Source organism: Nicotiana tabacum, chromosome 3 (genome assembly GCF_000715075.1).
Source record: "Nicotiana tabacum cultivar K326 chromosome 3, ASM71507v2, whole genome shotgun sequence".
NCBI lineage: Eukaryota > Viridiplantae > Streptophyta > Magnoliopsida > Solanales > Solanaceae > Nicotiana > Nicotiana tabacum.
This window is the reverse complement of record NC_134082.1, coordinates 151,905,095-151,977,183: the sequence shown is the minus strand read 5'-3', so window position 1 is coordinate 151,977,183 and position 72,089 is coordinate 151,905,095. Positions and strand designations below refer to the sequence as shown.

The 72,089-nt window shown below is 41.0% G+C and overlaps 2 protein-coding genes and 1 long non-coding RNA gene across 5 annotated transcripts; 1 reads left to right on the top strand and 2 right to left on the bottom strand.

The window, feature by feature from the left end:
• Positions 1–33,848: 33,848 nt before the first annotated feature.
• On the top strand, positions 33,849–38,098 carry LOC142179525 (uncharacterized). 2 transcript variants are annotated; one of them, XR_012707953.1, is made up of 3 exons: positions 33,849–34,605; positions 35,843–36,011; positions 38,063–38,098. It is a non-coding gene; the product is annotated as an uncharacterized LOC142179525 (long non-coding RNA). The 2 variants fall into 2 exon arrangements; XR_012707954.1 differs by lacking the exon at positions 38,063–38,098 and adding an exon at positions 36,470–36,607.
• On the bottom strand, positions 34,920–38,640 carry LOC107785029 (uncharacterized). Of its 2 annotated transcripts, XM_016606248.2 has the most exons (7): positions 38,133–38,640; positions 36,876–37,352; positions 36,549–36,698; positions 36,355–36,426; positions 36,214–36,261; positions 35,686–36,122; positions 34,920–35,595 (listed from the first exon to the last, which is right to left on the bottom strand). In XM_016606248.2, the coding sequence occupies exons 1-7, from the start codon at positions 38,419–38,421 to the stop codon at positions 34,981–34,983; spliced, it is 2,088 nt and encodes a 695-aa protein (XP_016461734.2). In that variant the 5' UTR covers positions 38,422–38,640; the 3' UTR covers positions 34,920–34,980. The 2 variants fall into 2 exon arrangements, with proteins under 2 accessions (XP_016461734.2, XP_016461733.2); XM_016606247.2 differs by having other exon boundaries at positions 34,920–36,122.
• Positions 38,641–38,791: 151 nt separating this feature from the next.
• LOC107785028 (akuammiline synthase 2-like) lies at positions 38,792–42,080 on the bottom strand. The gene has a single exon (XM_016606246.2). The coding sequence runs from the start codon at positions 40,804–40,806 to the stop codon at positions 39,493–39,495; it is 1,314 nt and encodes a 437-aa protein (XP_016461732.2). The 5' UTR covers positions 40,807–42,080; the 3' UTR covers positions 38,792–39,492.
• Positions 42,081–72,089: the final 30,009 nt, after the last annotated feature.

Here is a 72,089-nt window from a genome sequence, read left to right as displayed (position 1 = left end):
CAATCGAGCAAATGCATAATAGAAATGATTAACTGTATAAGTGCATTCATGCCAACGTGCGGTTGTTAAATCTGTTAAAACTTAATCGCTAACAAAGTGGTTGTCTAAATGTGTGAGTTCAGGCAGGTGGTTAGTTGATTGGCAATTCTGGCAACTCACCCGTACAACACCCGGTCGAAAGATCAAGTAAAAATGACAGGGAAGGATTCGGAAATCAGCATCGTAGACCCTTCAAATGAAGTTGAGGTAACAGATGTGGGTGCTATGAAAGAAGAGATGAGGATTAAAAGCACAAATGGCTGGAATGCATCGGGCATGGTCTCAGGGACATCCGACACCACTATATCCCGCTAATCCATCTTACATCCCACCCCTGGCTCAAGCTCAGGAGCCCACCACTCCCTACGCATCTTCAGCCTTCCCCTATCATGCCCAGGGTTATGGTACCACTTCATACGCTCCCCCAGCTCCACCCCCCAAACAGAGCCCTCCCCCACCCATGGTTCCAGTCTTTGTGGCACCTCCCCCAACCTCATTACATAGATCGTCCAGTGAGCCGCTGCTCCAAGCTCACGACACCCAATATTACCCTCCCGAACCCACTTTCAAAGCGCCTGAGCCACATATCTATTCTCCCCATTTTGATATCCCGAGAGAGGCTGAGAAACCGGTTAAGAATACAGAACAGGAGGAAGTGATCCGTAAAGTCAAAAGCCTGGAGCAATCCTTCAGGAACATGCATGGTTTATGTAACCAAGTCAGCGTTGCATACAAGGATTTGTGCCCTTTTCCTGATGTTCAGTTGCTCGCGGGGTTTAAAATGCCGAAGTTTGACTTGTATGAGGGGCACGGTGACCCAGTAGCCCATCTGCGTGGCTTTTGTAGCAAAATGAGAGGTGCTGGGGGGAAGGATGAATTATTGATAGCATATTTCGGTCAAAGCCTGAGCGGATCCGCACTAGAATGGTACACGAGATAGGACCCCGGCCGATGGTATACATGGGATGATTTAGCACAGGCATTCATTGGCCATTTTCAATATAACCTTGAGATAGTCCCCGATCGTCTATCATTGTTGAAACTAAAAGAAACCTGGGGAAAGTTTTAGAGAGTTTGGTTTCCGCTGGAGGGAACAAGCAGCAAGGGTTGTTCCTCCAATGAGGGAGAGTGAGATGGTAGATTACTTCTTGCAAACATTGTAGCCTACCTATTTTGGTCATCTGGTGACATCTGTCGGAAAGTCGTTTAATGAAGTGGTAAAGATGGGAGCCATGATTGAAGAGGGATTGAAATCTAACAAGATCTTGAGCTACTCGGCATTGAAAGCAACCACCCAGGCCATCCAAAGCGGTACTAGTGGTGTGCTTGGAAAGAAGAAGAAGGAACAAGTTGCTACGGTTGAAGCTAGTGCTTGGTCCAGGCCCAATAACCCTCCATTCTACTACAACCGACCCAGACCCCACCACCCAAACTACCAATATACCCCATATGGCCCACCGCAACACTACTATCCACCACCAGAACCACACTTTTCTATCCACCATGCCCAGACCTACACTCAGCCTCCGGTGCACTCACAATGGCGTGCACCGAATCCCCAAAACACACGTCCACCCCCACAAAACACCTATCCACCTCCCAAGGCAAACAGATTGGGAACCAGTTTCCGCCCAAACCAAGCTTTTAGAAGTGAGAAGGCCCCAAATAGAAAAACATTTACTCCGCTGGGAGAATATTACACTGCTCTCTTCCATAGATTGAAACAGTTGGGAATGTTGACCCCAATTGAGTCCAAAACACCAAACCCCCTTCCCAGAAACCTGGACCATTCTGTTAGCTGCGAGTATTGCTCAGGGATGCCGGGGCATAATACTAAAAAATGTTGGAAGTTGAAAAGCGCGATACAAGAGCTCATTGATAATCGCCGTATTGAAGTACAGGGTCCAGAGGCCCCAAACATCAATCAAAATCCGTTACCAGCGCATTATGAAGCCAATATGATCGAACTGATACCTAAGGGGGCAGAGCCTAAAAAACCCTCACATGTGGTTATGGTGATCCGTTCTACGGAAGCCAAGGTCAAAGAAAAGATAGTGAGCGCAAGGCCAGTGGTTCAATTAAAAGCAATAAAAGATAAGCCAGTGTTGGTAATGGGAAAAGGACCATTTGTTGCTGCAAAAAAGCCAAAGCCAGTCAAGTTAGTGGTACCAGGGTCATCATCTACATCCGTGGTTGTTGTGAAAGGGGCCTACGTAGAACCAGTTATCATAAAACCAGTAGTCCAGTTACCCGTGGTTGATAGCAAAACCGTACCATGGAAATATGACAAGGTAGTGGTAACATACAAAGGAAAGGAAATTGAGGAAGAGAGTTGTGAAGCACAAGGACTAACTCGGTCGGGACGTTGTTTTGCTCCCGAAGAGTTGAGAAAGGCTAAGGGCGCTAAATACAGTCCAGTGCTAGTCAAAAAAGCTGTGACGGAAGAAGAGGTAGAAGAGTTTCTGAAAAAGATGAAAGTGCAAGATTATTCCATCGTTGAACAATTGAGAAAAACACCGGCTCAAATCTCGTTGTTGTCGTTATTGATTCATTCTGACGAGCATTGCCGAGCTTTGATGAAGATATTGAATGAGGCTCATGTGCCCGACAAAATTTCAGTGAACCATCTGGAGACAATTGCCAACAAGATCTTCGAGGTAAACAGGGTAGCATTTTCTGATGATGAATTGCCTGTGGAAGGCACAGAACACAATAAAGCTCTCTATTTGACGGTCAAGTGTGAAGGCTCAATGGTTACTCGGGCACTGATCGATAACGGGTCGAGTGCTAATATTTGCACGTTGTCCACATTGAACAAGTTGAAGATTGATGATGATAGAATCCGCAAAAATAGCATTTGTGTTCGAGGGTTCGACGGAGGGGGAACAAACACAGTAGGGGATATCGTACTCGAAGTGACTATTGGCCCGGTCGAATTCACTATGGAATTTCAGGTGTTGGATGCTGTTGTATCCTACAATCTTTTGTTGGGTCGACCATGGATCCACGCGGCCAAAGCCGTGCCTTCCACGCTGCACCAAATGGTCAAGTTTGAGTAGGACAGACAAGAAATTGTTTTATATGGGGAAGATCCCGCATGCGCCATAAATGATGTCATTGTGCCCTTTATAGAAACGGAAGACGATAAGGGACCATGGGTTTATCAGGTCTTCGACACGGTCCCGATGAGCAGAGTACCCGAGGGTAAAAGCATTCCATGTCCCAGGATGGCAGCTACGACAATCATGGTAGTATCAGAAATGCTGAGTAACGGGTTCGTGCCGGGGAAAGGTCTGGGGTTGAACTTCAGGGCATTATTCAACCTGTTTCTCTGCCCAAAAATCTGGACACCTTCGGATTGGGGTTATGAGTTTGTTGGGAAGATTGAACTATATCAGCAGGTTCATTGCTCAGCTCACGACAACTTGTGAGCCGATTTTCAAATTGTTGAAGAAAGACGCTGCGATTAAATGGACTGATGAATGTCAGGAGGCTTTTGATAAGATAAAGGGGTATTTGTCGAATCCACCCACGTTGGTCCCTCCAGAACCAGGGAGGCCTTTGATTCTATATCTGACAGTTTTGGATAATTCATTCGGTAGTGTACTAGGGCAGCACGATGTTACGGGCAGAAAGGAGCAGGCTATCTACTATCTCAGCAAGAAGTTCACATCTTACGAGGTTAAGTATACTCATCTGGAAAGGACATGTTGCGCCTTAATTTGGGTGGCACAGAAGTTGAAACATTATTTGTCATCTTACACTACTTACCTTATATCTCACTTGGACCCGTTGAAGTATATTTTTCAGAAACTCATGCCCACAGGGAGGCTTGCAAAGTGGCAGATCCTTCTTACAGAGTTCGACATTATCTATGTGACACGGACTGCAATGAAAGCACAGGCACTAGCCGATCATTTGGCTGAGAACCCCGTCGATGAAGATTATGAACCTTTGAAAACTTATTTCCCTGATGAAGAGGTGATGCACATTGATGAATTGGAACAAGCTGAGAAGTCGGGATGGAAACTTTTCTTTGATGGGGCTGCAAATATGAAAGGCGTGGGAATAGGAGCGGTACTTATTTCTGAAATAGGTCAGCATTACCCTGTTACAGCTCGGCTTCGTTTCTACTGTACGAACAACATAGCAGAATATGAGGCGTGTATATTGGGATTGAGATTAGCTGTGGATATGGGTGTTCGGGAAGTCTTGGTCATGGGTGACTCGGACCTACTGGTATACCAGATTCAAGGAGAATGAGAAACACGGGATTTGAAGCTTATACCGTATCGGCAGTGTCTGCATGAGCTTTGTCAACGGTTTCAGGCCATATAATTCAGGCACATTCCAAGGATTCATAATGAGGTTGCCGACGCTTTGGCTACTTTGGCGTCGATGTTGCACCATCAAGATAAGGCTTATGTTGATCCATTGCAGATTCAGGTTCATGATCAGCATGCTTACTGTAATATGATAGAAGAGGAAATTGACGGCGAGCCATGGTTCCATGATATCAAAGAGTACATTGGTGCTAGCTGTTCCGGTCAGATAAGTTTCTTTTCTTTACTTCGTTTTTAGTAGTCATCCGGTTTTGGATTCTTCTTATCCTTAACCCGTAAAACCATTGCATTTCATTCTCTTTTGGGGGTTTTGTTTGTCTAAATGTTCTAATGTCAGTTATGTTCAAAAGCAAGTGAGAAAGGATTTCCAGGCTCACCACCAGCTTCCGGAATTGTAAAGCACAACGTGGTCAGAGCATGTTAAAAATAACATGATGTAAAATGGAATAGGGGAAGTCGCCGGAGGTTGCATCGGCAGAATATTTGGGAAATGTTATGGGAAATGTGAAGGTTCAGGCAAAAAAGGGCCGGGAAGATGAGACAACAGTATGGGTACAAAAGCATTCAGGTGGTCAGAAATTGGGGAATGTGGAAGTTGGTTGGAAAATCAGGTAGTTCAGAGGATGTCAGGCAATACAAAGCAAGGCAATGGAAGGACGATGCAACAAGAGTGCCATCAACTAACCACCATTTTTTTTAAACTAACGAAATTTTCGGTGATTAAAACAGGGGCAGAAAAATTATTTGTCAGGAGGAATTCGCCGTGAGGGAAGAGCGGGTATTAATCAAGTTTAATCGCAAGTGTGGCATGGTTAAAATACAAGATAATCATGAATAGCATAGGGGAATATAGTTTGGTTGCAAAGTTCGCATGTTTAGGATAAATGCGAGTTATCAGGAGTCCGCCTGGAGATCAGAGACATACTTTTCAAGTTTGAAGTCAGGAGTCCGCCTGGAGAACAGAGACATACTTTTCAAGTTTGAAGTCAGGAGTCCGCCTGGAGAATAGAGACATACTTTTCAAGTTTGAAGTCAGGAGTCCGCTTGAAGAACAGAGACATACAGGTTACATTTTAAAAGTCAGGAGTCCGCCTGGAGAACAGAGACATACTTTTCAAGTTTGAAGTCAGGAGTCCGCCTGGAGAATAGAGACATTCAATTTCAAATTCAGAAATCAGGAGTCCGCCTGGAGAATAGAGACATACCATTCAAATTTTATACAATCAGGAGCCCGCCTGAAGAACAGAGGTGATACAATTCGAATTTTTGTTTTTCGATCAAATCTCTTTGTCTAATTTGAAAGCAGGAGTCCGCCTGGAGAATAGAGACATACAGTTCAAGTTTCGGAAGTCAGGAGTCCGCCTGAAGAACGGAGACATACAGGTTACATTTTAAAAGTCAGGAGTCCGCCTAGAGAACAGAGACACGTATTTTGAAATTTAGCAGTCAGGAGCCCGCCTGGAAAATGGAGGTGTTAAATATTTTAAGAAGTCGAAGTCAGGAGCCCGCCTGGATAATAGAGGAGTAGTTTCAATTTTAAGTTCGGCAGTCAGGAGCCTGCCTGGATAAAAGAGGAATACACTCGAGTTCGAGTTTATTTAAGTGCAGTAGTTTGGAGAAAGGGAATAACATCTCAATTCACCAGGGGAATAGCAACAGGGAATTTTGTCAAGAAAGCACAAGACAATGAGGCAACAAGGAAACATAAGACAGCAAGGCAGCAAGGAAGTACAAGAGCAAGTTTGAAGAATTTAGATAGGATTTTTGTAATTCATAGAGCATAGTTAGTTTAGCTTCTTTTATCTTTGACGTGGTGTAATAAGGGAGGTCAGCAAGCAGTAACAGTAGCAAGCGCAGTGAAATCACAGTTCCTGGTAGTCCCAGCTACCAGACATTCCCGAACTACACTGACCTGATTCTTATTTAGCCTAGGATATGTAGGCAACCTTTGAAGCAGGATGCGGTCAAACTTTTCAAAATGCTTCACAACGGAATATTTGAACGGGCAAAAATCGCTCGTATTTGCTCACTTATCTTTGCCCGAAAACCTTCCGTATTTCCGAGCAAAGAGGGGTAGCTGTGAGCACGTGATTTTTGCCATATATGATTATTCCCAAAATCCCAAACAAAATAATTTTTCTTTATTTTCACAATTTTTGTGCATTTCGGTGTCATTTTCTGATAATTGTTGCATTTTTATTTGCGCATGTTAATTTTTTATAATCCCCTGCTTGTTGTGATTTGACCAGCATATCAACTATATACACCTCCATGGTTTTTCCTAGATGTTCTTGAAACATTTTGGTCACTAGCCTTTGGTACGTGGCCCCAGCATTCTTTAGGCCGAACGGTATAAGTTTGTAATAGTAAGTCCCCCTGTCTGTGATAAAGGAAGTTTTTTCTTCATCTAGAGGATATATTTTAATCTGATTGTATCCTGAATAGGCATTTAAAAAAATTAATAATTCATGTCCTGCATTAGCATCAATTAGTTGATCTATGTGCGGTAATAAAAAAGAATCTTTAGGGCAAGCTATATTTAGATCAGTATAATCTACACAAACTCACCACTCACCATTCTTTTTTGGCACTACTATAGTATTTGCCAACCAATCTGGATACTTTACTGTGAGCACGTGATTTTTGCCCTATATATGATTATTCCCAAAATCCCAAACAAAATATTTTTTCTTTATTTTTACAATTTTTGTGCATTTCGGTGTCATTTTCTGATAATTGTTACATTTTTATTTGCGCATGTTAATTTTTTATAAAATACAAAAATATGCATTTTCGCATTTAGGTTTTAGTTTTATATTTTAGTATCAATTAAGGGTTAATTTGTTTAGAACAAAACATGAAAAATCACAAAATTAGTTCACTTTTGCATTCTAATAATTTTTATTGTGAATTTGTCATGAAATAGTTTTTAAAATGATTTTAGGAATTAATTAGTCTTTATATTGAAATAATTAGGATTTCATGTTGGTGTTACATCTTTATAAAAATTAGAAAAAATTATAAAAATTTAAAAATGAGAAAAAGGAAATAAAAGAGAAAAGAAAATAAGAGTAGGAAAGTGGTCTTAATAAAGACCCAAATTTGGGCCAATTCATTGATAATTTTCAGGCCCAAACGCCCTTAGACCATTCCAACCGGATCCAGGCCCAATGCTTCAATACCCGGTCTACCCAACAAAGTCCAAACGACGTCGTTTCCTCAGCCTTTAATCACGACCGTTGGATCTCATCAATCCAACGGTCTGGATCTAACTAGGATGTTTGGTATATAAGTGTCCGAACTTCCCCCCCTCACCCCCATTCGTACCGTATCCTTCTTCCTCATGAACCCTAATCTGCGCCGCCCCTAAATCCCTCGCCGGCGGTGAACGTCACTTACACCGTTCAAACCCAAATTAACACCATAGATCCCCCATGAATCCCTCTTGCCATTCCCGTTATTGGTTTCCCTCGAATGTTGCCGGAGCTCATCGAATCTCCGGTTGAAGTCTCCGGTCAGATCGCAGGTTTATCCAAACCAGCCCAAAATCACACCACACAATCCCCGGACTTCCCTCAACCCAAATCCATGATTATTTTCCTTCAAATCTCTTTGAAGCGGCTAGAATTTTAGATCTAAGAATTTCTGGCCAAAACCCTAAACTAAAATCTTTATGATTTCGAACCGTAATATCCTTAACCATGTGTTCTCTTGTAAGAACGCGTGGTTAGGGATGTTGCATGTCAAAAATCTGAAAGGATTCGGACGTCAGTGACTGGCCAGAGTTTCTCGTGCTTCAGTGAGTTTTCCTTTTTCTTTTTACTTGCATGGTTGAAGTTTTAGTTACAATCTTGATTTCATTAAGTGTTCTGTTAATTTTACGATTTATTTTTGTGTATTAGTATAGTTCTGTCAATTTCTTTTAGTTCTGAATTTGATGTTTGAATGGTCGATTGTGAGCTTATTGGTTAAGAGTTAGTGTAATTTCATTTAATGTTGATCAGTAGCTTATGCTTTGCTTTGATTGATCCTGGTCTCTGGTTTTCCTAGTTTGATTGAGTTGGTGTGATTGAACAATTGGGATTGGTTAGTTCGATTAGTTAATTTCTGAGTTCTAATTAATCAGTCCTAGTTAGTTTTGGATTAATTTAGGGGATTGGTTATAGCTGTTGAGAATGTGGGTAGAATCAGTAACTTTGAGAAGCTTTCAGGGGTAGTTTGGGCATGGAAAAGGGTAATTCTGATAGGAATAGTAATTTCAAAGTAATGAAAGGGCAATATAGGTATTGCATGGGTAGAAGAATACCCTAGGGCCTTCTAGAATAGGATTTTAGTGCACATTTCAGCACAATAGAGGTGCTTACTTGAGTAACAAGTTAGAAATAAGAAGACTAAACTGAAAATAGGGTAGGGACTAAAAAGAAAACCCAAAATCTGATTAACCCTCTTGTATCTCCTATAAAAGGACATCAAGTGCCTTGAGGAAGGGGATTTGAATTTTCAGCCCAAAAATCCCCACCAAAAGCTTTCCTCCTTGCTTTCAATTTCAGCTAGCACTTCAATTCCAATACTTAAGAAGAAACATCAAAAGATGGAAAAATCAAAAACAGTTTTACTAGTTCATCACTAGTGTCAGTGATTCTCAGTCTTTCTTTGGGCATTCTTCATTCCAACTCGAGGTTCTATTCCTAAAAGGTGTTTGGGAGTGACTAACGACTGATTCAAGTGAGTTTGGGGCCTATTAGTTTGGACTTCAGTGGAGATTTGGGTCCAACAGGATTTGAGAGCATCTAGGCTCAGCTGTGAGGGCTAGGAGTGCATTCCAAGTGTGTGTTGGGCTGATCTGTTGAGTCTGCTTATATTTCTGATTTTTCAAAAGCAGTTTCTGGCCTGTTCTGTGATGATATATTGTTGAGTTTGTTGCTATTGCTGTTCAAAGTAGCTGACTTCTTTCCTTCTCGTATTTTCCCTTATCCAGGTACACAATTGTACCCATGATGACTGTGAGCTCAAGTGGGCAGAAATGAATTATGTGAAGAATGAATTTACTTGCAGAATTAAGTTCTGATTTAGCTAATTTCCAGATCTGCGTATTCAGTGCTTAATTTATGGATATTGTTTAAGTTTTGCATGCTTTTGTGCTAAATGGACTATATAAACTATTATATTTCGGAGTCACGTGATTACTATGAAGTGAACACTAGTGTTAGTTGATTACATGATAGGTTGATAGTAATATTGGCGTGAATTAATTCAGAAGTAGTTAGTCTGCTTTATGTTATTGAGATCGTGTTTACAGCTTGGTTTTCACCTTGATGATGTCTAACAACTCACCGAAATATCAGTGGATAAATTAGTCTGTGCATAAAACTGGAATTCAATTGACTAGTATCCTTCTAATTCGAGTAGATGCGTATTGTTTCCCCTTTTCTAATTATTGAAAACTTAAAATAATTTAGAGGTAATTTCAGGGGGCGTTTGGTTGAGCTAAAATCAAGGCCTCGCTGGGCTCAACGATAAGCCATCTCAGGCTGTCACACGGACGACCTTCATGAGTTTGGGCTTCCTAAGGGATTCGATCCCAGGTGCTGTTATCTGTCACCTGGGCTTCCCTTTCTCCTGCCTGACCGAATTTTGGGCCGTTTCTGAAGCCCATCAGTGGTCCAACTCATTGTTGAGTTTGGACTACTGAATTTTATTCAGATTACATGTAATTAAGTTCTCTTTCTTCTTTTAGGGATATTTGATCACTAGAAAATTGTAGTCACTCTCAAATGGGCCTTTTAATAAGTGTTGAGGCGAATCTCGCCAAACAAAATCTCAAATACATGGCCCTCATTTAATTAACATGTGAATCCTTAGAATTCGAGGCGTGCCATTTGGTTGAATTTCCATGGCCCTCGCAAATTTAAAAACGCGTAGTTGCTTTAGGCGCACTATTTAATAATCTACTTTCTTAAACTCGGGTACGCATTGATGCGACCCAAATCCGAATCTCAACGGAGTCGAAATGTGTCAACGACCACGGGTGCATTGATTGTGACGTGGTTCGAGACCCGTTTTCACGACGTTGCAATTCTCATAATAATAATAAAAGCGGTTTGAAATTAAAAAAAACATAAGCAAAAACATGTTCTGAAATCAGATAAAATTAAATACAACAGTTAAGCGACCGTGCTAGAACCACGGAACTCGGGAATGCCTAACACCTTCTCCCGGGTTAACAGAATTCCTTACTCGGATTTCTGGTTCGCGGACTGTTAACAGGGTCATAAATTTCCTCGGTTCGGGATTCAACCGGTGACTTGGTACACCATTAATCTCCAAGTGGCGACTCTAAATAATTAATAATTAAATCCCGTTCCGATTGTCCTTTAAATGTAAAAACTCCTTTACGCCCTTGCGGATGTAGATGAAAAAGGAGGTGTGACATTTACCTCACGGATGGACCCAATTTTAAAAGTTTTTGCACCTCATATGGAACCACCTAATTCTTGAAGGAACCTTGCTTCCTTTTCTTTTGTTTGACAGGTGGGTATGATGGATCTTCATTTAATTTGTGGGTCATTACCTCCGGCGGTATAGCTGTCATGTCTGAATGGGACCAAGCAAAACAATCTGCGTTAGCCTTTAAAAATTCAATCAACTTACATTTCATCTCTGGGTTGATGTTGGTCACCATGTAGACTTTTCTGTCCGACCAATGTACAAATAGTACCACAACTTCCAATTCCTCGATTGTTGTTTTGATGTTTTCATTTTCTTCTGGTCCTTGAATAGTATCAGGCCTCGAGTCTACATCTGTTTGCCCGTCTTTAGTTGAGGCTCGTGTTGCTGCTTCCTCAACTAAATTCTGTGATTGCTATTTTTCTTCACTTTTTGTGCTTGAATCTGCCATGGAGTTAATGCTTCGAGAAGCTTGTTGGTCACCACGGATTTGCCGTATCCCCATTGTGAAGGAAACTTGATAACTTGATGTAAAGTAGATGTAACAACATCCATTTCGTGAATCCATGGTCTGCCTAGAATCATATTGTAAGCCATATCCATTTCTACTACTTGAAATTTGGTGTCTTTGACTACTCCTTCTGCGAATGTGGTGAGTATTATCTCCCCTTTTGTTACGACGCTCGAGTTGTCAAAACCAAACAAGGTGCGTGCCTTGGATATCAGCTTATCATTGGCTTGCATCTCATTTACCACTCTCAACAGATTGATATTCACAGAACTACCTGGGTCAATCAAAACTCGTTTTACATTAGTGTCATGTACAAGTAAAGATATTACCAGTGCATTATTATGCGGGGTCAGCACGCCATCTGCATCATCAAATGTTATACTATCTTGTTCCAAAACCTGTCGAACTCGCTTCTTGTGGATGACTGTAATTTTTGTCACCTTCTTTGTTGTCGTATATGTAACACCATTGATCTCCTCCCCTCCACTTATGACATTAACCGTCCTCTTTGGTAAAGCAGGTTTTGGCGGTTCCTGCCTATTCTTCATATATGATTGCTTCCCGTTTCACTAAACAATTCAGTTAAGTACCCTTGTTTTAATAAATGTTCTACTTCACCTTATAACAATCTGCAATCCGCCATTTTGTGACCGTGATCATTGTGAAACTCGCACCAAAAATCAGGATTTCTCCTGTTTGGGTTTGATCTCATTTCTTTTGGCCACCGTACCTTATCTCCCATGCTTCTTAAAACAGCCACCAACTCGGATGTGCTAATATTAAAACTGCAACCGTCAATTTTTGCTTTTGAGCTTCTATCATCGTCTCGCGTATCTAGCATGTTTCGTTCTTCTCCGAACCTTGATGATGAACCCGACTCTCTATCTCTTGATCTAGGATCATACCTTGGGTTTCCTGTTTTGAACGTGAACCCTTTCCTACTGGTCCCATATAAGGTTCGTACTTGTTTTTACCGGACCTTTTTTCACATTTAGCTCGTCTTGAACTCACTCTTTCATCTTTCCGGGACTGAATGATAGTATCTTGTTCTATCCGCATCTTTGTGTTGTATCTATTATAAACATCATTCCAAGTTGTTGCTGGAACTTCTCATAAGCTTTCTTTGAGTCTCCCCGTGGCTTCTGAGCTATTTTCATTTACTGCCCAGTTATCAAGTACACGTGGCAACATCATCCTTTCACGCTGGAATCTGTCTACGAATTCCCTGAGCAGCTCCGTATTTCCTTGTTTTATTTTGAATATGTCCTCCATTCGCTTTTTAACTTTTTGGGCTCCCGAGCGTGCTTTGATAAATGAATCTGCAAGCTCAGCAATAGAATCAATAGAATTTTCAGATAAAAGAGAATACCATGTCAATGCTCCCTTCGTGAGTGTTTCTCCAAATATTTTGACCAATACTGATTCAATTTCTTGCTTGGTCAAATCGTTGCCCTTTACACCAGCTGTAAATGCAGTTATGTGATTCCGTGGATTAGTTGTTCCATCGTATTTCGGAATATCAGGCATCTTGAATTTCTTTGGAATTGATAAAGGAGCGGTACTTGGCTTCCAAGGTTGTTGAGAGTATTTGTCTATATCTATCCCCTTGATTACGGGCTACACTCCAAGTATCTGCTCTATGCGATCGCTCTGCTCTTTGAGCTATTTCTGCAAAGTTAGTACTTGATAGTAGGCTATTTGATATTTACACCTTAATATGACCATACTTCGTTGTTGTTTTATAGATAAATTGCCAACAAAATGCTCTGAATAGTGTTCTTTTGTTTCGCATGGAATATTATATGAGAGGAAGCAACATGGAGTGTTTTGGAGGCGATAATGTGAAGAAAAACGCTCACTCGAGAAGTACCCGAACAAAAAGAAACATAAATGGCCGGGGCAAGAAGGCCACCGCGACCGCGGTGAACCACGGTAGATTAACAACGTAAGGCAGAAAGGTCAGCATTCACCGCGGTCGACCGCGGTGCACTGTTCACGCTGCTGGAAAGTTTGAGGGCCAAAGTGTAAAATCGGGGAAACTTTTGTAAAACCCTTATATGCTTTAGAAACTCGTCCAAGATTGAAAAAAGATAATTTTAGACTACTTTTGGAGACAAGAACGAGAGTGAGAAGATAAACCAAACATTAGAGTTTTTCTATCTCCTTTTAGTTCTTGCAATTTTACATTATGAGCAATTTAGTAGTTTTCTCTTATTTTGTTATGAGTAGCTAAATACTTATCTAGGGTTGATGGAACCAATTGTTGGTTAAAGTTTTGACTCAAGTTGTTATAATCGAGCCGGATTTATGATATCATTGTTCAACTACGTTTTGCCTTGATTAATCGTGTCTAATTACCTTATATTGCTTGAGAAAGAATATTAGGTTAGATAGCTGTTGAACAACACCACTTTTGGGTAATTGAAGAGATTCATTACTTGAACTTAAAAGTGGGTTTAGAGATAACAAAACTTTGGTGGGATAATTTAGAGTTGCATAACTATTGTCAGCTAGAGTAGTTCGAGAGAATGCTCTAGTAAATTATTGTAGTTGATCGAGAGATAATTACGATAACCCATAACTCTTAATCCTCATAGAGTATTACGGAGAGATTATAGCGGAAGAGTCAAGACCTAAACTAGAAATTGGGAAAATCACTACCCTAGACCTTTTTACCATTAAATTATCTTTATTTTAGCGTACTGTTGTTTTTCAGAGTATTTGAAGTAGTTAAACAAAAACCCAATCTTAATTGAGCAAAAATCTTGCATCTAGAGATTGATTGAGTTGATAATAACATTGCCGAAGAGTGTAATAGATAGGTTAGTTCCCTGAGGATTCAATTTCGGTCTTAAAACCGGATTATATTTGCAGCGACCGCTTTGTCCTTTAAAAGGCATAGTTGGGCGTTATCAAATTTTGGCGCCGTTGCCGGGGAAATAACGGTGTTATTTATTACAACTTAGAAGTAGTGTTAAAATTATTAGTTCAAATCAATTTCCAAAGGTGTTAAACAATTTTCATTGAAATTCTAACGTTTGAACTCTTGTGGAATTCAGGTGTATGCCTAGAAATTCTTCGAGGACTGGAGAACTGCTTGAAGGACTTTCAGACCCCGAGAAAACATTCAGGGCATTGAACCGTGCCAATAAGAGGATCCAACAATCACAACAACCACACCAGCTTGAAATTGACATGGGTGACGTAGAGAATGTCAACGAAAACATCAGGGATGAGCCAACTGACCCAAACGTCAGAGTGGTGGCACCTCTTGTGCCAGAAGCTGCACTTTATGATTGGGCTCAACCCACAGCTGACAACCTGGCAACTGTCATAGTTGTGCCCGCAATTCAAGCGGAGACATTCCAGATCACCAACAACATGTTGCATCTGCTGCAGAATAAGGGATTGTTCTCCAGGTCACACATTGAAAACCCTCAACAACATTTGAAAAACTTTTTGTCAATTTGTGTGACTCAAAGGCAGTCAAATGTGACCCCAGAAGCTATCAAGCTATTACTATTCTCGTTCTTTGTGACCGGGGAAGCTCAGACTTAGCTGAATTCACTCCCAATCAATTCCATTGTCACCTGGGAGGAATTAGTAAAGCAGTTCCTGAATAATTTCTACCCGCCCAACAAGACTGCAAGGCAGATTGATGAAATACTGCAGTACAAGTAGCAGCCGACTGAGACCTTGCAAGAAACTTGGGAAAGATTTAAAGGGATGCTGGTAAAGTGTCCTCACCATGGCATTCCAGACCAGATGCTTGGCCATAGGTTCTACATGGGGTTAGCTGACAATCTAAAGGCCAATGTGGATGCTTTAGCTGGAGGTGCATTTTTGAGTAAGACATTCACCGAGTGCAAAGTCCTTCTTGACAAGATGTCCCCGAATTTGGGATGGATGACTAGAGGTACAATACTGGCACCCATAGTGCATTCAGTTCCTCTTGACCCAAATAATTTGCATGCAGAGAACATGGCCACACTCATGACTCAGATGAGTATTTTGACAAAGAAGATAGATGATATGGGTACCAAATAGGTGCATATTGTTGACACGACAAATGGAGGGCTGTGTACACCCTATGTTAATCAGTCTTATGTGTGTTCATGGAGCGGAGAAGGTGAAAATCAAGGGGCAAGGGAAGATATGAATTATGTTAACAACTTTGGGGGTCAGAAACAAGGAGGACAGTAGTGGAGACCGGTACCAAATCAGCAATACAGACACAATATGCCTCAGCCTGGGGGCATGAAAGCTCAAGGCCAAATGGTGCCATACCACTAGAGACAACAGGGCTACCCACAACAGAACTAGCAATAGTTGACATATCATCCACCTCCTCAGCAGCAAGATAACAACATGGTAGAGATCAGGGGGATGCTCCAGCAACTCATTGGGACAAATGGTAAGATGCAAGAAAAGTTGGCAGTACATGATTCAGCTATAAAGAACATTGAAACTCAGTTGGGGCAGTTGTTTATGGCTTTAAACAACCGCCCCCAAGGAACATTGCCAGCAGACACAAATATTAACCCCAAGGAGCAAAACCCGAATCAGCTGATGGCAGTAAGTCTTCGGAATGGGAGAGATTTAGACAAAGAGCAGGAGGTTGCACAAGCCAGCAAAGAGACTACGCCAGCCACTCCAATTCCACTAGAGGTAGATGAACCAACAAATCTGACTGAAGTGGTGGTTGAACAGGGTCAAGATAAAAAGAGTAAGGCTAAGGTAAATGAACAAGCTGCAGAACAGGTGGTGCCTCTTGTGCTACAAGACCCCAACAGAGAGAAGCCCGCAAGTAGTGCACAAAGGGTGATACCTGCACCATTCCCTCAGAGATTGGTAAAACAAAAGAAGGAAGATCAATACAAGAAATTCATGGAGATGCTGCGTCAAATTCAGTTGAATATTCCTTTGATGGATGCCTTGAGGGAGATGCCAGGTTATGCGAAGATAATGAAAGACCTAATGTCACAGAAGTTTGATTTTCAGGACCTATCCACAGTGACTCTGACGCAGACCTGTAGCGCAATAGTGACCAGACCGATGGCTCAAAAGATGTCCGACCCAGGTAGCTTCACTATTCCATGCACGATTGGGAGTTACGCCTTTGCAAAGGCATTATGTGATTTGGGAGCCAGCATAAATTTGATGCCTCTGGTTGTATACACCAAACTGGGCATTGGCAGAGCTAGAACAACTTCGATGTTGCTGCAACTGGCTAACCGCACGGTAAAAAGGCCTACTGGGATTTTTGATGATGTGTTGGTGCAAGTGGGGAAGTTCGTGTTCCCTGCGGACTTTGTTATTATGGATTGTTAGGTAGATGAGGAGATACCTATAATTTTAGGTAGGCCATTTTTGGCTACTGGGAGAGCCCTGATCGATTGTGAGACCGGGGAATAAAAAACGAGACTGAACGATGAAGATGTCATATTCAATGTTCAGCAATCTATGAGGAGACCCGGTGAATATGCTAATTGCTCTCTAGTGGAGGCAGTGGATGTGATCCTTCAAGAAGATGATCTGACCCTGACTGCTAAAGATCCATTGGAGGCATGTCTGACAAATTTAGAAGAAATGGATGGTGAAGGGTTAGCTGAGTGGGTCATGGCACTTGAAGGCCAAGGATTCTGGAAAAGGGAACCTCAGTTCGAGTCCCTTAAATTAAGAAAAGGGCTACACCTCCAGCAAAGCCATCAGTAGAGGAACCACCCAAGCTGGAGCTGAAGCCGCTCCCAGCTCACCTCAGGTACATTTTTTAGGCCTCGATTCTACTTTGCCTGTTATTATATCATCCGGTTTGCTAGATGTGCTGGTAGAACAGCTCTTACAGGTACTGCAAGAAAGTAAGACTGCCATTGGCTGGACCATGGTAGACATAAAGGGTATCAGCCCAGCCTTTTGTATGCACAAGATTCTCTTGGAAGAAGGGCACAAACCTTCCAGAGAACATCAACGAAGGCTGAACCCGAACATGAAAGAGGTAGTAAAGAAGGAAGTGATCAAATGGTTAGATGCGGGAATCATCTTCCCCCATCTCTGATAGAAATTGGGTTAGCCCTGTCCAATGTGTGCCGAAAATGGGGGAATGACTGTTGTGCAAAATGAGAACAATGAGTTGATCTCAACTCATACAGTCACGGGATTGCGGATTTGCATGGATTACCAAAAATTGAACACAGCCACCCGGAAGGACCACTTCCCCTTGCCTTTCATTGACCAAATGTTGGACAGACTGGTCGGGCGATCGCACTTCTGTTTCTTGGATGGATATTCAGGGTACAATCAGATATCAATAGCCCCCGAAGATAGAGAGAAAACATCTTTCACTTGTCCGTGTGGCATCTTCGCATTTCGAAGAATGCCTTTTGGGTTTTGCAATGCACCGGCGACATTTCAACAGTGCATGTTAGCCATTTTGCAGACATGGTGGAGCATATTATGGAGGTCTTTATGGATGATTTCTCTGTGGTGGGAGATTCATTCGAGGACTATCTTCACAACTTAAGAAGAGTGCTCAAAAGATGTGTGGAGACAAATTTAGTGTTGAACTAGGAGAAGTGTCATTTTATGGTACAAGAAGGGATAGTCCTGGGATATCGAGTATCCAGTAAAGGAATTGAGGTCGACCATGCTAAGGTTCATGTGATTGAAAAACTACCACCGCCCACTTCAGTCAAGGCGGTGATAAGTTTCCTTGGGCACACCAAGTTCTGCAGGCGATTCATAAAAGATTTCTCCAAAATTGCTAACCCATTATGCAAACTCCTTGAAAAAGATCACCCTTTTGTGTGTTCTAATGATTACAGGTTGGCATTTGAGGAGTTGAAGAAGAAATTGGTGACTGCACCCATCATTGTTACACCCAACTGGGAGCAACCATTTGAGCTCATATGCGACGCAAGTGACTATGCCATAAGAGCAGTCTTGGGGCAGCGAAAGGTTAAACTGATGCACCTGATTTATTATGCAAGCAGAATGCTAAGCGGTGCACAACTCAATTACACTGTGACAGAAAAGGAGATGTTGGCTGTTGTTTTTACATTCGACAAATTCAGGTCATACTTGATTGGCTCGAAAGTTATTGCTTACACTGACCATGCAGCAATTAGGTACTTGATAGAAAAGAAGGAGTCAAAGCCACGCTTAATTCGTTGGGTTCTTCTGTTACAAGAATTCAATCTGGAAATAAGTGACCGAAAAAGGATAGAGAACCAAGTAACGGACCACCTCTCAAGGTTAGAAGGAGCTGAAAAGAAGGTAGAGGTTGAGGATATAACAGAGACATTCCCAGATGAACAGTTACTGGCAATGACAATGGAGGAGGCACTTTGGTATGCTGATATTGCTAATTATTTAGCCAGTGGAATTGTACCTTATGAACTCTCCTCAATTCAAAAGAAAAAGTTCTTTCGTGATTGTCGGTGTTATTATTGGGATGAACCTCTATTGTTTAAAATATGTGTAGATAACATGGTTTGGCGGTATATCCCTGAGAAAGATCAACATTCTGTTTTGCAGGCTTGCCATGCTTCACCATATGGTGAACACTTTGGAGGAATTCGGACAACAGCTAAGGTGTTGGAGTTAGGCTTGTACTGGCCTACTCTGTTCAAGGATGCCCATGCTTGGGTTAAAAGCTGCGATGATTTCCAAAGGACTGGAAACATATCTCGTAGACACGAGATGTCAATGACCACAATTCAAGTGGTGGAGATCTTTGACATGTGGGGGATTGACTTCATGGGGCCATTCATCGGCTCGTATGGTAACAAGTACATACTGGTAGCAGTTGACTATGTCTCCAAGTGGGTCGAAGCAGTGGCTCTCCCGACCAATGATGCTAAAGGGGTACTAAGCTTTCTAAAGAAGAACATTTTCACACGTTTTGGTACCCCAAGAGCTATACTGAGTGATGGCGGAACTCATTTCTGCAATAGAGCATTCGCATGGCTGTTGCAAAAATATGGAGTTCGTTATAAAGTGACCACCCCGTACCACCCACAATCGAGCGGGCAAGTTGAAGTGTCCAACAGGGAGATTAAAAGTGTCCTCAGAAAAATAGTGAATGCAACAAGGACTGATTGGGCAAAGAAATTGGATGATGCATTGTGGGCGTACCGCACAGCCTTCAAAACCCTAATTGGTATGTCACCGTATAAGTTGGTGTTTGGCAAGGCATGCCACCTCCCAGTTGAGCTAGAGCATAAAGCACTTTGGGCATTGCGACAGTTAAACTTAGACATGGAGACAACAGGTACTAACAGAATCACTGCGTTACATGAACTCGAGGAATTCAGGTTCCAGGCCTTTCAGAGTGCTAGATTATACAAAGAAAGGATGGAATTAATGCATGATAAGCACATCTTGGATCGAAACTTCAAACCCGGAGATTTAGTGTTGTTATACAACTCGAGATTGAGATTGTTTCCGGGTAAGTTAAAGTCCCGATGGTCAGGACCCTTCAGAGTGGTGCAAATGTTCTTAAGTGGAGCTGTCGAGATTGAATCAGAAGATGGGACAAATACATTCACAGTAAATGGGCAAAGGTTGAAACATTACCTTGGAATGGCTAACGAAAAAGGGGATAGAGTATTAATCACTTTGGAAGAGCCCCAGTACGCGAATGAGGAGTGATGATCAAATGCTTGCATCGTGCCGCGACGTTAAATCAGACGCTGCATGAGAGGCAACCCACGAGTGTTGTTGTTAGTGTGTTTTAACAAAAAAAAAACAGTACCAGCACCGCGACCGCGGTAAACCGCGGTGGAAGGCAAACATTCTGCCTCGAATTTTTCATCCCACCACGACCACGGTAGACCGCGGTAAATCGCGGTGAGGCGTAAACATTCTGCCTCAATTTTTTAAAACCCACCGCGGCCGCGGTGGACCGCGGGGGTACCAGGTATTTTGAATTTTTATTTTATTTTTTTCCATTTTTTTCTTTCCTTCTTCTTTTAATTTTAAAACCCAAACCCCCTCCCCTCCTAACCTTACATTACTGATCCCCCTCCCCCAAATTTCTCCATCTCTCTCTCTCTAAACCCTAACTTTTCTTCTTCTTCTTCACTCACACTACCCCCTCCCCCCTCCCATCTCTATTCCACTCCTCTTTCCTCCCTTAAGGTATGATTCTAACCTTCCCTTCTCTTTTCTTTTTGTATTTTGTTGTTGTTTATGATAGTTTGAGGTTGATATGGTGTTGTAATTGTAGTAGATTTTTTTTGTAGTTTCTTCTCCTTGTTTTTTCTATTTTAATTTCATTTTTGAGAATGTTTGGTGAAGGGGCTGTGTAATTAATGTTTGGAACGCTGTTTGTTGGTGGGTGATTGAATGACACAAGTGTGGAGTGTGTTGGTGTAGTTCTATTCTTGATTTGGGAGGAATTTTGATAGACTCATGAGGGCTATATGTGTTTGGATAATGCCCCACCCACAAGGTGTTTGGGAAATTGACCCAATGGAGATATAAGGAGCTATTGTGACATGGTTATGGTGAAGTCTGAGTAACCATCCATAGTCACATATTTTGCGCACTCACTAATAGGTGTTTCGTCATTTGACAGGTGCAATGAGTTCAGCTATAAAGAGACAAAACACGGGGCCCTCCACTAGTGGACCGGGAGGCTCCTCATGAGCTAGGAGCCAAGCCAGTGCACTTCAATTCGATAGCACTCGGTTTGTATCCAAAGCAGCTGAGGATAGGTACAACCAGAAAGTAGCTAAAAGTTACAACATGAGGTGCATATTGATCGTACGACTTTGGAGGTGGAATGCCCCAATATGTTTAATGAGCTGAGGCGGTGTCAACTGGACATCTTCTTCGAGGTACCGGAGGAGGTTAATGTTCAACTAGTAAGGGAGTTCTATGCGAACTTGCCAGAACATGAGAATGGGGTTGTAATGGTGCACAATACCCCGGTAAACGCATCCCTCGACACCATCTGCAGGGTATACAGGCTGCCAGTGTTTCAGGATGAATTTGATCCTTATCGTACCTTTAGTGGTACACGAGCTTTGTGGGGAACTCTTCTTGATACTATCTGCGTGTCGGATGGAGAACACCTATAGATCAAGCACAGGATCACTCTCAACTCCCACTGTCTGAATTGGGAGGCTAAGTATTAGCTCACTATTGTCAACAGTTGATTGCTGCCATCCAGCAACACGACAGATGTTAATCTACCACTGGCGTCCGCAATCCACTGTTTCATGTCCCACAGCAATTTTGATGTGGCCCGGCTCATCCATGAAGAGATGTTCATTAGATCACCTGAGCTAACCAAGGGCCACTACTTCCCTTCGCTGATCACCCGGCTGTGACGTATTGCTAGAGTCCCTGAAGACCCTCGGGTTGATGGGAGATTGCCACTAAAAGCCCCATTCCGGGCGAGAAAAATTGGAATTGGACGAGAGACGGAGGTGAATGTTGATGACTCTGATGATGATTTAGCTGATGATGATGATGATGCTGAGGTAGCTATGGTTCCCGCTCCTCCGAGAGTTGATGTGGAAGGCCCATCACAGCCACGCCGGAGCACCCGTATGACAGCTTTGGAGCAGGATATGGCTGGGTTGCGTACCTCAATCACTGATTTAGGTGCTCGTATTGATGCAGTGGCTGAGAGGCAAGTGAAGTCAGAGAAGAAATTCTTGGGTTGGTTGAGAGCGCTGGGACATGCGTGCAACGTGAACCCAGACACTGTCTCCGATCAGGAGTGAACCTTCAGGGAAGTTTCTTAACCTCACTGTTCTTTAAATTTTTAAGCCATGGGGACATGTCTTCATTTTAAGTGTGGGGTGGGGGATACTTCATTGTATGTTTGTAATTGTAACAATTGACTGTTTGATTTTGCTTGGTTTGTCTTGATTTGATTGTTTTGATGTAGAATAATAGTTCATTAGGAAAGCTAAAATAGTAAGTGACTTGTCCCGATGACGGATCTCTTTCGGCGGGGGTCTTGAGGGACTAAGTTGAAGAAAAAAATTGGAATATGGAGACTCTTCCTGATGACGGATCCTTTAGACAATTTTCTTGAAGGAAGTTAGTCTAGAGAAAAGACCAAAAAGATTTTTATTTTTTTATTTTTAGGTAGCGTAGTAACTCCCCCTTGGTTTTTCTTTGGGCCACGGTTCTTTTCCAAAGGTTTAGCTTGAACCGGGTATAGGTAGTTTTTGTTTAATTTTGTTCTTTTTAGTTTTTAAATTAGGACTAATGGGCTGCGAGCTAAATTCGAAGAAAAACCCTTAGCGTTGATACACCTGAGCGCAATAGACACTAGAATATAACACCTAGCTTTATTGGTTGAATCCTATTAGAGTGCCTTAAAATTGTTTGTTTGTATCTAACTTGAACACTAAAAAGAGAATGTCTTGATAAACCAATCCGGAGTGAGTCATGTGCCATGTGTGTGTGAGTTTTACTGTGTTCCATGTTTCATATTTGATGCCTAGAACTTTGCCTGTGTGTTTGCAAAGAAAAATAGTAGTTTCTTTCAATTTTAGAAGTGATATAGGCATTTCTTTGTTGAGCTAGACATATAAAGTAAACCCACCTGAATGCAATACATCTTAGTTAACCTCGTTGAGCCTATAAGCCTATTTCTTTGGCAACTACATTGCGAACCTTACCCAATTGTTTGAATAGCTTGTCGTTTGAACCCTTTTACCTCCCAATAAGCACTTGAATGGTAATGAAAATATGAAAAAGCAAAAGTGTGGGGTGGTGGTTTGATTTTTGAGTGGAACCATTGAGATAGAGAAAATGTGTGGAATTTTGAAGCATAAAAGAAAAGGCAACACGGAAAGAAAATATGGGTTATAAATAATTATAATGGTTGATAAGTGGTGGCTTGTACAAATTGCACCTAATGGATGGGGATGTTTTAAACAAATGAGGTGGAGTGTTTGGTTGGAACAACTATGATCTTTAAGTTTAATGTAATTGTATTAAAAGTGCTTAGGGAGGTTAGTCACTATATCTAAATATATCCTACCCGTCCCTTAGCCTACATTACAACCAAGTAAAGTCCTATTGATTTTAGACTGAAAGGGCTCAATTAGTAAAGTATTACACTACAGGCAAGCCTATGGTGCATCTTTATGGCATGTGAACGTTCTTTCTGAGAGTGAGCGAATTTTGTCTATCTTAGTTCCTACTTGTTCTAATTATTATTATATGTGGAACTACTCTCTTATGTGATGTGAGGGCATGTGATTCACAAAGGAAAGGTAAGTCTTGACTCTTGTATAGAGTAGTTTGAGTAAGTGCAAATGTTGCATGGTACAAAAGGTTTGACTCTTGAGGTAAAGGCTGTTCACTACTAGGTGTGACTTTTGTAAAATGTTCATGGTGTTAGTCGTTAAGGGAAAAGCTTAGGGAAGGAATATTGATGGAGTGTGGTGGATTGCTCGAGGACTAGCAATAATTTAAATGTGGGGTATTGATAGTAGGCTATATAGTTGATATTTATACCTTAATATGACCATTCTTCGTTGTTTTTTATAGATAAATTGCCAACAAAATGCTTTGAATAGTGTTCTTTTGTTTCGCAGGGAATATTATATGAGAGGAAGCAACATGGAGTGTTTTGGAGGCGATAATGTAAAGAAAAATGCCCACTCGAGAAGTACCCGAACACAAAGAAGCATAAATGGCCTGGGCAAGAAGGCCACCGTGACCGTGGTGAACCGCAGTAGATTAACAACGTAAGGCAGAAAGGTCAGCATTCACCGCGGTCGACCGCGGTGCACTGTTCACGCTGCTGGAAAGTTTGAGGACCAAAGTGTAAAATCGGGGAAACTTTTGTAAGACCTTATATGCTTTAGAAACTCACCCAAGATTGAAAAAAGCTGATTTTAGACTACTTTTGGAGGCAAGAACGAGAGTGAGAAGATAAACCAAACATTAGAGTTTTTCTATCTCCTTTTAATTCTTGCAATTTTACATTATGAGCAATTTAGTAGTTTTCTATTATTTTGTTACGAGTAGCTAAATACTTATCTAGGGTTGATGGAACCAATTGTTGGTTGAAGTTTTGACTTAAGTTGTTATAATCGAGCCGGATTTATGATATGATTGTTCAACTACGTTTTGTATGGTGATTAATTGAATGTGCCCTTGATTAATCCTGTCTAATTACCTTATATTGCTTGAGAAAGAATATTAGGTTAGATAGTTGTTGAACAACACCACTTTTAGGTAATTGAAGAGATTCATTACTTGAACTTAAAAGTGAGTTTAGAGATAACAAAACTTTGGTGGGATAATTTAGAGTTGCATAACTATTGTCAGCTAGAGTAGTACGAGAGAATGATCTAGTAAATTATTGTAGTTGATAGAGAGATAATTACGATAACCCATAACTCTTAATCCTCATAGAGTATTACAGCGAGATTATAGCGGAAGAGTCAAGACCTAAACTAGCAATTGGGGAAATCACTGCCCTAGACCTTTTACCATTGAATTATCTTTGTTTTAGCGTACTGTTGTTTTTCATAGTATTTGAAGTAGTTAAACAAAATCCCAATCTTAGTTGAGCAAAAATCTTGCATCTAGAGATTGATTGAGTTGATAATAACATTGTTGAAGAGTGTAATAGATAGGCTAGTTCCCTGAGGATTCGATTCCGGACTTAAAACCGGATTATATTTGCAGCGACCGCTTTGTCCTTTAAAAGGCATAGTTGGGCGTTATCAGTACTAAACTTTGTAAATCAGAATTAACTGGGTTACCTGACCCTCCATCACGAGATTCGCTAGGAGTTCCTCCACTGCCTGAGTTAACGAGTCCTGAGCGAGGATTTTCTACAGTGTTGTTGTTTGGAGTTGGTGGTACAACCATCAACTGGTTAGCAAAAGCCTGAAGAACATTGCTGACCTGTTGAGCGATTAATTTTTTCAAAGCTTTATCAATAGCCTGATCATTCTCAAACTACTCATTCATATTTGATTCAGATCTGTCAGGAGTCCCTTCTCGAGATTGTCGATGAGAGTTTCGCTGTGAGAGGACTAGATTTCCATCACCTTGTTGATTCTCCTGATGTTGCTTATTTTCTTGGTGCTATAAATTTTGTTGGTTGTTGTCGTTGACATTCGACATGATTGTTTTGACAAAAGAGTTAATTTAGAAAGTAAAAGATTATTAGATTTCCGGCAATAGAACGAATTTGTTTAACCAGAAAATAGGAATCTCAGACAAAGCGTAATTTTAGAAGAACTCGGGTTACTGATAATCAAATAAGGAAATAATTATGTAACAAGAAAAGAAAAAATGGACTGAGGAGTAGCCGAGTAAGAAATATAAAGCAATGTAAATAAGTATATTCCAATAATAATCAGTATGTCCATACAAATATTATTTCTCCCCCTTTTATAGCTATTTCTAAGTACTACGTTTATTTCCTCTCATAATAAAGCCATTATGAGCAATTAATGACATTAATGAAATGTTATAGTTGTCAATTGTAATTGTTTCGTGAAAATTCTATAACGTACCCCATCATTTATGCTCATTAATTGTAGATATTACGTATATGTACTTTTTGATGTCTTGGTTCATTCCTTCGGTGTCTCTTCAAATTATCGAGAGACCCGAGTAACCGTTCCTTCTTGTTTTCTTAAACCTTTGCCCATTCCGATTAAGACCCGCGTATCTTTGAGTACTCTTTGCTAGCTGTCACTCTTCTATTAATCCACGTATCTTGACATGTCAGCCACATAATTAATTCCAAATGTTAAGTCAATTTTCCCAATACAGTCCCAATTGGGTTTTATCAAGAAGGTTTTTAACGAGGCGACAAGGGGGACATTTCAAGTTGAAGTACGGACGAAAGAAGGCAATGGACGATCAGTTCATTGTCCAACTTCTCAACACTTCTTCAGGTTGCCCAATGAAGGGACTAGATAGACTAGGAATGGAATGCCAGCCCAGAAAATATGTAAATTTCTCCAAGTATACGAACAAAATGCAAATGCATGAAGTCCGCCCATATTTTTGCTAGAGCAATATCGCCTCAATACCCAATTGGCCCCCGGCCATGACAAAACAAAAGTGACATTCGACCTCGCTCAAATTAACTCCTATTCGACCTCGTTCGAATTAACTGTGATATTCGACCTCGCTCGAATTAACTCATATTCGACCTCGTTCGAATTAACTAAGTGATATTCGACCTCGCTCGAATTAACTCCCATTCCACCTTGTTCAAATTAACTAAGTGACATTCGACCTTGCTCAAATTAACTAAGTGACATTCGACCTCGCTCGAATTAACTCACATTCGACCTCGTTCGAATTAATTGGCATTCGACCTCGCTCGAATTAACTCACATTCGACCTCATTCGAATTAACTAAGTGACATTCGACCTCACTCGAATTAACTCACATTCAACCTCGTTCGGATTAACTAAGTGACATCCGACCTCGCTCGAATTAACTCACATTCGACTTCGCTCGAATTAACTCACATTCGACTTCGCCCGAATTAACTCATACTTGACCTCGCTCGAATTAACTCGCATTCGACCTCGTTCGAATTAACTGACATTCAGCCTCGCTCGAGTTAACTCACATTCGACCTTGTTCGAATTAACTAAGTGACATTCGACCCCGCTCTAATTAACTCACATTTGACCTCATTCGAATTAACTAAGTGACATTCGACTTCGCTCGAATTAACTCACATTCGACCTCGTTCGAATTAACTAAGAGACATTCTACTTCGCTCGAACTAACTTAGTACAGGTTACATTCGACCTAGTTTGAATTAACACCTACTCGCCCCCGGCCATGACCAAAACTAAATTCTATTTCGACCTTGTTCAACACACATAAACCAAGCTTTTACAACTAAAACAACCAAACGACAAAACAAAAAAGAGGCATATAAGCCGAACAGAAGGAAGAGAATCATATATGAATAGCGAAAATGGCATTTCATACTTAAAATATACTCCCTCCGTTCAAATTTATGTGAACCTGTTTGACTGGGCATAGAATTTAAGAAAAAATAAAGACTTTTGGAATATATGGTCCTAAACAAGTTAAAAAGGGGCCCAGAGAATTTGTGTAGTTATAAAAGCTTCTCATTAAGGGTAGCATTGTAAGTTTAAGCTAAATTGTTACCAAATTTAGAAATGGTTCATTCTTTTTGGAACAGACCAAAAAGGAAATAGGTTCACATAAACTGGAATGGAGGGAGTATGCTTTACAAAGGCTAGAACAAATGCCCACAAAATCATGTAGCAACATTTACAAGCAAAAAGAAGGAAAAAATAACTACTCACCACCTAACCCGGCAACGCCATCTCTACCCATCTCTCCACCATCATCGTCGCCATCTGGATACTCATCCCCATACCAGGCGTCCTGTTCAATCCGATCCATATCCTCCTCGCTATCACCAGCCTCTGGTGTAGCTGGATCATAACCACAAGCAATTCGAGCTGCACGCGCCTTAGTGAGTGCATCCTCGAAGTCGACCTCAGAAACATTACCTGCCATCATCAACTCTCTAAGTATATCTAGTTGGGCCTCGGCGTGAATCCACTTCTCATACAAATCTCGCAAAATATTAGGGAAAGCAGAAGTGTGAGAAGAGGATGGCTGAGACAATAATTGCACCTTCTCAGCCTCGAGAACGATGACTTGGTCACCAAGGCTCGAGACCTCTTTTTCTAGCTCCCCTATACACTCATCGAGCCACTCTTCTCTGATTTTGCCGTGTCCAAATCATTCGCCCGCTCAAATCGAAGGACACAGATTGCAACCGAGCCAACTCAGCCTTCTCCAAGTCTGTTGTCTTCTCGGTGACCACGCCACTCAAAGCATCGGCCCTTATTAAGCATTTTTCGAGCTCGGCCCGCAGAGAAACCACTTGGGCCTGAAGGTCCGCACATTGGGCCTCAACTTCTTTGCTCACCTCGAGCTCCTCTTCTTTGTCCCTCAACGCCCCTTCAAGGACATTACAGTTGCCGGTGAATCTCATCAACTCGTCATCTTTCTGCTTCAGCTCGTCCTGAATAGCTTGGAAGTTTCCACTCTCGCCAAATCACCTACAGATCTCGCGGTGCTTGTTGCAGTATTCACGGTACTTCCTCTCCATCTTCTTGAAAATGGTTTTGTGCCTTTCCTCTCGACGAGCACTCTCAATCTCCAAAATAATGGCCTAAAAAAAAGAAAAGAGAGGAAGAAAACCAAAGTCAATCAAAAACTAGAGTGTAAGGCACAGAAACTAGAAAGGTCGAAAAACTTACCCTAATGGCAAGGCTGGCTATACCCGTCGATAGGGAGGCATCGTCCAACGTCTCGAGGGTCCTGCCCTCCACATCGGAGCAAAGAGGACCTAAGGAGGTAACTACACTCTTTGTATTCACTATTAAGTCCCGGTCCATAGGAACCACGATGGTCTTCAAGGACCCATCTAACCTGACTTCAACGTGAGTAAACCCCTCGCTCAACACTCGAACCTAATCAGGATCAAGATCGAATCCCATCTTATAACCGTCCTTAGCAACCCCCTTACCTCTCTTACTGGTAGACGAGGTGGGAATATCAACTGGCCGCAAGGACGATGGCTCATCTCGCCGCACAGTACCTAGAACCTCCACAGGCAGTAGATATGGGCATTCAGTATTTCAGTTCGGTATTTAAGAATTTCGGTTCGGTATTCGGTTTGTCAATTGTGTATACCAAATACCATACCAAAATATTTCGGTACGGTTCGGTATTTCTTATTTTGGTTAGGTACGGTTTCGGTTTAAACCAAATCTTTACTATCTCCCCCACTCCATTAACTAATGTAATCCATGTTGATCATTGTGTTAACACATGACTACGTTCTTTTTAACACAGGATTACTTCATTAGGAGTCTATTAAAAGCATTACTACTGGAACTCATTTACTAAAGCCAAGTAGATTACAATGGCACATCAGTTTATATTTCAGAAGTTGTCGTAGCTTTTTCAATCTCCCATAGAAGCTATTGTTTCTGATTTCGAGGGAAATAAGAAACAAGAGATCTCATTTCCAAGTTGTGGTGGACCATTCCTTTAAGGTTCATATTAGAAAGATTTAATGTAGTGACTCTTTGGTAGCGAGAGCCACAAGTTAAGAAGTGTTGTTTGAGCGATCGACAAACAAGTACTCATTTGCTCAAGCAGCAAAAGAACAACAATAAGATGAATACAACCTTTCTTTATTACACTAAACTATTTCGGTATTTTGGTATACCGAAATATCAAAAACCCAATACCATATAGCAAATCGAATTACCTAAATATCAAAATTTTTGAACCAAAATAAACCAAAATACCGAAAAAAACCGAAACCAAAATACCAAATTAATTTGGTTCAGTTTGGAATTTGGTTTTTCAAATTTTATGCCCACCCCTAATGGATGGTCCACCAGCTCCGAAGTAGGCATCAGAAAGGGGAATGCTCTCTACGTCTTTCGCTGATGGTGGGACTTCAGACTGAAGATGTGCACCATCTTCAAACACAACGATGGCCTGCTCATGATCATTCCTGGTAGAGTTTACGGCTCGGATTGTCCCACCGCCGACGTCTACCGACCTCTTTTTACGAGGGACCAACTCCTCCTCGTTAGGTGATGACTCATTATCTATTAAATGAAGCAGGGGAGAGGTCGGAATCTCTGGTACCGAGGCCATCGTTGATCGGGCCAATCTAACCAAAATAGGAAGTTGAATGGAAATGGAGGGCCAGGCAAACATGGCAACAGTCACAGCAAAGGCCCTGTTGTAGTGTTCCTCTATCAAAACGCAAGAGCAGGGGCCCTCGGCCTCCTCGAGGATCCCCGGGCAAAAAACAAAAGAGAGAAGATTAAGTGGTCGATTCCCACAAAACAATAAGGAACAAACGACCAGAAGGCCACGACAATAAAGATTCATAACGGGTACTCACCGATCACAAAAGGCACATGCCTAAACTTCTTGAGGAAGGTCGGCTATTTGCGAATCCCCACTATATGAGGGAGGACCCAGCTAACCCAATCGTGAATGTCCTCGACCAAAGGAAAAGGTTTAACCTCAACTACACGGAGAGAAAACAATGTCAATACAATTAAAATTGAACGGAACTAACGTGTAATACAATAGGAGAGAAAAGGGAAGAGAGATGCTTACGAGCGTAGTTCCAAATCTCGGGGAACCCACTTGCATTAATCACCACGTCCTCAATTTTGACGTAGAAGTAACTCAGCCAAAACTGGCGGTTTGCCTTGTCATCCATTTCACCAATAGATATTTGCTGCCCCGGTGGCGAAGATGTAGCATTGTACCCTTGTGAAAGTTAGGGGCGAAGAGGTGCATCAAGTGGTGAATGGTCACCTCGACCCCGGCTAACTCCGCATACTTCGAGACCATTTGGATGAGTTTATAGATATATGGAGAAAGTTAGGCCGAGCAGATGCGATAGTAGCGGCAGAACTCCTCGGCTAAGGGAAGGATAGGAAAAGAATAACCGACATGGAAGAGGTACGCATAGAAAGCACAATATCCAGGGTGATGTATTTACACCACATCAGGCCCAACTGCAACTAGGTCTATATGGACGGGAATTTTGAATTTATCCCTAAATTCGGCAAGGCCCGCCTCTTTCATCAATGACTCCGAGATCTAAGGGTCGTCTTCGGGCATCTTTGAAAAATCAGATCTAGCCTTCTCCCTACGAGGGATTATTTCCTCCACCGTAGGAAAGCTATCATCATCAGCAACAATGGCAACCCCATCGTCATGGGGAGGCAGGCACACTGCCAAGGAAACAGGGTCAAGTACCCCCAATAAACTAGATGACACGTTAACCATCTTTGTTTATGAATAAAGGAGATGAAAATTCAGAAGAGTCAAAAGTAGCAAAAGCCACCAAAATCAGTGAGAATAATGATGCAGAAGTAATATCAAGAGGGCAAGGATTCTGAATAAATAATGAAGAAGAAGATATGGAAGTCCAATACTTAGATTGCAAAGAGTAAAGCAAAGGATTTTGTATCCCTATTTATAAGAACTCAGGAATCAACATCGAGAAAGCCAACCGTCGTTACCCAGCTCAGGAATCGAAGCAGTAGAGGCACGGGAAATGATGCAAAGTATTGGAAAAATGCGTAATAATGATGCATGAAGACATGACGTCATTCTGAATCGACTCGACACTAGGCTGCGACTCACGGAAGGCCATGTTACCACCTTGTCAGAAACACTACTACTAGAACTACTCGTCTAAACTTTTAAACCATAACTAATAGAGTCCGCTCATCGAGGTCGTCTGAGGTTGGCATCAATAAGCGGAAGAACTAACTGTATAGGTCAAAATCTGCCCCCTTGGGGTTTAGCGTGAAGTAGTATTATAGAAAGTAATATGGCCGAGGTCGACTAATAAATAGTGGGGCTTAAAGCCGCCCTCAATAACAGCCGAGGTCAAGTATCAAGGACAGTACTAACGGGGCTAGTTTTTGTAATAAGATATTTAAGAGAATATTCCATCGAATATTCTCTGTACTTATACTTTTAGGGTTTTTGGGGATATGTCCCATATAAATAGAAAAAGAGATAAGGGGAAAGGGCATGTAACATTTTCTGATAAGAACCCTTTTTGAGAAGAAGACTCTCTCTCTAGAAAAGATACAAATACTATATTTCTAATAAGATTCTACCATCCATTATTCCATATTTTTCCATCAAATCCGAGAATAGTTCCAATATTCTAGGATTTGTCTCACTCATCACTGTTAGAAAAAAGAATCCTCCACTTCATTCAATATTGGGTGAATCATTCTTCTTATTTACGTTAATGCCATTAGTTGTTATTTATTGCTTGATATTCTTCTATCATGACTCCTCTTGAAATATTAAATTCACACTGCATTTAATCCCCCACCAACACTAGTTTATGTTATTTGTGCTAACTAGTTATAAATCTAGGAATATTATCATTAACTAGGTTTAACCCCTCATTATACAAAATAATTAGTTTAACCGAAGATTCATACTTTTTGGTCAAACAATGTCGTTACCTTATTTTTTTCCCATCTTGCTTTTCCTTATTATTGAATAATCCTATTTTATCCTTTATCCTACTTTTTATATAATAATTATAATTCGTACTTTATTTTTTGTTTATAATATTGTAAGTTTATTCTTCATATTATTGGTGCAAGATATCATAAAACGATGACAAACACTATCCAAATACCGTATACATCAAAATGATACAATACATTACGAAAATATACATAACAATTGTCCACGCAAGCTATTACTTTTTTCATTTGTAATTCCTATTGGGGTTTAATTAATTCGACCTCCCTAACAAAGATAATTTTATTTTAAAACTCGAATCCAAAACTTATAAGATCCTTCGGTTGTATCGAGGGTCATTTTTGAGTTTTTGAAGATTCCGTCACTGGGGTTAAGAGGGTTTTCCATCTCTTTTTTTTTTTGACAAAAAGGAGATAATATATTTATAAGCTACGGAATATTATTTATTACATCATCCAGAAAACTCCATGCCTTAAGGACATTTGTATTGCCCAAGTTGGCTAGCTTACAACATACTTCAGTACTAATAGTTTTAACAAAATAAACTCATCCCGCCCTATCTGTAGTCATATTATTTGTAAGATAATGGGGCGGTCTGTCTAGGAGTTGATGTTCCTTTGCACCATTAAGAGCTTCCTTTGCCACCTTATGGGCTATTTTGTTCCCTTCCCTGAAATTATGGATGATTGACGGCTACTTCAGCTGGAGCATTAACCACATGCAAGTGTATATAATCATATCGTGAGAAGGACAATCAGAATTTAATAGTTTGATTACTTGTGTTGTGTCTGTTTCAATGATCAATGGAGTATATCCCTTCGTTAGAGCTACATTGAAACCTTCCTGTAGTGCTTCTAGCTCAGCCTGAAGAGGTGAACTTGCTGGGCTTTGATGTTGGAAGACCATTTTCCAGCTACCATTATGATTTCTGAATACACCTCCTAAAACTCCTAACTTATATTGAGTTTGTAGAGGTTTGGGTAGGGCTTGTGCCATGCAACTTTAATTGCATGAAAAAGAACAGTGGAGCTTATACTCAGTTACTAGGGCCATAGCGTGTTTAGGATTAAAGTTGTAGCTCGTATTAGAGTGATTGTTGTTATTACGGTTGAGCCAAATGCTCTATAGGACAAACGGATATAGATCTTTCCACGTGAGATAAGGGGAGGGAGTGGTGTTATTCAAATTTTTAATGTTTTGCGGCCAATGAGACAGTGTTATGATTTGGAGAGGCATTAAAACCCCTTGTGTTCTAGTAATTGAGGACTGCTTGCAGTTGGTAAAAGTATGCTCAATTGTTTCCTTATCATTTTTACACACCGGACATGTAGGATCTATGGTTATACCAATATGATCGATGTAGCGAGATATGTAGCGATCAGATAAAATGCCTACTCATAGAAAAGAAGCAAACCAGAGATAGGATCAAGGCCATTGCCCAAATCCAACTAAAGTCCCTTGAATTTTGATTGCTGGGGTTAATTAGTTTATAATAACTTTTAGAAGAAAAAATTTCATCCCCAGTTAGATCCCAAATCAAAGTGTCGCTTGAGCATGTCCTAAGGTGTAATGCTAGGATATAGTTCCTAGTTTGTTTGGGAGGATTGAAGGAGATTTTCCGTAGCTCCCAATTATTATTAACCCAAATATCTTTGATGGTAAGTTTATTGCAAGAGGGCCCTCCACAAGTTGTCTATTTGGTGACTTAGGGATCCAATTCGATTGCCAATAAGGGGCTAACTAGAATTTACTTTCCAAGTTTCCTCAATCTCAAATACTCCCGCGTTTATTACCGTGGAAGAAATCGGCGATCAATTTCCGATTAATCCTTCTCAGGTTAAATTTAGTCGATGAAACGGCAATGGGTGATACTGGTATATTCCGGTTTTACGGGCTCGGAGCAGGGGCGGATTTAGGGGGGCGCAAGGGGTATATAAGGCAAAATCTGTTTTTTACCTCTATATATTAAGTTTTGAACCCCTTAACACAATCCAAAAGTGTAGTTTAGTGGTCAAGGGGTTCAAAATCTACATAAGTTCATGAGTTCAATTCCCTTTTGAACCCCTTCGTGGAGATCCTGCCTCCGCCACGGGCTCGGAGAGTGAGTTATTGAGCTCGCCGAGTAGTTCATTTGGAAGAATTTCCGACAAGGTTAATGTAGCTCCGGCGAGGAGGTCTCTCTTATCAGATTCAAGGTTAGTTTGTAGTCTTCAGATTTTGAAGATATTACATTGTAATTGCTGGTATTTTTTTATCTAGTAATTTGTGCAAATGCATAGGGATATACGGAGCTTTTCCTAAAATTCTCAGCAAGTCCGTCCATTTATTAAGATTTAGAAATGAGGCAAGACTTCTGCTTTATTATTACTGCTATTGGAGGATTTTTTTTTTCTTCTTCCAAATGGCTGGACTGCGGAAGTCTGGAAGGGCAAGTTCATGGGCTTAATTGCAATGATACAGAACTGCTTTTGTTGCAAGTACCTGGAACCTTTCCAATTTCAAGGCACTCTTTCATAAAAAAGATTGAAAAATTATATTTTGGAGCTCTTGCACCTGTGAACTTGTAAAAATCAATAAATCGTATCTTTACTTGTAAAAGTGAATATTCCTGAGCCATAGGTAGATCTGATCATATCAGCCAAGAGAGGAAATTGCAGAAATGCAAATAAAGTTATGGGAATACTAGCAAGTACTGCCACTGGGATGATAATCCAGGCCATTTGATGCCCAAGTACGATGAAAAAACTTGAACTAAATGCTACTAGCATCGCTGCTATAGCAACAAAGAGCGTGATGAAGCCAAGGATTAACCTTTTTGGTAAAGTACTCAGGAAGTCTTCTTCGGCATAGCGTGAAGTGAGGATGGACAAGAACATCAATATAGAGGTTACTGAAGAAAACAGTGCTAGTGCATCTGTTATAGAGAAAAGAATGAATGTTTTCTCTTTAAGAAAAATGGGGGTGCCTGTATCATCGTTGTTCCCTCCTGGCACGGTAAAGATTGCTGCAAACATTACTGTTGTAATTAGTGCAGCAACAAGCATGCAAGATGATGCAGTTTCCTTCATCCACTTCTCTCCTTCTTTGACCAATTCCTTGTGTTCTTCAGCGAACAACATTCCAGGTGTTCGACCTTTTGAGTCTCTCATCTCCTTATATGAGGCTTGAACAATTGTCTTAACTTCCTTTGGAATGATAAGAAGTAATATCTTATGAAATATAGAAAGAGAGTATACGTAATAGGGAAGCAGCATTTCACCAGATGTGGAAATTACCTTGAACCACAATAACTCCCGCTGCATCTGGAGTGCTGCACCTGAAACAATACCAAGTCGATTTGTAGGAGCCAACTTTGCTGCCAAGTGTAAAATGTTCTCATTAATTCTACTTTTATAGGACGTAATTATATCCTTGTGTGCTCCTATGTTGTAGATAAGTTTGTAGATCTTTTCTTGGCGGTGAATGACTGCAATGTGAAAGATGCTCCGGCTTTCCTCATCAACCTTCCAAATGAGATCTGGATAAGACTGAATAAGCTCAACTATGAACTTAAAATTTCCCAACTCTGCTGCTACAAACAATGGCCGCGACGGACTTCTAAGTAAGTTCCCTATTTGTGAATCATTCAACAAGAGAACTTCTTTCCATGAACATTTTACCAATTCAAGTGCTTGTAAGTGCATTAATTTTGTCTCCAGAACTTCTTTGATTCCTAGTGTTGAAAAATTGCAGATTAGGTATTTAGTTTTACAGGTACAGAGAATAATAATCTAGAACTTGGGACCACGTCATATGTGCCATACCTAATGTTTTTAGTAGATGCTGAACTACCCTTGTGATGAACGCGCTAGCTGCAATTTCACAAAATGTTTAGGATTAGTTGGTTATAGAAATGCTATTACAGAGAAAATAAATGTCTCAACTGGGACAAGTATACAACATACCCTTAGTGTTATTTTTTATCCTTGATCCGCTGGACATGTTGCTTGATCTATTCTGTAAATGAACAGAGACATCTATAGGAAGTTCCATTAATTTTTTATTTTTTTTTGGGAACAGGCAGGATGTTCCATTGGTCTAATGATATATAAATATATATCTTAATTCATTTCGATTTGGATAGAAATGGAGAACTTACATGCGTAAAGAAATCTTTGCCAGATACCAAGTCCAATTTTGTCAGAAAATGCCAAGGGCTTTCGTGCTAAAACATGAAGTATTGTGTCTCCATTTTGATCTCGTTCAATGCCTAATTCAGGCATGTGCTGAAGTATATGTAAAGCAACATCTGTTAACAGCGATGTAAGTAAATAGCTGTTTTAAGTTCCTCTGAGAGTTCAACTTTACGTTGGTTGTGCAATAACATAAATGGCCATACTAATTTATCGAAACAAGTAACTGGCCATATTAAATTTATCAAGATCTCATTTTCGAAAAGCAATTTGGAACCGGAATATGTTCTTACCAAATAGATTGGAGTTTATAGTAGCAATCAGCAGGCTGATATAGTCGTCTTTGCATAGATACTGATGATCTGTCACTGAATAAAGATACCACACCATCTCTCTGTGCCCTAGTAGAGCAGCCATGTGCAGTGGTGTGACTCCCTTGCTGCCCCTCACTATTGGCAAGAATTGATTTTTCATTACCATAACTTTTGCGATCCTTGTGAGTCCAGATGCAGCAGCAAAGCAAAGTGCAGTATTATCATATTTGTTTTGCAGTGCCAGTTCCAGTGGACTCATAAGTTTAACCAGTTCTTCAACAAACTGAACCTTGTTAGCCCCGGCTGCAATATGAAGAGCAGTCTCCCACCCTTTGGTAATCCTGGCAGATGTTGCACCAGGGTGCAGACTGAAAAATTCTCTAGCCTTCTCCCAATCACCTCCTAGTGCTGCTTGGCAAAGTGGCACATACATGGTAAGGTTTATAGGTTTAGTCCCTGCAAGTGGTATGACTTTACTCTGTTAATTAATCATGTGAAAAAAGAAAGATGAGAATCTACTCTTTCCCGCTCTCATTGGTTGTATTTTGTTTCATAGAGGAGGCTCTTTGTGAAGTTCTCTTACAGGCTTTCTTTCTTATAGATGATTATCCATGTTCATGGTTCAGTTAAGTATATCTGATTCTCCATTTCCTGAGAACTCACCATATCTGTCTGTTGTTTCAGCTGATAGATATTGGCTAAAATTGATGCTTGTTACTTTTTTTTTTTGATTTATCTAGATATGGTTTTTGTAGCTTGTTCAACATACTTTTTGTATGAGAGCAAGTGGATTAGGTGATATGTGAACTGACCCAAATGTTCGGGCCTAACCGGGTAGCATAGAGGTGTAGGATAGACTCACATAAGGGATAGGCTGGGGTCTATGTTCAACATGCCATAGGATAGGATAAATTCTATACTCTTGGAGAAGATATAACACGGTTTAACTTCTAGACACGGGAAGCGTAATCACCTAAAAGATAAGTAGATAACTATTAGTATTAATTACTTGGAAAAGGAAGCTGGTAATAACCTATTACATCAGGTTAAAGTGCACTAATAATGCAAAAAATATTTACAATGTGAATGTGTGTAAGTTAAATCCTAACATATATTCTAGAGCACGTCCATAATCTGACTTCGTGACTAACCTTTACCTTTCCGAGGTTCACCCCATTATACAAAAACAAAGCATATATAGAAACTAAAAGCATTGAGAAATATTTTTTGCTTAACTGGGCCTGAGGAAGGAAGTGGGAAGTGTCTGAGGAGCAGGAGCGATAGGCCTAGAGACAGCTTCCGTTTGAATGGGAGAAGGCAGCACTGTAGAATCAGCTTGACTAATTCCCTGATTTAATTGAATTGCAACATCATGCTGCGGAGTAAAGCTGCTTGTATTGAAGCTGCTGTTTCTCAAAGATACCCCTTCTGATGTTGGTGTAGTGCTTGGTACTGAGTTTCTCTGCGGGAAACATGTTGGAATTGAAAGTGTACGTTCCAGTTGTAGTTTTTGGATGTTTTCCATGTTAAAACTCTACATACACTTTGAGGTTTTGACGTAGAATTTTGTTGCTTATCTCTTTTGTTCTTCACTTGGAACTTGAAGTTGTTGACTTCCTCACAAATCTGTTGAGGTCTTTTAAGTCATGATGCAGCTCATGTCCACTGAAAATTTCATTGGAACTTCCTCTTTGCATGTTGTCAAAGTTAGTCAACTGAAAAGTTACAAAGAAATTTCTCATTTACATGTCACTGTTTAATGGTCCCATCCACAGGTTCTTCGAAACTTGGAGATTAACACGGAAAATACATCTTGATCTTGCCAAGTGTGGTACTTATTATTTTGGCCTATTCTGCTGCTGCACTTTTTCAAGATCGCCATATTCACTCTCAACTTTTGGATTTTTTCTTCTTTCTGTGCTTTCATACGGTTGCTATCTCCCGCGTTTAATTTACTACGTATTAGCACTATCTTTTTTTGGCTTTATGTTTGCTTTTATTTTTATTTTTCTGTTTTGCATTTTTCTTTTGGGTGAATGAGGCCTCCTTTTGCGGGGTCCATTTACCATGGAGAGATTTTGCGTTATTATGAATCCTATCAATTTTGTTGATCAAGCACATTTTGCCGACATATTATTTACTGGAATTCGGAATGAAATATATCACTCACTCGTGATTGCATTTTATGTGTCTTAGATCAGCGGAGCACGAAATTTACAAATGTAAAGAGGATTTTTGATTTTATGGTGTTATCCCTCAGGTTTGGCTTTATATGTTTATCTCCCTTATTTTGATTTTCTTGTAACCATTTTTTTCATTTATTTATTATTAATCTAAAAAAATTATAACTTAACCCTTTCTAACATTAAACTCTTTTACTTAGATAATGAGGTAGTTTAGTAAATGGAGTTGTCTCCTCTAGTAAGGGAACCAATAAAGAAAAATTAAAACTACGGACTACGTGCTATATTAAACTGGATAAGTTCGGATTAACACAAAGAGAAGTTATTTCATATTATTAATAACAAGAAACTAAATTAACTTCAAAGTTGGGAGAACAATTCAAGCGGCATGCTGTGAAAGAAAAGAACAATATTCAAGGGATACAGATGCTAGGATTTGGAGATGCATATTGCAGAAATTCCTCATCATTCTCCAACTCAAGAATTTCCTCCTTATTTCTAAGGATCCAGGCCTCAATTCCATCACTACTCCGTCCACTTTCCACAAGAATAACAATTTGGACATGTCCCAATGAACAAGTAGGATCCAAGAGAGGAGCCACCCAAATAGGTTTTCCCCATCCAAAATCAACTTCGTCAAGTCCAAAACGACACCAGCTTGTGAACATATAGTTATCTACTTTGCCAAAAGAGTTAATAGTATCTGTGGCCAAATTCACTAGATAAGTAAAAGACGCATCACCTTCCAATTCCTTCAAGTTTTCACCATTTGAAAAGGTCTCAAACACTTCTCTCACTAATCCCACAAGATGAGACAGATCAATATTATCACTCGTTATTTCTGACTCGTAGAATGTAGTTGCAAACCAAACTACATTCCCAGAAGCATTAGGCAATGGTGGGTGCAGCCTTGGCCTTAAATTCACTGCATGATTTAGCATGCAGCTGGGACTTGAGCTTCCCTTTACTGCTTTACTTGCTAACATCATATGCTTCCATATTAAAGCTGTCAATGCCTCCACACGTGTCGGCTTAGGCACAGTACTACTGGATCCACCTTTCAATTTAATGGCTGCTATTGCTTTGGAATCAAACACGAATCTTCGTTGGAGAAACTGATCTCCCTCCTTGAAAAATAAAGTTTTGAGAAATATTAAATCTTGTGGTAAATGGTTCTGAGGGGGAAAGAGTAGCGATGATGATGTGAAATCAAGAGAAGCCAATGGCATGATCCTCTCTCGTGCAATGTTAGCCCAAGTGTTGAGGAATGCACTCATTGTGTTTGCATCTGAGACTAAATGAAACATACTTGCCCCGATCGCCATCCCTCCACATTCAAATCTAGTAACCTGAAAAGAAACAAAATGACATTCAACATCTATCATCAGTTTCTTGAGTTGTGAGAGATCAGGGTTCTCAAGAAAATAACTAAGACACGTCTTCGCTTGAGCCTCAACGTAAACAACTCCAGTGTCATTGCAGTCTACAAAAGTTGAACCTTCTTTCAGTTCACCAGCAAGTGGATAGAAGAGAGTTAGTGTCTCAGAAAGGGCGTTCTTGAGGTTATTTTGATTTTGTGCGGGTGTGGTGTTTTCGTAGAAGAGGATAGTTTTGATTCTTACTGGCGGTTGAACTTGGTCTAAAAAGCATAGTTTGTGGTTTTTCAGGTGTGGAGGTGTTGGTTTGGATGGCTTCACTTTTTGCTTAGAGAGGATAATGGTTTCCATTGCTAATAGAGCTAAGCAAACGATGATAGCTTACACTAGTTTTGAAAAATCGTTGATTCAAGCTGGTTTGATATGTCACTTTGGTCCATTATGATATTCTTGGAGACTTTTAAAAGATCTAATAGAGTAATATTCAAGCTAATGCAAATTAATACAAGTTGAAATGAAACATGTGATCAAAGAGGAGCTTGAGCATGATCGAGGTAAGAAATAAAACACCTCACATGTATATAACTTGCATTGGAGGAGAGTTGAGAGTATCCTTTTTATTAATTAGATTTGTTCATTTATTACTCCTAGTTTTATTACATTATTTTAATTTAATAAAAGAGGAACATGTTACTTTGTATGAGAAGAGGAACATGTTACTTTGTATGAGAAAGTGGAATGCATTCATTAACCTAAAGGCTCGTTGATTTGTGTGCAACTTTTCATTTCTAAGCGATGAGAAAGAGGATGGTTAATTTTAAATTCTATAAATGTCCTTTTTTTTTATAGCTAAACTATAAATGTCCTGGAGCTAGCGTCGAGCTCAGTGTTTAGTACTTTTATTCACTCTGATCCTGATGGGTTTTTAATGTCTTTGCCTTATGTTTTGATGATCTAACAAATGTATTGTCAAGAACCAATTAGGGAACCTGACACACTTAGTATACATTAGAAATGAACGGATTTCAGTCAGGACTCCAGCTAATGTAAACTACTGCAAGGTTAGAAAATAGAGAAACAAGACAAGGACCTGATCCCTTGTGTTTCCTTGACAGCAGTACGAAAGTCAACTGTGCACAGCTGGAAAGTGACTGCCACAGAAACAGTGCACACAGTGCAGCAGTTTTGCAGTCACTTGCCTTTTGACCAACCAAATGCTTACATCATTCAAGTGATGTCATCAAAGGTGTATTAACAAGAGCATTATAACAAAATATCATTTGAACACATGAGAATTCACTTCAAGCATTCAAGCCTTCTGCAAACAGTGAACTAAATTCTCAAGAGCCTGAAGAACAAAGTTAAACTCTACTACGGACCAGTTCCTAAATCTAGTATTTTGTTGTCCTTAGTTGAGTTGTATCTTTGTTATTGTTCTTATTGTAATTCCTAAATTACTTAGCTAGAAGCGTTACTTAGGAACCTCTTTGTAAAATCATAAACCCTTTGTGTTTGTGTCGTGACTAGAGTTAGTCAGGAGTTGAAGTCGTTGTAATAGGTATATTGCAAAGTGGCTTGTAATAGGTGTATTACAAGTTAGTGAGGGATTAAGAGTTTAATTCCTAGATTCCATAGGTTGTAATCTAAAAGTTACTTATAGTGAAGTTGAAATCCTACCAGTGTAGGTCTTGGTTTTTTATCCCCTTGAGCAGGGATTTTTCCACATAAAACTCCCTGTCTTATTTACTTACAGTTTTATTAGAACTCTCAGTGGAAACTCATAGAGGACCTGGTACTCTATAATTTGGTGGACTCATATAAACTATCAATTGGTATTAGAGCAGGTTCCTCCTATCAGGATAACACCTAGGAAGGATCTGTATGGCTGCTCCACCAAATTTTGAAGAAGGTCAATCTACGTACAGACCACCCAGGTTCAATGGGCAATACTATGGGTGGTGGAAGATAAGAATGCATGATTTTATCATGACCGAAGATTCTGAGTTGTGGGATGTCATATGTGATGGTCCTTACATCCCAACAAAGGTAGTTGGAGACCTTCAATTGACCACGCCAACGACCAGAAAAGAATATACGGATGCAGACAAGAAAGTTGTGGAGAAAAATTTTCGTACCAAGAAAATTTTGGTCTGTGGAATAGGACCTGATGAATACAATAGAATCTCTGCTTTTGAAACCGCTAAAGAGATATGGGAAGTTTTGCAAACAGCACATACGTGAACCACTTAAATAAAGCAATCTAAGATCGATATGCTCACTACCGAGTATGAACTCTTTAGGATGAAAGACGATGAATCTATTCAAGATATGCACACAAGATTCACCTCCATCATAAATGAGTTGCACTCACTTGGTGAAATCATTCCTAGGAACAAGCTAGTGAGGAAAATTCTCAATATCCTGTCCAGTTCTTGGGAAAGCAAGGTGAATGCTATTACTGAAGCAAAGGACCTGCAGGAGCTGACCATAGACGAGTTGGTTGAAAATCTGAAGACCTACGAGATGAAGAGGAAGATAGACAGTAAAATAAGAGACCCAAAGAAAGAAAAGAACCTGATACTCAAAGCTGAAAGCAATGATTCGAGTGAGGAGGACAGTAATATGGTTTACTTAACCAAAAGGTTTTAGAAGATGGTCAGAAGAAATGGAGGAATACTGAAAAGGGGCAACTCCAGCAAACCAAAGAACTATGATCTCTGCCACAAGTGTGGAAAGCCAGGGCACTTCATCAAAGATTGTCCTCTCCTGAAGTAAGAACACTCTAAGTACAACCCTGAGAAAGTGACCAAGAGGAACCCGATTCTTGATGAGCACTTCAAAAGGAAGAGATCTGCTGACAATATGGTAAAATAGGCTCTTGCAACATGGGGAGACTCCTCTAGTGAGACTGAAGATAAAACTGATGCAGGTGACAACTCCATGATGGTAGTTGAAAGTGAGGCAAATGAATATGATTCAATATTTACTTTGATGGCCCAATCAGACGATAATGAAGACGATGACAACAGTGAGGTAAATTTTAGGGATGTTTAGAGAAATTTGAAATCCTACTCTCCTAAGAAACTCATGTCTCTAGCTAGTGTACTGATTGATGCCTATCATAGTCTTGTGGAAGATAAGGATGCCTTGACCTTAGAGCTAGGAGCAGTTGAACAAACTAGAGATGATCTGGTAGTGTTTTAGTTGATCTGAAGGAAACCATTTGTGAGTTGGAGAGAGAAAAGTCTATTTTAACTGAAAAATTGCTAACATAGAACATGAAAGAGATGACTTAGTGGTGGTAGTTGTTGACCATAAGGAAACCATTGAGAACTTTAGTAAAGAAAAAGAGGCCCTAGTAAAGAGAGTGACTGAGATTGAGGAAGAAAGAGATGATCTCTTGGTAGTAATTGCAGACCTGAGGGAAACAATACAAGGACTAGGTACTGAGTGTAAACCTGGAAATTCTGGAAAAGGAAAAGAGGTAGCCAATGAGGCACACATTAGGCTTGAAAACGAGTTGAAAGCTATGAGAACTAGCCTGTGTGTTGAACCTGAGAAAAACAAACATCTCCAAACTGAACTGAAAAGAGTAAAAAATGATCGTGAAAAGTCCCTAAAATGGACCTAGTCCTCAAAAGTTATCACTGCCATGTATGTTAATAATGGTGGAAACAGGCAGGGAGTAGGGTTCCAAAGGGAGAAAATTCCTTACAACTCCCATAGCAAGTATATTAATGTACCAGACAACTGGTTGTGTACCCACTGTGGGAACAATTGGCATTTCAAGAAAAACTGCCAAGCTAGGATCCGGTCCATTCAGAAAAACCAAGTGTTTACTGAAAATGTAACTACTAAAAAGGGACCAGGTGCCACCCACAAAAAATGCATATTACCTACATGGACCAAGAGAGCTCTTATTCATCTTCTTGCCGACTACAAGGGACTCAAACTTGTTTGGGTTCCTAAAACTAACTCTTAAATTCCTTGTGTAGGAAACAGTGAAAGGAAGTACTCAGCAATGATTCATGGATAGTGGATGTTCAAAGCACATGACTGGGAACACCATGGACTTCCTTTCACTAAAAGCCCTGCAAGGAGGGGGTGTATCCTTTGGCAATGGGAAAAAGGGGTACATTCTTGGAGTTGGAAAAGTCGGGAAATTACTCACTCACTCTATTGAGAATGTGTACTATGTCAATGGTCTTAAGTACAGTCTCTTAAGTGTCTCTCAGATCTGTGATAAAGGTAACAAGGTAGAGTTCTTGTCCAAAATATGTACAGTTACTAATCTGGTAACTGGTGAAGTGGTACTTACGGCCAAAAGATACAAGAATATTTATGTTGATGATTTCGAGTCCATACAAAGTGGTGATCTGAGTTGTCTGAAAGTTGTTAATGATGATGCTAAACTCTAGCATAGAAAATTAGGGCACACAAGCTTCTCTCTTCTGAATAAACTAATTCAGAAGGACTTGGTCCGTGGTCTGCCCATGTCAAAGTTCAAGGTACAGAAAGTGTGTGATGCCTGTGATAGAGGAAAGCATGTGAAGTCCTCTTTTAAGTCTAAAAAGGATGTCAGCACCTCAAAGCCACTCGATCTTCTGCATATGGATCTGTGTGGCCCTATGAGAGTGCAAAAAGTGAGGAAAAAGATACATTTTTATGATAGTGGATGACTACTCTAGATTCACATGGACTCTTTTTCTTAGAACAAAAGATGAAACCTTTGAGGTATTTGTGGCATTTGTGAAGAAAATCGGGGTGAAAGATGGAGTCTAGAGTCGCATGTATTAGATCAGATCATGGAATAGAATTTGACAAAGCCAAATTTGATGAATTCTGCAATGAAAATAGGATTACTCACAACTTCTCAGCTCCAAGAACTCCTCAGCAAAATGGAGTTGTGGAAAGGAAGAATAGAACCTTGAAGAAACAACAAGAATAATGCTGATCGACAGTGGGATTGCAAAGAACTTCTGGGATGAAGCTATCAATACTGCCTGCTACTTGGTGAACAGGTGCATGATCAGATCTCTCCTGAAAAAAACCCCCTATGAGTTGCTGAATGGAAGGAAACCCAAGCTGACTCACCTAAGAACATTTGGATGCAAATATTATGTTCTCAACAATGGAAAGGATCAGCTTGGTAAATTTGATGCCAAGAGTGATGACGAAATCTTTCTGGGGTATTCTTCTCAAAGCAAAGCTTATAGGATATACAACAAGCGGACTCAATGCGTTGAGGAAAGTGTTCATGTTATCTTCGATGAGTCCTATCCCTCATGTGAGAAAAGTGCCAAAGATGATCAAGATGGAGAGCCCTTACTGGTTCCTGGTGAAGTCATTGACATGACAAATGGAAAGGCAGATATAATGAGCCAAGTGAAATAGCCAAGTGGAGACAATGCTGCCTCTTTCTCAAGGGAACCAGGTACCTCAATTACAACCACTGAAGCTGAAGAAAGAGTGGTTGATGCACTGGAGGGTACTCTACAAGTACTTGAGAGAAGAACATGGGAACCCGTCAGATATACCTAGCTCCTCTCTAAATGAACCTCAAATGCCCAAATGGAAACACAAAAGCTCCCATCCTCTTGACAATATAATCACCCATCTAGATTTTGGAGTGCAAACCAGATCAAAAGCCAGAAATTCTCTTGCCATCTCAGCCTTTCTTTCCCAAATAGAACCCAAAAATATCAAGGAAGCCTTGAAAGATGCAGATTGGATTACAACCATGCAAGATGAGCTGCATCAGTTCGAAAGGAACAATGTATGGCACCTGGTATCTAGACCCTCAAATCGAACCATTATAGGAACCATGTGGGTATTCAGGAATAAACTTGAGGAAAATGGAAACACTACAAGGAATAAGGCTAAGCTAGTGATTCAATGTTAAAATCAGGAGGAAGGGATTGATTATGATGAGACGTTTGCTCCGGTTGCTTGCATGGAAGCTATTAGAATCTTAATCGCTTTTGCATCTCATATGGAATTCACTTTGTTCCAAATGAATGTCAAAAGTGCATTTCTAAATGGACTTCTTAAGGAAGAAGTCTATGTAAAGCAACCTCCAGGGTTTGAATGTCATGAACACCCTGAATATCTGTTTAAATTGGACAAAGCATTGTATGGGTTGAAGCAGGCTCCTCGAGCTTGGTATGAAATGCTGTTAAAGTTCCTCTTAGAAAATGGTTTTACAAGAGGAAAAATCGACAACACCTTGTGTCGTGCCCCCTTTTTCCCTCCGCGGAGAGAGGTTCAGGTTTCGACATTCCATGAGGTTTGATAACTCATTATCTTTTGGAAATTGGGTATTTGAAGAGTCTCCACCTAACGAGTTATGGTGCGTTAGGGCACCTAGAGTGATTAACTCTTGGATTGGTTTGCATTACCAGAGATTTAGGGTAAGAGCTCGAAATAACCTCCAGGGAAAGGTGTTAGGCACCCCTCTTGGTCCACAACTATGGGTCCTGGCCGAACTTATATTCACAAATTAGTCCATATAAATAAACATTTGAATCAAATAGATTGCAAGTAAAGCACGTTGGGTAACTCAAGTAATAAGATAAAGATTTTTTGAACAAGTTGTAAAACAAAGGTTTTAAATAGAAAAGGAAATTTTGGTAAAGCATGAGTCCTAGGTTGGTTAACCTATAGGATCATCTCACACAATGTCCGGCAAACACTTCCTCGATGAGGGGCTACATGTGACATTAGCGCATAGTCATCATATCACATATCTACCCGTCCCATCCCCTTAGTGGTCATTGAAAGCGAGTGTTTGGTCAGCGATCTCTATTGCGTGCTGTTACCCGTCCCTTCTAAATGGTCCTGGAGGGATTTAGGACCTCTACCTATAGGTGGTTCTAGACAGACCCCTAAGGTTTTAAAGGTAAAAATTCTAAGGCGACAGACAAAACAATTATGACTTTTAGCACATAAGATAAAAGGGAGCAATTAGAGGCTCAAATTTTCCTCCTCAAACAAGGAACATAAATAGCACGACTCAAGCACAATTAAGGGATTTTATTAAACAGTATCCTAAGGTAGGATGTCTAGGTGAATACGCAAAAGACAAGTAATTTTTTTTTATAAACTGAGGAGTTATGATCCTAGTAGTTGCCTATTGGTTTTTTTAAATTCTGTTAGGATCAGAAAAATATTAAGTCACAGAAAACAGTTTCAGAATTGCAAGTTTTGAAGAAACGCCCTACAGGCTTGTCTACGCGGAACACTGATAACTACGTCTTATAGTGAAACAAAAAGAGTTTTAAAATGGACCTTTTAATCCCCATAGGCATGCTATCTAATGGTAAATTGAGGCAGTTTTGAAAGAACTTGTTTCATAAAATATCATCCGCTTAATTAAACCAAGAAGTGAACTAAAACGTGGACTAAGTTGTTTTATTTAGACTAGCTTAGATTGACAGGCAGAATTTTTAGTATGGTTCCCTATAGGCATGATATCTAACTTTAATACTGATTTTAAGGACTGGCAGGCATGATGACACATGGAAACATACATAAACACATGTCATAACAAAATCTGGGTTAAATTATATCCTATAGGCATGGGATCTACTTGTTAGGATGATTTTAAGACTTGTAAACATGATTTTCATTACGGAATTATTTGAAACCTATAGGCATGATTTCTATCACGACGAGATAAACATGACAAGATGTAAAGTCCTATAAGCATGATTTCTACTTGGTAAGGAAATTAGATTAAAATGTAAAGTCATATAAGCATGATTTCTACCCGTATTACCCCATAAACGTGTAGCTACCCATCCCTTTCACTAATTACCCCAATATTGGTTTACAAGTTATTACAGACCATATGAATGAATTATATAAGTAAATAAAAAAATAAGAAGCTATTCTATAGGGAGCCTTCAATTAGGTCCAGATTTCCAAAGCCTCCAGTAGCCTCAAATGCCTCAATTCCATATACAATGTCATAGTTTAGGTGCATCAAAGTTCTCTAAGGATCTCAAGGATCCCGGATAGTGCTCACACCTAGATTGGTAACCAAAATTGAATAAGTGCAGTGTGGAAGGGCCAGCTTCAGTATGCCAGAGTTCAGAGGGTTCTCAAGAGGATCTCAAGGCAGTACACATAGTGGAGGGGGCAGAACTTATTGACTTAGGAGTAGAGTGAAAGTGCTTGACACAAGTTGAAAGGTTTTAATGGATAAAACTGTATTAAAAGGAAGTTTGTTTGAAAATAATTTAGTAAAACAACAGAGACAGTTTTAAAATAGATTGGAGTAGTGAACAAAAGTCCAAACACAACACCTTTAAGACAGGTTCATACACAGTCAGGAGTTACGGAACCAAAGCAAGTTCAGTAGTCACAAACAGGGGTCAGGGGATTTGGGGATACATGGAGCATATGATGGTAAGCGCATAACAGGTAGAGATAATTGGTATAGACATGCTCAGAAACAACACAGAGGGGTAATACACTGATCCTAAAGAAGGGAAGCACATAACATTAGGGGTGGGCATATTTCGGTGGGAACCGAATAAACCGACCGAACTGAATTTTTTTTATTTGGTTTCGGTTATTCGGTTTGTTCGGTCGGTTTTGGCTTAAAATTTTAAAATTTTGGTTTTTCGGTTCGATTTTCGGTTATTAAGTTTTTTAGTTGGGTTAACCGAAAAACCGAATTATTAACGTATATGTTCTTTAAGTTATATATAGGCTAAGCTCATAGGTAATAAATTAATACTATTAGGTCCAATCTATCAAAAATTTAACCCAATTAAGTAAGTCCATCGACTTTCCAATCTTAAAGACTTTCAGTCTATTAAAACTTCCATAGCATATATGATAGATACCAGGAGAATTTCACACAGAGTTGTAATTTACACTATATTTGAATTTTACGATCCATAAAGTGTGCAAAGTTTAGTCTATTTTTTTCTATAAACACAATATTTCCAACAATTTCGAAGTTTTGGGAAAAATCAACTAATTCGCCGGTCGTATTATTACATTGAAGGAATCCAATATGATAATGTTCAAACTGAAAACCGAACCGAAATAAACAAACCGAAATTAGAAAAATCGAATTGAACTGAACTTATTTCAGTTCGGTTTCGGTTACTAATTTTACAAAACCAAATAACCGAACTGAATTTCTTCAAATTGAACCGAACCGGTCGAATGCCCACCCCTACATAACATGCTAATAATGTAAACATATCAACTCCAATTTTCACAGCAAAATCATAAATAGAAGCAAACTAGAAACATGATGAACTGAAGCAATAAAAGAATCATGTTGTGGTTGGAACTTTGAATTGAAACTAGAACATACCACTAAAGAAGACAATAAGCAAAGTGAAAGAGCAGGAGAACACAATGGTTAGACTTGGCTTGCAGCCGGCTAACTTAGAGTACTAGCAAGTAGCACAAAAAGAGAGCGGGAAGTTTTAAGTGTGAGAGAGAGTTTTTGAACCAAGAGTATTCGTGTCCTTGTGCTAATAAGAGAGTGAGTATATATAGTTTGAAAGCAGGTAGCAAATAAGGTAAAAATCAAAGTTCATCAGTAATTATGGAACTCAAAATCAATTAGAGCAAAATCAAGGTAAGTACTCCCTTTAATTGAGGAGTCAACTTCAAACGGTAATAAACATGTGGCAAATAAGGAAGGAAATCGTATAAAGCTGAGCATAACAACGAAGGAAATATTTTCTGCATAGTACAAGTACACAACATGTAATAGAGGCTAGGTTCAGCATATTTCAATCAAGGAAAAAACCTTAACAAATCAATTAATAGCATAATTGATCGCAGAATAAGGTCAGAAAATATTTTGCAAGGTTAAAAATCAGTAGAGATATCATGCGAAATCAGTGAAAGATTAATCACAAAGACTCAAAGATTCAAAATAGAAAATAGCACTGATTTAGCACAACTTTATAAGAACAAGCACATAGTAAGCAAAACCCAGAATTCTAAGAGGTCGAGCAGGACAAAATCGTATATAAATTGGGGATTCATGTAGGGCATAGTCTGAATTAGTAGAATAGGCATGATACATGTATGAGAAGTGAAGAATCAGAAATATTGGTAAACAAAAGGGTAAAATCACACAATAGGCAGGGATAGCCATAATTAGGAATCTTAACAAGCAATCATAGGGTAAAATCATAGAATCACAGAAACATATAGATTAAGTGGACAAGTTATCAAAACAAAACTCAGAAACCTAAGATTAGAACTAAGAAATTAGGGTTTTCAACATAGGCAAGTTGAAAAAGTAGTAAAATCAGAGAATCAGTCGAAATATGCAAGAGATAAAAGTTTAAACATAAAGATTCAATTTAAACAAAGTTTTAGAAAAAGTTCTGAAAACCCTAATTTGAGAAGAAGGTGAAAACACTTTGAAATCGATGATTCTTGTAAAGAGTTGCAAGGATATTGTAAACATAAAAGAAACAGAATCAAATCGTTTAAAAATCATACAGATCTAGGAGATGTAAGCAAAAATTAGGGTTTCAGAAGAAACCCAAGTAGAGATGAAAGAACCTGTTTAGAAACCCAAAGATCGTGACAAATATAGTGTGATTTTGCTCGAAATCACACCGGAGTAGCCAAGAAAAGCCAAATATCAAACCCTAGATATAAGTCGGCATGACTCGGGGCCCTTAAAGGTCTCAGAGAAGGTGAGCATGGCAATATAGGAGCCATTGGAGGCTTAGGAGTTGAAAGGAGATCACCGGAGAAGACCGGAGAAGGAAGTCGGCGGTTGGATGAGCTAGGGTTAGGTTGGGGGGGGGGTTGAGAGAGGAAAGGAGATGAGAGAATACAGAGGCGGCGGTCTCTGAGTTATGAGCTAGGGTTAGGGGTCGTTTGTGATAAAAAAGGAAGGAATGGATAAGGGCCGTTGATCTTTTAGATCAACGGCCAGGATTTGGCAGGTCTTGGGTCAGGTAGGCGGGTTTAGGGTCTGGCTCGGGTAGTTTGGGTTAGAAATTGGGCTGGGGTTGGGTTTAATCTAGGCTACAATTGAAATGTAAGTCTGGCTATATTTTAAGTAGCCAATTTTCCCTATATCATTTATAATAAATAATAATTTCTAGAAAATAGTTTTGTGTACTAAAATAATTTAAAATAGATACTTAACATTTTAAAAATATAGGAGATTAATATTACGCATATAAATATAATTATACATTAATGGGGCTAATATTGCAATTATATGCAATTTAGCTTTAAAAATACAAAAATGCAATTATAAAAATTGCATAATAATATTTTAACCATACTTTGGCATAAATATAGAAATTAAATGACTAAATTACCACAACAACAATTTGGGAGATAATTAGTGGGGATTTTATGAATAAAAGGGGAGGAAATAAATCAGTTTAAATCCTTAAAATTATGGAAAAAATTATAAAAACCTTGTGCATGCTTATATATGCATATATATGCTATTTGAAGGTATTTATGCATATATACAAAATTGGATATCAACACCTTGTTCCTAAAGAAACAGGGAAGGAACCTGCTCATTGTTCAGGTCTATGTTGATGATATCATTTTTGGGGCAACAACTGATTCTCTGTGTGAAGAATTTGCAAAACTCATGGGAAGTGAGTTTGAAATGAGCATGATAGGGGAGCTGAATTTCTTCTTGGGTCTTCAAGTGAAGCAGTCCATGAAGGGTACATTCATTTATCAGCAGAAATACATCAAGGAGCTCTTGAAGAGATTTGATATGGAAGCATCAAAAGTGATAGACATTCACATTGCTACGGCTACTCGACTGGACATGGATGAAAATGGATCTCCTGTGAATCAAACAATGTATAGAGGCATTGTACGTGGCAAAATCAGAGGACTTGATTTCTCACTGTCAAGTCATTTCGGAAGAACGCCTCGAGACCCCGAGGATGGGAAGCCACGACCGAGTTCCCGACCTCGAGGATCGTCGAGGCCCGACTTAGAGAAGACGGAGATCGAAGCCAGGACAGAAGGGGAAGCTCCCAAGGCACACGGCTAAGTCTGACAAGGTCGGCCTATCCGGAGCCTATGCTGAGGCATCGCGTCAAGCCATCCCATCTCCATACTTTGTAATTAATCTCCACGTACTTGTAGCCGAGTTCCCCTCCTATACAAAGGGGACTCACCCTACCTTGTAAAGGACTGATGTTGCTCCATTTCTCTACAAATGCAATAATCTCTCTCTCTCTTTCTCTCTTTTCTAACTTGTTCGTTCTCACTGGCCCGAGGTTACCTTGATATCCATCGTTTCCTTACTTGTTCTTCAGCGTATAACTCAGTATTGGCCATAAAGAGCCTTGTTTAATTATATCTTCAACTGTTATCCCATCCTTGACTATCCCCGATAACTCGAATTCGACCCTAATGTTGACCCTGAGGTCCCCCATCGACCAGACCTACACCCGGGCAGCAGTCCCTCCGGTTCGATTACTACCTTGTTTTAGCTTGTATTTAATCTTCAAACTTCATATTATCAGCATCAACTGCTCTAACAGCTAGCTCGGGAATAGATCACGTATTTTTAGAATCCCATTTACAAATTTGATTGTTGTTACCATTTTCACGGTAAACAGTTTGGCGCCCACCGTGGGGCTAAAAATAATAGTGATTATTTTCTTGCTAATTTCATAGCACAAATGCACATTATATTTCTCACTTTTTGTTGTCCAAAGATTTCTTGATTTCAGGTCAAAATGTCTGGCTCGGTAAACGAAGTCGAGAGCGACTACCCCGAAAATCATGGTGGAAACTGTGAGGTTGTTCCAGTGGTTGGCACGATGTCGCGGAACCCCGATAACGCATCTGGGCTAATTCTAGCGGACGTAGGTTCACGAGGCGCGCAGCAGGTTGACGAGGCCTCGTACACCGATGGGAGCATTCGGCATATTGAACAACAGGAAGCTCAAAAACCCCTGGCCCGGGAAGAACAGGAAGTTAACCTTCATGTTATTTTTGAAATGTTGTAGGCACAGCAGTTGGCTATTGCTCAGCTGCAGAGCCATCCGAAGACTCCCAGCACAGTAGCACAGGAAACAGCTTCCTGCACCAAACGTGTACCCGAAAGGTTAAGCAACAACGGATAGATAACAGACCCCACCGTAGCGAAGATGCTTGGGGATCTCTCCAAAAGGATCGAGTCAGGTTCGTGGAGGTTCATGCAATAGTTCTCCCCCGGGGAAGCGGTCCCAGAACCCGCTTCACGAAAGTCCAGAACATCGGAACTCCCTAGGTGCAACAGGGCCTCGGATCCCGACAAGTTCATCATCGCTTACACATGCACGGGAAAAGGCAGCGACCTTCAAAATGATGAGTTCGAGTCCGTACCATCGAAGCATTTCGGGGAAACACTCTCGAAAGTAACCATGATGTGGCACTGCAGCCTAGTGCCTGACCTTACAAACTCGCTTACCATATCAGCAGATCCCTCCACAGGAGCACTCACCGATACCATCGAAGCAGTAACGGAAGAGCCCGACACACCTGGGGCCAAACAAAGAGAGAGTGAAACACCACAGGAAGTTGCGTCTCATTCCCTAATAGAACGAATGAGGTCGCTCCCGGTTTCGGAAGAATGGATAACCTAGGCCTTTGCCCGAACTTTAAACGAAGCACGCCCGATGACTCCAGGTCTTTTCAAACGACGCTTAGTCAGATATCCAGCCAAGACCTAGCCGAATGCTCGTACCCAGCACTGACCACGAATCAGTCCATGGACAACCGTCCGGGAGCCTCTATGGGCCCGGTATACCCAATCAGGCTCCCAGCAAAAAAACTAATGCTATACAGATAGAGGTACCAACCATGCGCCGCGAATGGGATGGATGCCACAAAATGCAACCTACCTCGCAACGGTAGGAAAATAGCTCAAGGGCAACATCTTTGAGGAACCTTCAGTGGAACTAGATATGACGAGGCACGACTGGCAGAGGAACCCCGCCCAGCGGAGCACGATTTCAGCATTACCATGCCAAACATCGTGATCACCATAAGTGAAACCAGGGCCACTGAACGACTCAAGCCTATTCGACCAAGACTCCTTCAAAGGAACCACGACTCGACGGGGGAACCATAGGGTGCGAGCGGCCACGGGCTCAAAAATGGCCACCAGATCAGAAAGACGACATCCATGCTACTCAATAAAAATCACTACCGAGTGCCATCGAGCGGTCAGGCTCGAGTCCAGCCCCAAAGAAGGAAGGCAACCGGGAAAAATGAAGCAAACGAGCCACGATGTATTACCACGATAGTGAAGGAGCGACGACAACCTCCGTGGACTCATAAAATGGAAAGTGAAAATGTTCGCCGTCAGGAAAAGACGGGTACAGGGAAGTATTCCTGAGGACACCCTTACATCCAGGGAAAAGGACATCGAGACTTCGCCTTTGCATCACCTGACATGTTGGTAACCCTCTCCCTAATTTGATCTATTTCAAATAAAACACGTGTTCATGAATTCAGGTGGTTCGATCACGTACAACAACGATGTTAGACCAAAGTCAATAAGGCGGTCCGGGCTAACGGACCAAATCACTCCCGTATCCCGAATCCCTGGCAAATTCCAAATGACGAATCGCCACAAAGATCATTCTCTTGATATAGCCCGTCTAAGCTCGGGCCAGGATGTTGAGCTCTGTACCATCGGAGGAGGCGCAAAGCATGGATGTCTTATTCAGACAACCGCTGGCATACCATCCGGAGACAGCGTCGGCCCCATTTCGCCAAAAGCATGAAACCCCTCGCAAAGGGCAGAGCTAAAATAAGTTGACAGAAAGCAATACGCAACGAGAGGAAATTCTTCACCATATGGCGCATCACCGGCATCAATGCCCCCACCCTTGGAAGGATAAAAGGGTAAGCAAACCACATCTTCGGCCAAACCTGATACGACACAATAGATGGTTGTTTCGGGGCTCACATCTCGAAAGGGTAAAAACGTACCGAATCTCAAAATGTCGCCTACACATCCCGCAGTGTGGAAGAACTACTTTATTCCCTTGTTATTTTTTTACTAACCTGTATGTAGATAGTTGGCCAGTATATTCGGAGGTTCTAACTCTACCCAGAGATCCATAGGCCTTGAAAAAGGGTCTGTCGCGCTCTTTCCCCTCAATCGGGCTTTCGCCTCGAAGAGGGCATCATTAGCAAGATTATTAGCGGAGCAACGTATCCCCTAGAGGAGGATCCGATAAGGTCGCAAGTCTTCTTCTACAGTCCAACAACAAGCGATGATTTTCCTCTAAGGGCACCGTCCCCTCGGGAGGATCGGGAAACGACAGACTATGACCCAATCGGGAATTATGTACTAGATCAAATGGTCCGAGGAGCCGACGCCCGCGCGGGCTGAGCTCACGACAATGAAACAATGTATGATTACACCAAGCAATAAAAGGACATCTTTTCAGCATCTTATTCTCCAAACAAGGGAATCTCGAGTATATTCCCGGCGGGGACCACTCCACCAAATGCATCCCGAAATACTAGGAGACTTAACGTCAATAATTTGGCACTCGCACGACCCCAGGGTCGGAACTCCAGGCTCGTAAAGTCCCTACAAGGCAACTCCAAGCTCACGAAAAACCCTCTTTATGCTTAAACAAAGTCGATGACTCGGAGACTGTCATTCATCGCCAATCGCCATGCGCTGGAAAACCCGAAACTATATGACCCCTATCGGGCAGACTCGGCGTAACCAAATCTATTCTACATTGCAAAAACTGTAAGACCTCAACAGGCATGACAAACTGTAAGACCTCAATAGGCATGACAAACTGTAAGACCTCAACAGGCATGAAAATACCGAAGTTTAGGCTATACGTCGCATTTATAAGAATCCCGAAAAGGCATACCCTCGTGTAGACACCTGAACTATCACTCGGGATCAAAATGGCTCCGGCCAAAAACATATGACTACGGTCAAAACGGCTGATATAGCCAAACTAACGCGACTCGGGGACACCAAACCATCGCTAAACAAAAATCGCAAGCCACTACTTCGAATATACTTTAGAAAGAACCGGTTAAAATAGGCTTCCCTCAACAGGCAAAAACGAGCTTCGGCCATGTCGGCTCCAAATCACAAATTCTTCAACCTACTCAGCCTATGAGCTATGAACCTTCTGAGGTGCTCGAAATATCGCCGATAACGACTTGAAATCGAGGTTTTTCTAGAAACGACGACGGGTCAGGCAAAACTATTTCAAAAGACCTTAACAAGCGGAAAACAAAGCATACAAAAAAGCCCACAGGAAAAAACAACGTAAGAGCCATTGTCGCCAGCTAAGCAAGCCTTCGGGCCACATATTAAAAGGTCTCTACGACAAAACAGCGTAAGAGCCATTGTCGCAAGCTAAAAAATGGACAACTTGAGGATTAAAATGAGCTTGAATAGTAACCCTATTCGGAGATCGGATCCAAAATAGTTAACTATGCAAGCCTCGGGGCCACATTTTGAAAGGCCTCAACGACCAAAATAGCGTAAGAGGCACTATTGCCGGTCTGAAAATACTTAAGGGTCAATTAAAGCTCGAATCACAATGTGACTCGGAGACTGGACCCAAAATAGTTAAACTGAAAACATGTCTAAGGGCACGACATAAATGCCACTATCGCCAGCCGAGTGAGCCTCCGGGCCGTCCACCTGTAAGGTCACTTCGACCCGAAGCACAAAGGGCCATCGTCGTCTGCCCATGCAGGAAGGATAAAACTTGAGGGTCAATTGAAGCTTGAATCGCAACATGACTCAGAGACTGGACCCGAAATGGTTAAACTACAATATGCCTAAGGGCACGACATAAATGGCGCTATCGCCAACCGAGTGAGCCTCCGGGCCACCCACCTGTAAGGTCACTTCGACCCAAATCACAAAAGGCCATTGTCGTCCGCCCATGCAGGCAGGAAAGAACTTGAGGGTCAATTGAAGCTCGAATCGCAATGCGACTCGGAGACTGAACCCAAAATAGTCAAAACGGCAAATGCCCAAGGGCAAGAAATGGAAATAGTTACTACCTGCCCACGGAGGCATAGATGATTTAAGGGCAAGAAAGCTCGAGTCAGGGCCTGACTCGGAGACTATGCCTAAACAGCGGGGAAAAGCACGGAAGCCCCAATGCCTATTCACATCAAGTATCGCACATAAGAGCCTCCGGGCCTGCCCGATCAGTTCTGGACCTACGAGGATCCCGCCAAGCACCAAAACTAGCCCACCTGGTCGAAAGAAATAACAAAAAGAGAGGTAGATGAAATAAAGCTTCAAATGTCCTCTTATCTTACATACGCAAAAAAGGCGCACTCTATATCTACAGATATGCTCTACATATATCAAATACATAGCGGAAAAATGGCGAAATCTACACTCTACTCCAAAGGGCTACAGCTTGTCAGGTTCGCTCTTCACGCCGTCAGCAAGAAATGACCGCGCATCACGCTCTTCTGCCCTTGCTCGAGCCAATTCCTCCGAGAGAACGAATCCTCTCACACCGATCTCCTCGAGTACCTCTCTTCGGGATCTATAACGAACATATTCTTTGACCCTCTTCTCCTGGTTGAGGGCTCGCTTTAGTTCGGCTTGAGCATCCTCAACGTCTTTCATACAAATCGCCATCTCCTGATCAGCCTTGGTTAGGCATAGTGCCGCTTTAGCCTGGGCATCAATTATCTCAGCCCTGATCTACGAGAGATCAGATTCAAGTTTCCCGATCATGTCCGCTTGAACTTTGGCATTGTCACGAGCCAAGCGGAGTTGGGCTTTGAAGGCAGGGACCTTGGCCGAGGCGCCTGTCTCCTCTAAAGCTTGAGCTTGCACCTGAGCCCTTAGCTCACCACAAGCAGCTCTGACGCGGTCGATGTCGCCCTTGAGGTTCTCCAAAGCCTCCGTCTTTTTCTACAGCTAATACAACAAAAAGGGGGTTAACCTTAAGGGCCAAAGAGAGCAAAGCGCAAGCTACAAAAAGTTACCTGCTCCATCAAATAACTCTCGTAATTCGAGCTCTGTTATGCCTCATATCGCCAATGCTACAACTCAACCTCCTTCTCCTCGCTAAGGGAGCCTAAGGAACTCTCCCTCGTCTAGAATTTTCTGAAGCCTGGCCCCTTGACGGAGCAGCTCAGACATAAGCCTATCACAGGCCTATACAAGAAATGTTCAATAAAGGGAGGAGGACGCAGAATACAGGAAAACTGCGCCTAAACTCACCATGAAGTGAAGCCGACGAACTTCCTCGAAGTCAGAATATACTCTTGTCGATCCTGCCTCTTCGGCCCCAGAAGAACCAACCTTCGGCAAATCATATTCACTCGGAGGAGCCGCCGACCGGGAATCAGATACTCCATGAGCAGCAGACTCGGACAATGCCTTCTCCTTGAAAACACGAGCCCGTTCAGCAACACTAAAAGCTCTATCACACTGCGGGTGCCAATCCCGTTTATCGCCGTTATCCCTCGGCTCAGAGGCCGATGCCTCTTTCTCCCCTTCGGAAGAGCACTACGTCATCCCGAAGAATCGCCCAATATCTACAAACGGCAAAGCCGATACAAAAGAAAGGAGGGAAATGTTACCTCAAATATACGAAGGCCAAGTCAAAGGCAGCGTGCGCGCATACCTTGGTATTTCGCTCCCCATCTGGCATGGAATACAGCTCACCACCGACGCTCATCGTAGGTCGAATGGGTCACCAGCCTCCGTACCCAGCCGGGCAGGTCAAGGACTTCGCCCAGCGTCCATGAAGTTGCTACAACAAGGGAGAAAACACTATTATTCAACTAATTTTTGCTATAGGCAAAATTTGAAAAGCCACTAGACGCTCCGCTCACGTGCATAATTCCACCCTTCGGGAAATGGCAAAAGCTCCGTAGGGATAATGTTGACCGTCCGTACCCGGATAAACCAACTGGCCCACTCTCGATCCATGTCCTCTTCATCGTCAACTACAAAGGGCATGGACAAACGGAACCTCAGGGTTAGCAGGCCCTGGTGATGAAAAGGCCGGTATAACCTGATGAGATGGTTAAGCATGAATTCAAGTTTAGCCTTCTCTACAAAGAACCTCATCGTTAGCACCACTCGCCAAAACGACGGATGTATTTGCGCCAAAGTAACCCGATACTTCAAGAACAAAATCAAGCATGACCCTATCAAGGGGGCCGAATGTAAAGGATATGGGTATACGCTCAAGAATCCATCAGCAGAGTCCGTAATACTCTTATCCGGGGAAGCACCTACAGCGCAAGGGTGTGCCAACACTTTTTGCGCCTGAAGAAATGAAGAACCATATGCCAAAGTGGAAGGGTAGCTATCTAAAAATAGTTAGGTCTTGCGAAAAAGCCAAAGCCGCCCCACATATATGCGAGAAGCAGTGGCAACTCGCCTACCCAGAGTGAACCCCAAGAACCGACAGCCTCGATGCACATCAATGGGTAATACCCGATCCCGAAAGCATCCTTCGATGAGAAGCCAAGACTTGAGGAGCCATCCATATTATCTCCAAGCTCGAGATAGCATTCTACCTCGAGGATTCCCGACCAGAATAAGTTGGACTTCGGGAAGCTCTCAACGCCATCACTCGAAGCAAGGCAAGTACTTGGTCTCATGGTTCCCCCTTTCTAAAAAAAGGAACAAGCACAGGAAGCTCCGATCACGAAAGCTCCACGAAGGTCCGAGGCAGCGCCTGAGTACAGGCAACTCCTCAGCAGAAGTCTATCTTATATGTTTTAAAGGGGATATCTACATCAAGATCAAAAGGGACCCCCAGGTACCCGAAGCTGACCTTCATTCAGGATAACGTCCTCGAAGGCCCCGAAATTCGGCATATTATGTCCATACAACTCGGAGGGCCCCGGTAGCCCGAGCCTACCAGATCAATCCAGGATTGGTTCGAGGTACGACCATGGGTTCGAAAGAGATCCATATCGATCAGTAGAGGATCGGAAAGAACGCTGATGCCCAAGTCAGATATCGGTGGTCGACAAATAAAAGAAGACATCCAAAAGGCCTCGAAGGGCATGAAAACATGCAAAAATCGAAAGCAGAAGTCAATGGAATATATTCATAAAGATCCATGTACAACAGCCCTCGAGGGGTCATTACATACAATTACAAAAGCCTACAGAAGTCTACACCTAAAGCGGAGGAACGAAAGGATGTACATGTGATAAAACCCGGGAGCCCGGTACGCCCTCAAAGATCCATCTCCGGTATCAGCATCCTCGAGCGTTGCCCATTCTAGCACGCACCCTCGAGGGTGATTCCTTCGACCGCTACCTCCTCTAGTCTCCCAGCTCAATACCCCGAGGGATCCCCACCGGAGAAGATGAAGAAGTGGAAAAGGAGGGGACGCAGAGGAGACAGAGAAAAGAGATATGGCGCGCCGAAGCCAAAGGTTGAAGATTCGGCGGGCCTCAGCCTCAATGACTGGTAGTGCCACTTTATCCTTGGGAAAGGAAAAACCGAAGAGATGAAGTGCCACACCAGGCCTGGGTAGGAGAGTGAGCAGCGGTGCATAGTATGGACGACTGTCTACATAAGGGGGAAACCGACTACCCGTCCATCATTATCTCGGGCCAACAGCAGCATCAAAGACAAGTATTTGGATGACCACAACAATAGCGGGACATCACGATTATGCTCGACAAAGAGAAGTCCCGGCAAAGAGCCACAACACGATCTGAGGGAGCTCCCCCAAATGGCCTTGAGGCCATAAGCCCCAAGCATGATGTTCAAGGATAGAATAAGGTGATAAGAAGGAATAGGCAAGCAAACCAACGAAGGCACTAGGATAGGAAAAACAACGCCAAAACACCCCATTTATAGGGGATTACGACACGGTCGTCGAGGCTTGGAAAGATTAACCGATGGACACAGTTTATGCATCCTTAGAAAACTGAATCTACGGTGGTACCTTCATCTTAGAGAGCGGGAATCGGGAGTGCATTGAATGAAGTCAAAAATACACGAGCCTGTGGATGCCCGGTTATCATAAAACTCATGCCAGGAGTCGCATCATTGGTATGACATCGCCATAAGAAGATCGAGGAGTCAAGTGTCAGAATCATTTCCCATCACTTCGTTATAGGAAACACAGAAACTATCCGTATGCGGCAAAATTAGAGGACTTGATTACTCGCTGTCAAGTTATTTTGGAAGAACGCCTTGAGACCCCGAGGACGGGAAGCCACGACCGAGTTCCCGACCTTAGGGCTCGTAGAGGCCTGACTTAGAGAAGACGGAGATCGAAGCCAGGACAGAAGGGGAAGCTCCCAAGGCATACGACTAAGTCTGACAGGGCCGGCCTATCCAGAGCCTATGCTTAGGCATTGCGTCAAGCCATCCCATCTCCATACTTTGTAATTAATCTCCACGTACTTGTAGACGAGTTCCCCTTCTATATAAAGGGGACTCACCCTACCTTGTAAAGGACTGATGTTGCTCCATTTCTCCACAAATGCAATAATCTCTCTCTCTCTCTCTCTCTTTTCTTTATAACTTGTTCGTTCTCACTGACCCGAGGTTACCTTGATATCCATCATTTCCTTACTTGTTCTTCGTCAAATAACTCAGTATTGGCCATAAAGAGACTCGTTTAGATGTATCTTCAACTGTTATCCCATCCCCGACTATCCCCGATAGCTCAAATTCGACCCCGACGTTGACCCCGAGGTCCCCCATCGACCAGACCTACATCCGGGCAGCAGGCCCTTCGGTTCGATTACTATCTCGTTTTAGCTTGCATTTAATATTTAAACTTCATATTATCAGCATCAACTGCTCTAACAACTAGCTCGGAAATAGATCACGTATTTTTAGAATTCCATTTATTAATTTAATTGTTGTTACCATTTTCACGATAAACAAGCATTATTGGGTCTCTTCTCTATCTCACTGCCAGTAGACTCGGTATTGTCTTCAGTGTGGGTCTATGTGCAAGGTTTCAATAAAATCCCAAGGAATCTCATGTGAAGGCTGCCAAAAGAATTTTGAGATACCTTAAGGGAACACAGGACCTGGTCCTGTATTACCCCCAGGTGATAGTTTTAATCTTATTGGATATGCTGATGCTGACTATGCATGTTATCTTGTGGACAGGAAAAGCACTTCTGGAATGGCTTACTTTCTAGGATCATGTCTCATCTCTTGGGGCACAAGGAAGCAAAATTTAGTGGCTCTTTCAACAGTTGAAGCAGAATATGTAGCTACAACATCCTGTTGTGCTCAACTCCTATGGATTAAGCAGCAACTAGAGGATTTTGGGGTATTTACTGATTGTGTGCCTCTTCTATGTGATAACACCAGTGCACTCAACATGGCCAAGAATCCAGTTCAACACAAAAGAATCAAGAACATTGATGTGAGACATCATTTTCTGAGGGACAATATGGAGAAAGGACTGATCTGTATCTTCACCAAAGCATTGAGTTGGGAATATTTTGAAAGAAACAGGGTGAAGCTAGGGCTATTGAAGCCTAATTGAGAACCTGATTCCCCATTAGTTGGCTATGAAAATTATCTTCAGGTAAAATTAGCTAAATTATTTTCTAGCCAAGTCTAACTCACTTTAATACCATTACAGGTAAACACGCATGATAATTATAGAAGCTTTAAATGCATTGCATGGGTAATAAAAGAGGATTGAAATTTTCAATGACAGGTCAAGAACCTGGTTCTTGTACCAAAGGTTAGTAGTTCTGTGTATTTTTTAATATACGTCTTGAAAAGGTACAAATATCAACTGCCATGTCATCCACCTTTCAAACCCTGCTGTCACGTCCTTTCACTTTAAATCGTTCCATCTCTCTCTCAAACATTGCAACTCTCCAAGCACAACCACCGTGTCAGAACCGGTTCCTATCTCTCTCTTCATAATTATCATCTCTCATTAAAAACCATCTCTTTTCTTCACAGACCATAGTCCTCCATTAGAACTTCTCCAAAGAACTTTCTCTCTATCTCTTTAATGGCTGACACAAACTCCGAAATTCCTGCCTTAGTCGTATCTAACACTGAAAAACCCACTGAGTCCTCCGTCCCAAATGAGTCTTCTATAACTATTCCTATTCTTATCACTAAAATCACTCCTAACCCAGATTTCTCATCTCCCTCCAGTTCCAAGACGACTATCTCAGAAACCCCTAAAATTGTTGATCCTTCTTCTCTATCTTTTGAGTTTCCCGTTGATCAAGGAAAATTGAAGAACATGGTAAAAGTCCTGAGGTCGCAGAGGTTTCCGCCATTGTTGCTTCAGATTCTGTGGTGGCAATGGAGCCTATTGAGGAAGAAAATGTCACGACCATCTTTGTGGTATCTGCTGATGGCATCTTACATGAGATAATTTCTGGTGCTTTCAAGTCTCAGAGGAACGAGACACAAGGTATGGGGGGAGAAGGAGCCATGGTGGCTGTTGAAGGCTTTGCACTAGCAGAAACTACTGGGCACTCTTGTGAGGAACCTGACCTCTCTCTGGAGGAAACAGGTTAGGGTTCTCACTCCCAGGCCAGTTCTGCTCTTGCATTTGTGGTTGAGCCCTTGGACATTCAAGTCCCTGATATGAGGTCTAGTGATGAGGAGGATCAAGAAAACATTCCTCTTGATGCATTCATAGTCAAGCGAAGGGTAGTGTCCACTCCTGAACGACCTACTACTAGGTTGCAAGCAAAGGTAGCCTATAACTCTGCCCTTCAAAAGAGCAGAAAAAGCAGTAAGAAGAAAAAAAGGAGATTGGTGAAAGACAATGTAATAGTATGTGATGAGGTTGTCCCTATGGTGGAGGTTGAGGAGGAAACAACAGAGAAACCTAGTTCCCTAGTGAGAAGGTCCCAGAAAAAAAAAAGCAATTTGCACCCCCAGTTCAAAGTTGAATGATGTTGTGAGTGAGCCCTTAGTTTCTGATGAGGATGTGTTAGTCAAGTCTAAGGGAAAAGAAAAATCAAGTGGTGTGAAGTCTGACAAGAGAAAGCTGGAACCTGTTAAGGAACCCGTTTCTGAGAAGAGGATGAAAAGTGAAACCAGTTCTACTTCAGAACGATTAAGGCACCAAAAAGTTCTGTTGGGTCGTACTTTTGACCCAACAAATTTGGATATGGCAAGTATGAGACAAGTCCTAGCAATGTTTGAGTTTCAACGGTGGGGGCATCTATTCCAGATGGATGCACCCAAAGTGTATGAGGATGAGGTTCAAAGCTTTTATGTCAGCCTCTTTCCTGTTGATACCGACCATATTTGTGCCTTGGTGAATGAGGTGGACATTGTGTTTGATGTGAGTCTTCTTGGGGATATTCTTAAAGTCCCTACGGTTGGTATGTCTAGTGTGAAAGATGTGCGTGGGTATAATTTCCGAAATGTTGTGGTAAAGGATAATGCGAACCAAAAGGGGGACCAGATTCACAAGAAGGCATTTCTCCTTGTTTATCAGTTGCTCTTCGAGTTAGTGAACAAAGTTATGTTGCCTCGTGCTGAGAGGAGGTCCATGACTTCTAAGTCTAACCTGTTTCTAATGGAGCAACTGGATGGTTTTAACCATGTCAACCTGCTTGCTATCATGATCGAACACATGCAAAAAGTAGCAACCTTCAAGGATGGCAATCATGGTCTTCCATATGGGTTTCTGCTTACGCAAGTGTTTAAGGTTTTCAAGGTGCCACTGGGGCAAGGCAAGGTAAGAACCAAGAAGCAAACATTCTCTCAAACAACTTTGAAAGAGTGTGAGTGCAATGAGAAGAATGGGGGATTAGGTAGTACATCAATAATCTCACAGCTCATTAATGCTCAAAATAGTGCAACTGAGGAGATTCGAAGGTTGAAGGCTAGGAATGCTATCCTGGAAGGTCAGCAGGCCCAAGGGGCTCCGGAGTCAAATGAGGAAGTGGTTCGTTTGACAAAAGGGATGGGTTTTCAATGTCTTTGCCTTATGTTTTGATGATGTAACAAAGTTAGTGTCAAGAACCAGATAGGAAACCTGACACACTTGGTAAACATTACAAATGAACGGATTCCAGCCAAGACTCCAACTAATGTTAACTGCTGCAAGTGTAGAAAATAGAGAAACAAGATAAGGACCTGATCCCTTGTGTTTCCCTGACAGCAGTATGAAAGTCAACTGTGCACAGTTGGAAAGTGATTGCCACAGAAACAGTGCACACAGTGCAGCAGTTTTGCAGTCACTTGCCCTTTGACCAACCAAGTGCTTACATCATTCAAGTGATGCCATTAAAGGTGTATTAACAAGAGCATTTTAACAAAAAATCATCTGAACACTTGAGAATTCACTTCAAGCATTCAAGCCTTCTGCAAACAGTGAATTTAATTCTCAAGAGCCTAAAAAACAAAGTTAAACGCTACTACGGACCAGTTCCTAAATCTAGTATTTTGTTATCCTTAATTGAGTTGTATCTTTGTTATCATTCTTATTGCAATTCCTAAATTGCTTAGTTAGGTACTTAGGAACCTCTTTGTAAAACCATAAACCCCTTGTGTTGTGTCGTGATTAGAGTTAGTCATCAGTTGAAGTCTTTGTAATAGGTATATTACAAAGTGGCTTGTAATATGTGTATTACAAGTTAGTGAGGGATTAAGAGTTTAATTCCTAGATTGCATAGGTTGTAATCTGAAAGTTGCTCATAGTGACATTGAAATCCTACCAGTGTAGGTCGTAGTTTTTTATCCCCTTGAGCATGGATTTTTCCACGTAAAACTCTCTGTCCTATTTACTTACTGTTTTATTATCACTTTAGTGTATTTCTAAAAATTTCAGGTACTCTATAGTTTGGTGGACTCATATAAACTATCAGATTATTACACAGTAAATTAATGTTTTATATCTCAAATCTTATTAGTTTACACACATTCAGAAAGAAATAGAAAAACCTGAACACTGGAAAAAGAAAAAATTGTTGATATCTAGCAAGCTAAATTAGGATATATAAAATCATTTTCTCAAATCCATTAAAAATATGCATCAATTAATATCGATATCATGATAAATTATGCACTTCATTTATTAATTTTTAAGGAGTGTGCAAAGTCCATAGTGGACAAGTAAAAGTGAACGGAAGGAGTATTAGCCTTTGGCAGAGCACTTGAGAAAATACAAACTCCTAGAGAAAACAAATGTATTCACTAAATTATCTTTTATTAATTATTACCTTGACATATTGAAATTTGCAAATAAGGGCAAATAATGAAAAAATAAAATTAATTTCTTCTTAATTATGTAATGGACACTTATTTTGGACTAAAATAAAAAGGTCAAAAGTTCACTTATTATGGATCCGGGGAGAACGAAATAAGCTTTTTAATGTAAAGTTTATCACTTACCTTTTGATATTATATCTTACTTCATAAATTATTGTACTTATTTTAGAAAATATAGGATTTGATTTTCTTAGGAAAATTTGAAAAAAATTAATTCTGTTAATTTATTCATCTTGCAAAAATATAATTTTAAAAGTTACACTTCATTTATGTTTATTTCTTATTAATTTCCTCTACATTTGGAATTCAAGAAAATTTGGACATAAAAATGTTACTTCTTTAGAAAAAAGATAGTTTTGGAGTTAAGTTGAAAAAAGGTACTCCATCCGTTTCAATTTAGGCATAACTGAGCACGAAGTTTAAGAAAAGAGAGAAGACTTTTGAACTTGTGGTATAAAATGAGGCACATATATTTTGTGTGGCTATAAACTATTGCATAAAGGTAAATTATTACCTAATATGGAAGTCTTTTTGGCACATATTAAAAAGGAAATAGATTCACATAAATTGAGACGAAGGAAATATTATTTAAAATTTAAAAATTATATAAAGATATGCATTTCACTTGAAAACATGTTACAGTTTTATAAAAGGAAATGAATATTTACATGAAAAAGTGACACATCTCGCGTTTTTTTGTACGTTAAAGTTTTGTCTTCAGTAAATTGACGTAAACTCGGGGATGATATTATCTTGAGGTTAGCATATTTATGCTACTTATAACAAGCGATAAATAAGTATCATGAAGGATAAAGGATGCACGAATTAGAGAAAACGAGTTTTGTTGAAAATGGCCGATTTGAGATAAAATACGGATCAAGTAATAATACCCGATAGTATAACGTATAAAGTATATATAATGTATATTAAAAATAAGTTGAATTTTAAGTAATTTAGGGTAATTTTTAAATTATGCGGGTAATTGGTTAATTATCCGGTAACGGGAAATTACCCGATTAACTAATAAGCGGATAAAAACTTAATAATTATCTCCAAACACGTGGCAAGAAGCCACCAAAATAAGAGTGACTAAGTAGTCACTTATTATGCTACCTAGGCATAAACAAGATTGGGGATTAAGTTATCTGCCAAAAATTCATATGAATCAAAAGTGACTCAAAAAACAAAGTTAGTCTTTCAAGGCTTTAAAGGAACAGAAAACGTTTCCTTTGTAATTCAAATATGAATCAAAGGAATTCAAAAACATTCAAGAACGTGAATCCTTCAAATTCTTAAGGAACTAGAAACGTTTTCCTCTCAAATCAAAATTGGTTGTTTCGTTCCAAAGTTTTTAAGAACCAAAAACAAGTTTTCGTCCCTGAATTTCTAAGGAGCGGAGGCAAATTTCGTTCAATCAACGAAGGTTTTCCAACAAAATATTATACGGAGTTTTCCCTACTCCAGGTATGTTAAGGCTAAGCTTTTCCTTCATTTTAGCATAAGATTGTAACTATACAAGTTTGATAACGAGGCATAGAGAAAAATTCGTATCCCGGAATTTACGTATATTTTGCTAGTCTCGCAAATTACATATATTTTTCTAGTTTTGTAAGTTACCATATTTTTCTTATCGGGACTACATATTCAGTTGAGTATTTCCTTCTTCCGGCCAAAAAAGAAGAGAGTTTACATATATACAACATTAAAAGTATTTTCATTACCATCGAGCTATCGATGGGCATGCCTCTATTGGGGCAACCTCTAATCAGATGGTAAGTATATACCGAGCCTGTTATGGTCGAGCACCTATGAGCGAGCCCAGTTGGTCGAGATACAGAGCCTAGTATGGCCGAACGCCTATGAGCAAGCCTAATACGGCAGAGCAATTATATATATATATACCGAGCCTTATAAGACCGGACAACTATTTTACTCGCTTTATTGAGAGAGTTGAATCAGTATCAGCAGGTGAGCATACCTTCATATTTTCTTTGACCCCCAGTTATTTTTAGTTATTATATTATCAGTTCAGTTTTAGCTTCAGTATATTGCCTTACATACTCGGTACATTATTTCGTACAGACGTCACATTCTGGGGGCACTGCATTTCATGCGTACAGGTTCAGACAGACAGACAGGTAGACCTCCTCAGTAGATGTAGTCCGAGTTCAGCTTTATTGGTAAGCTCCCCTTCTTTCGGAGTTGCCGAGTCTAGCAGTGTGGTATATATCTTGTGTATATATGTAGATAGGTTATGGTAGATCGGGGCCCTATTCCGATCACAGTACATCTATCAGTAGAGGCTTGTAGACATATCCTGTCGGTTAGTGCAGTATGTTGGGCTTGTAGGCCCTGAATGTATATTTTGTTAGCTTGTCAGTTGTAGTAATTATGACGGCCTTGCCGGCCCAGCTTTATGTTGACATTAGTCAGCATTAGTCTCCATTTAGTTTTATATTTTGTATCGCACATTATCTTGTAATGTGGCCTATAGCCAAAGTATGACATTACATGTTCAGATTCTCTTAGTCGCAAGTGGTACGCCAGGATAGATAAGGCACTAGATGCCAGTCTCGCCCTCGGGCTCGGGGCATGACAAAGTGGTATCAGAGCAGTTCTGTCCTAGAGAGTCTACAAGTCGTGTCTAGTAGGGTCTTGTTTATAAATGTGTGGTGTACCACATTATATAAGCAGGGGACTACAGAGCATTTAGGAATTGGTTACTCTTTTTTTCAAATCTAAATTGTGTTGTAGTAGCACTAAGTTATAGGAAATTTGAGTTAAACTTACATGTTGACGTTTGCATGTATAGATCACGGTAACTAGGAAGACTACGGCTAGCCAGAGGAGAGAAACAACAATAGGTGAGGTGACTAGCAGGGTACCCCCAGCAGATGGGGACCAATCAGAGTCGCATGGAGAGACCCCTACACAGCGATTACCGGCTCCTCCGCCACCTGGGGAGATTCCTAGGGAGATCGCACATCCAGTTCCCCCTCCGCTTCCTTCAGATCAGGACTTGAGGAGTGTGGTGCATTTGTTGGCACAGTTGGTAGCTACCCAGCAACAGGCTAGGGCATCCGCTAGTGCAGGACCTTCTGAGGGATCTGGGAGTTCAAGGGTCCGAGAGTTTATTGCTTTAAATCCCCCAGAGTTCACGGGGATAGATTAGAGGGAGGACCCCAAGATTTCATAGATCGGCTTCATAGGATCTTTTGGGTTATGCATGCCACGGAGAAAGAGGTAGTTGAGTTAGCAGCTTTTCGACTTCGAGATATAGCCATCCTTTGGTATGAGGGATGGGAAAGGTCCAGGGGACGTGATGCACCTCCTGCTATTTGGGAGAATTTTTTAGATGCCTTCCTTGACCAGTACTTACTACAAGAGATCCAACAGGCCCGACTCGATTAGTTTCTAGCCCTCAAGCAGGGCAATAGAGTGTTCGAGAATATAGTCTCCATTTTGACTCATTGGCCAGATATGCACCATCTATAGTTGCTACTATGCGGGATAGAATCTACGGTTTATAGCAGGATTGGCCCTAAAGTGGACCGAGGCATGTGTCACCGCTACATTGCAGGATAGTATAGATATCTCTCGGATTCAGGCATTTGCCCAGAATATAGAGAGGAGTAGGCGTCGACAGTAGAGTACGGAGAGGACTGAGTCAAGGATGCATAAGAGGATGAGATTTTCCAGGTCTCAGGAGCAGTCTCAGGGTAGTTACAGGACCCAGTAATTTGAACGGCCACCTAGACCTCCGCTACCTTAGTTACAGGGTTACAATTATGACCGTTATACTCAGTCAGGACCAGGTGAGAGCTCCCAGGCGTTAAGTTTGCAATGACAACGAGGTTCAAGGCAAACATGGACAGTTCCACTGCAGTGTGCCATCTGTGGTTGAGGACATTCGGTCCAGTTCCGAGCCGGTTCTGATGCTTGCTAGACATGTGGACGTCCAGGGCATATGATGCGAGATTTCCCAAATAGAGATTTTGGGGGAATGGCGCAACCAGCGAAATCAGCAACAAGATCATCTATGTTTGTTCATCATTCAGGGCGCGAGTCTCAGTCTTCAGCTAGTAGAGGTCGAGGCATAGGTAGAGGGTCCAGTTCAAGTGGTAGCCAGAATCATATCTATGCGCTAGCAGATCGACAGGACCAAAAGTCCTTACCAGACGTTGTGACAGGTATGTTGACCATTTGTTCTCACAAGTTTTATGCCTTGATAGACCCAAGATCTATTTTATCATGTATTACCCCATTTGTCGCACGGAAATTTGGTATAGTTCCTGAAATACTAAGTGATCCTTTTGCGGTATCTACACCGGTCAAAGAATCGATTATTGCTAGACACATTTACCGAGGTTGTACGATATCAGTTTGTGGTCATCGGACCTCAGCCGACCTAGTTGAGCTAGAGATGTTGGATTTTGATGTTATCATGGGCATGGACTAGTTGGAAGTTTGTTATGCCATAGTTGATTGTCAAGCAAAGACAGCCAGATTTCATTTTCTGGGTGAGCCAGTCCTTGAATGGGTAGGTAATACAGCGACACCCAAAGGCAGGTTTATTTCCTACCTGAAGGCGAGGAAAATGATCGAAAAGGGTGCATTTATCATATTGTGCGAGTTAATAATGCAGATGTTGAGATACCTACACTTCAGTCTATTCCAGTAGTAAAGGAATACGCATATGTATTTCCAGGTGAACTTCTAGGTATTCTTCTAGAGCGAGAGATTGATTTTGGCATCGATTTGCTTCCGGTAACGCAATCAATATCCATCCCTCCGTATAGAATGGTACCTGCCGAATTGAAGGAGTTGAAGGAACAGTTAAAAGATTTGCTGGAGAAAGGTTTCATCGGGCCTATTACTTCACCTTAGGGTGCACCGGTACTGTTTGTGCGGAAGAAAGATGGCCAGCTAAGGATGTGTATCGATTATAGGCAAAGAACAAGGTAACTATTAAGAATAAGTATCCCCTTCCAAGGATGGACGACTTGTTTGATCGGTTGCATGGAGCTAGATGATTTTCAAAGATAGTTTGAGGTTAGGGTACCACCAAGTCAGAGTTCGGGAGAAAGATATTCCCAAGACAACCTTTAGGACCTGATATGGCCACTTTGAGTTCCTTGTTATGTCCTTCGGGTTGACAAATGCACCTGCCATATTTATGGACTTGATGAATAGCCTATTTTGGCCATATTTGGATCTGTTCGTGATAGTTTTTATTGATGATATTCTAGTTTATTCACGTTCAGAGGATGAGCATGTGGATCACCTACGAGCAGTACTCCAAACCCTCCGTGATAATAAATTGTATGCTAAGTTTTCTAAGTGCGAGTTTTGGTTAAAGTCTGTAGCATTCTTGGGGCATATTGTATCCGATGGAGGTATAAAGGTAGACAGTCAGAAGATTGAGGCT

Coding starts and splice junctions, on each gene's coding strand:
- LOC107785029 (XM_016606247.2), bottom strand. CDS start 38,421: ATGGAAAACATCCAAAAACTACAACTGGAACGTACACTTTCAATTCCA. Junction 37,353..38,132: donor CACTTCCTTCCTCAGGCCCA/GTTAAGCAAAAA, acceptor TACCACTTGCAG/GGACTAAACCTATAAACCTT. Junction 36,427..36,548: donor GCAAAGATTTCTTTACGCAT/GTAAGTTCTCCA, acceptor AACTTCCTATAG/ATGTCTCTGTTCATTTACAG.
- LOC107785028 (XM_016606246.2), bottom strand. CDS start 40,806: ATGGAAACCATTATCCTCTCTAAGCAAAAAGTGAAGCCATCCAAACCA.